The following is a 72,089-nucleotide window of genomic DNA, read 5'->3' on the forward strand; positions in this document are numbered from 1 at the left end:
AAGACCTTGGATTTCAGGCTAGTGCCCTCCAGATATTGTGTAATATGCTAGGTAATATACTGCTAGAAGAGATTTCTGAAATCCCCTTTGGGAAAAGGAAAAAGGAAGAAAAAAGAATCATATCCTTTAGGAAAACAAAAAAAAATAGTAAGCTTTATAAGGGTCCAAGCGTGCATTTAGCTCCCACAATTTTTGTTTGTTTGTTTGTTTTGAGAATTGAAAGCACAATATCTTGCAGGACTTTTCAGCTACAAGTATACTTCACTGTTTTTCTCCTTGCACTGGTCCTCAGAAATGTATGACTGCCTTGTATTCCACCAAATAAATGCACGTTACAGGGTGCAATGACTCTTCCAACCATTCTTTATTGTGGGTTGTTGATCATGGATTTGAATTGCACCTTTTTCTCTGAATAAACTGGATCCTCCACCCAGGCATCAGGAGAAGTGTGGCTAGCAGGTCGAGGGAGGTGATCCTCCCCCTCTACTCAGCCCTGGTGAGACCCCACCTGGAGTACTGTGTCCAGTTCTGGAGCCCCTATTCCAAGAGGGATGTGGAGGTGCTGGAACGTGTCCAGAGAAGGGCCACAAGGATGATCAGAGGGCTGGAGCACCTCTCCTATGAGGACAGACTGAGGGAGTTGGGGCTGTTCAGTCTGCAGAAGAGAAGGCTCCGAGGTGACCTCATTGTGGCCTTCCAGTATCTGAAGGGGGCCTACAGGAAGGCTGGGGAGGGACTTCTCAGGATCTCAGGTAGTGATAGGACTAGGGGGAATGGAATGAAGCTAGAGGTGGGGCAATTCAGGCTAGATGTGAGGAGGAGGTTCTTCACCATGAGAGTGGTGAAACCCTGGAATGGGTTGTCCAGGGAGGTGGTCGAGACCCTGTCCCTGAGGGTGTTTAAGAGCAGGTTGGATGAGGCTCTGGCCAGCCTGATCTAGTGTAGGGTGTCCCTGCCCATGGCAGTGGGGTTGGAACTAGATGATCCTTGTGGTCCCTTCCAACCCTGAATGAAACTATGAAACTATGAGACTATGAAACCTCTAAGAATTTGACAAACCACTTGCTTAAAGATCAGTTTTTCAAAGCATCCCCATACCAAAGCTTCCTCACATCATACATCTGTATTACCTGTACGGCAAACTAATTTGAACAAATTGACTTTCTATTCTGCTGCAATCCACTGAAATTCCCAGTATATACATTTGTGTTTCTAAGTGCATGGCTGGGATTTTGTTATAAAACGTGGCCCTTTAAAGTCCTGTGAGAGATTATTTTGGAGTCTGCTGAGCTATAGGAATAATATTGTTTGGACATTGTGCTCTGCAACATAAAGGAGACTTTGGCATCTTTCAATTTCATTTCATATGTGGGGTACACTTTGGAGGGACAGCCAGAGAATTACACTTTGCATTGACAGACACACATGAGGTAGACATGACTTTAAACTGTTAGTTGTATGTATCCTCATGGTTATAATGCACTTTTCTCCTTGCTATGTGTTGCAGGTTGAATAGCCAGCCAGCTGGCTGGGAATGGCTGCTCCTTGTTTGTGCACTAAGAAGCTTGGGTAGCAAAAGCTTCTCTCTGAGGTAAAGCAGCTCTGCATTATTTTGCACTCCAATGAAACTGGAATTTATAGTTGAACACCCCTTTTGTCTATTATTTCCTTTAACACAATCTTGAAAAGGAAAGTTTTGTTTCTTTGTTTTTCTGTTGTTGGGTTTTTTGTTTGTTTGGTTTGGTTTTCTTTTTTTTCCCTGTAGTAGTATTATTATTAGCCAATGGAGCAGATCTGAAACAGGTATTCTCCAAGTATTTGTAGGCTTTCTGCAACAGCCAATGAAATTGTTTAGAAGGGGTGGATTGTGAGCGTTTTAGGCTGTGCCTTTAAGAAAGGGACAGTTGCTGGAACACTCTGGCTGAATGTTTTGGTGAAATAATGAAAACAAGATATTCTAAATGAATTTCATTGGTAGATTGGTAGAATGCAACTTTAAGTTTTAGTTCTGTTTGAATCTCAGTTAGTTCAGTTCTGTCTGTCTTTTTGAGACTGCCTTTTTTTCTGTCTCTCTCTGAGCAACAGCTGTGTGGGACGAAGTTGACCTTGAACTAACAGATAAGAAACTAATTCTTGCATATGCTTTGAGCTAACAGAATTTTCTCCTTAATAATTACCTTTTCTCTCTCTCTAACCCTTTCTGGGAAAAAAGGGAGGTAGGGGGAGAGAGAGGGTACAGGGGGGGCACCCTCCTGGCTGGAGGAGAGAGTTTTAGTCTGTATTACGTTCTTTGCTGTATATTTCTGTATATATTGTACATATTGTATATTGTGTATATATTCACTGCATTTCATCCTGCTTGTAAATACAGCTTATTCATATCTTTGCTTCTCCGACTGAGTTAGCCGTGGTTTCTTTGTGGGGTGGGGGGGAGAACTGAACTTTCTCTCACCACCACACCACGGTTTCATAGTGTACCTGGCAACAATCAAGTTTGTCTTCAGTTCTACATCAAGAAAACACAGAAAAGAAAACCTGCTCTGGAACAAGAAGAAAGTTTTTCTTTTGCCTTTAAGTCACCATCTGTAGTCCAAACGTCTAAGACAATGACTGAAAAAGAAGCAGGAGGATGCATAAACTCTACTAATTAGAGATTTCAGTAATGTTTCAGTTGTATAATTAGACAATGTAATTTAAGAAACCCATGGATCATTTCCATTTAATGGGAAGGGGGTACCATGGCAACAGAGCCTCTGCTGTAATCATCCTTGGCTCCTGAAGCTGAGGAGGTTACTTCAGCCTGTCAGTGCTGCCACAAGTCCCCAGAGCAGGCTGGTTTGCCCAAAACGATGTCATGATTAGCAGCAACCTTCTTTTATGTTTTCTGTGCACACTGTCTCTGGTAAAGAATGATACTAGAGGGGAACTAATGAAAAATTGTGCTTAGTCCAATAACGATGCAAAACCCCCAACCTTCAACTATTTGTAAGAGCTGTGTATTCTCTCCCAGCTGATGAGATTTAAAGTGGGTCCTCAGGTCTTATTAAAAAGGAAAAAAAACATGGTTTTAAAAACTGCCTTACTATTTATCACTGACTGAAAAAAAAGTGTGTTCTAAAAAGAAGGCACCATAACAAACATTTTCTTGATGCATCTCATTCAGTTAAAGTTATCACATGGCCCTACCAAGCCATTCTACATTTTTCATCCCATTAGAAATTTCAGAGTTTGATTTATTTCAGCCTTTTCTCCCAAACCTTTCAGGTGTGTGAGCACACTGTTCTCTGTACAAACCATCTCTACCCTGCACTTTGTTGCTATAGTATATTAGGCAGGGCTTGGCTCTTGGCTCCATAAAATTTTCTTCTTCACAGGATTGGCCATGTCTTTGTCTCAAGGTTTATGGGATCCTTCATTTTTCATAGATCATGAAGGTAGAAGGGATAGAAGGGACTGTTGTGATCATCTGTTTTGCCCTCTCAGATAAAAAACTTCACATAATTTCACTGAAAAAGATTGCACTTGAATGGATCTGCCCAGGACTCTCTCATACCTCTCAGCAGGATTCCCGCCCAGGAGTGCCAGGCAAATACTTTGATGTAATACTTTACTCACTTTCTGGCCTCTTGTCTGTTGGTACTATTACTGATAGAAACTCAGTAGTAGAGATCTGCATAGCGAATAATTGTCTGGTTTATCAAAGGTGAAGGGGTGCCAGGCCTCTGGAGTACTCTGAAGGTCATCACCTGCAAGCAATTGTAGTGTTCAGCATCTCCCTACTGCTCTCTTAAAAAGCCTGTTCCTGGATCAAACACTGCAAGGCACAGACATGCCTGGTTTATATCTGCTTCCTTAGTTTTGTGTCTAGTTGGAATTGGTAAACCAGTGATAGACTATCTTTTTTTGAGTGTATTAATTATTGGTCCAGAATGTATGTTTTAATGAATTTTATGTAAACTAAATCAAAGCTTCATTAAGTTTTGAAAACTTTAAGTTTTTACAAAATGCTTTATAAACATATTTTTCACTCTGCTTTCCTCCTCAATAATATTTAATTCTGCATCTAATGGTAAGCATGAATTCTTCATTTCAAATGAGAGTTCATTGGCTGAAATATAAATAAAAGCAACATAGGCTTTTATTTCTAATTGCATTGTCCTGTTACAAGAAGGCTCTGTGAAAAGGCACACGCTTTTCTGGTGATTGAGTATGCTGTCTTTCCAGCCTTGTGTTTCATGGGGAAAGGCCTGCTATTTCCATAGGAAAAGAAAATAAAAGGGGAGAAAAAGCTGGCAAAAGAACATGTTCTGGAAGAAAGTTATTCCACTATCAAACTAATGTGAGTTTCCAACTGGTTTTGTGTGTGTGCGTGTGCGCGTGTGGAACAGAGCCCTGTTATAGCAGCTTTTTTATTGCAAAGATGTAAAAATATGACTCACAGGGATTTTGACAATGGAAATGTTTGTAAAAGATGTTAAGTATTTGTTTGTTTTGTTTTCAAGATGCCTGTTAACCCTGATTTCAAATGTTTACATACAGATCACATTTAACAATCTAAGTTGGTGCGGATAAAAAGCACTTAACCTCATTTTCTTTGTTCAACTTTCCATATGACCTCTGTTACAGAATGGAGCCCATTTTCAAAACTAATGCATGTTACTGCAGAAATGGAATTTTAATAACTTTTTTGTTTAAATAATTGACACCAGAAAAGCATGCATGTGCACACTTCAGAGAAATTCACACATTGCAGCTTAAGTATATAACAAAAGACTTTTATGTCCCACATGTTAATAATAAAAATTATCAGCACCACTGTGAGCTCAATGACCAATGACTAATTGTAATATCTTCATAGAAGAAGTAGCAACAACAAAAGATCATAATATTAAAGAAGTTGTCAAGGTATACGTAAAGTCATTACGCACGCTGAAATGACCCTTTATTTTATGAGTAAACATGGCAGTACTGGTGGATGAGAAGCTCAACATGAGCCAGCAGTGTGCACTTCCAGCCCAGAAAGCCAACTGTATCCTGGGATGCATTGAGAGCAGTGTGGCCAGCCTCATCTAAGAAATGTAGTAAGTAGTGATTGAACAAAATAATGAGAAAGTGTAATGTTTTCCTGAAGATAAAATGAAACATATTTAAAATTAAATGTATTTTTAAAATTCTAATTGCAAATTTGAATTCTGTTTCTAAAAAAAAAAAAGTGGAATTTTTTTTTCTTGGTGTAGTAATGACATGTAATTATCAGCTCCTGAAACACGAATAAACAGCGCTTGATCCCAGGAAAACTGTTGAAACAGTTCATTGGAGGCCACTGAATCTTTTCCTCTGTGAAGCTGTGGCAAATTAAACCCTTCTCTGCTCACTGTAATTTGAAGATTTTTCAAGGTTTCTATTCTGAACTCTCTGACAATGCATTCCATTTCTGTGGTCATACAGCTTTTAATTGTGAATAACTTCTGATTTACTACCCAGAAGAAGTATTTACTTAGCCTGGGTCCCGTAATCAGAAAGTAAGTTTGAAGCACCAAAGTTCATACTCTTCAGGCAACCACAAAGAACGCCAGTGACTTCGTAAGTTTTCAGTATTCACAGGAGAAAGAAGGAAAGAAGCCAAACGATAACAAAAATTCTAAGCTGTGTTCATCATTTTGCCGTACAGAGATGGGCACCACAATATTAGTGTATGGAATGAGCTGAAGACATGCCTGCCTCTCAGAAGTCAAATGCAACTTGTTTCAGCTGGGTTTTTTTTGCAAGAAGATGGGAGCCTGGTACTTTATAACAACTTGAAAAGGGTCAAAAGAAATGCACAATTCCAGTTACTCAGAATGAATTTCAGGGAGGTGGTGGAGTCATTGTCCCTGGAGGTGTTCCAAAAAGGATTGGACGTGGCACTTGAAGCCATGGTTTAGTTAGTCATGAGGTATTGGGTGACAGGTTGGACCTGATGATCTCTGAGGTCTTTTCCAACTTTATTGATTCTATGAATCACGGATCTTAAGTCTGTGAGGGCTATTTTTGCAATGTTTTCTGTAAATAGTATCCAGTTATGGTTGACAAAACAGCAAATTTCCCCAACTGACATAATTCAAGCATACATGAATAATAACAGAAAGTTCATACAAAGTCCAGGAAATTACTCAATGTGGGGAAGTAGTTGTAATGTCGTTACAGTATTTTATTCAGTCCTGAAGCTCAAAAACTTCCAAGGAAATGTCTCCAAAACTTTCACTACTATGGAAAGCTTTGTGCCATATATGCCAAATGGAGTGGAGAAGGGTTCTGTTTACTCATTACAATGCCCATACCTGGAATTTGGCATGACATCAGACTGTAAAAATGCTACTATCATATGTGACAGAATTGTAGAATTATAGAATGGTTGGGGTTGGAAGGGACTGCCAAAGGTCATCCAGTCCAACCCTGCTGCAGTCAGCAGGGACATCCTCTGTTAGACCAGGTTGCCTAGAGCCCCTTCAAGCCAAACCCTAAATATCTCCAAGGATGGGGCCTCAACTACTTCCCTGGATGAGTTGTTCCAGTGTTCCACTACCCTTGTGGTAAAGAACTTCCTCCTAATATCCAATCTAGACCTACTCTTCTCTAATTTCAAGCCACTGTCCCTTATCCTATCACTCCATGCCTTTGCAAACAGTCTCTTCCCAGATTTCATGTAGTCCCCTTTCAGGTACTGGAAGGCTGCTGTTAGGTCTCCCTGGAGTTTTTTCTTCTCCAGGCTGAACAACCCCAGCTCCTTCAGCCTGTCCTCGTAGGTGTTCCAGTCCCTTGATCATCCCTGTAGTTATTTACCAAACTATCAAATTTAATCTAAATGACAGAAAATGAGATGTTATTTTCCAGGCCAAATAATGAAATCCTGACGACATCACAAAGAATTTGACCAAGAGGAAAGCATATGTTGGAGGAACATTGGTTTTAATTTCTGAATCTGCTAGAACATGTTGCAACAGGCAAACTGGGAGACATGCAAAGAGAGAATCTAAATAAAATGATTGTTGGAATTGATTGCAAAGCATTGGGAGTTTTAATATTAGTTTCATATTAGTTGCATGGAAAAAGTTCCAAAGAGGGTAGACATCCTTCCTGATGTAAGTTGCACTGGAAGATGACAGATCTTATTTCTGTCCACTCACTTTGCTGGAATCTAGAAATAAGATATCAAGAGAAGATTAGCACTTTGTAATTCAAATGGCAGAATGGGGCTGCAGTAAGAGGTTTTTCAAGGAACAGTTTCAGATTATGTATGCAATGAGGAGCTCTCACCTGATAGGCTATGCTAGAAGAGATCTAGCTACTAGACCCTTGGCAGAGAAGCAAGGATAAAAATCTGTGAAAGGTGCAATTTCTGAGCTGCCACAGACATTTTGGCAGGAATGATTTGCCAAGGGTTATATTCTAGGACAAATCCACCAAAAAATATGTGAAGTTAGAAATTCTTGGAGGTGCCTGAGATTCCAAGGAAAAGGAAAGTTCCAAAGAAAGCATGGCTGACAAATAAAACGAGACAGTCAAATTCATCAGAGTATTTTAAGAGTTTTTTTTTTGTTGGCTCACAGATACATTTCCCAATCTCCAGCACTCAGTCTAACGTTGGACAGAGGAGGCACCAAGTATGTGAAATCTGGAAATTCATAATGATGTTAACATTAATAAGAACATGCATGTGGGCATCTTTGGATGAATGGCTGTAATTGCCACTATGACTGACTCATTTTCCAACCTTGTTAATATGCTTCCTTTCAAGAGTTGTCTGCTTTTGGTTGTACTCAATGATCTTAAGAGTCTTTTTCAACTTAAACAGTTCCACGATTCTGTGCCTCAATGTGTGGGGGAGATTTTGGATCACGCAGAGGAGAGGAATGTGAGGTTGACACCTGAGTTAAAGAGTTCGGCACAGAAATAACACTGTTTAAACCATAAAAATGAGTCTTGGGAGTTTAAACCATAAAAATGAGTCTTGGGAGTTTAAACCGTAAAAATGAGTCTTGGAAGAAGTCTTTCTACACAGGGCAACTATTAGCTACCACTTGTCTTCTCATCATGTTTAGTGCACACCCAGCATGCTCACCTACTGTGTAACTGAACGCTCCAGGTGCAGCTGTCAGGAATAGCAGCAGTAAAGGACCCAGAGCAAAGCCACTGTGTGGCCAGGGCAGAGAAGCAGGAGATTGTGCCTGCACACCAGAGCCTCCCTCTCAGTGTGTAAGACCTGGCAAGTCATACCAATTGTGAGACAGTGTCAGCTCACACCAAGATCTTTAAAGTCAGCTCACAGCTATGTATATTTGTTCAACCAAGCACTGATACTGTCTAAATTTGAAAGCAGTGAAGGCAGCACCAATGGGCCGGGTGGCACTGATAATGAATGCTGTTTGTGGGCGTATAAACACTCTCTTCATTATAACGAACTGTGGCTTTGATCCACAATTCAGCAATCATGACTGAACTTGTATATGATTTTACATGTTTATGAAGGAAAAAAAAAAAAAGATGACTTACAGCTTGCAGATGTTGCTGAAGAATTTGTTTCAAGACACTCATTCAGAAGATCATTCTTTGGACTTTTTTTCAGATATGTAGTTTGTTCTCTTCCCTCATATTTAAAAGGTTGATGTTTGAATGTATAATTTTTAACTATGACTAAATTTGTCCAGTATTATTAAAGTGAGATAATGAACCCTATTCCAAAAAGTATTGCTTTATGAAGAAATGAAGTCCAAAAGGCCAATAAACTAAACCAGTGAAAAAATCAGCTAAGAAAGAGAAAACTGTGGGTTTTTATACGTGCAGGTATTTATGAGCACTTCTAATGTGCACTTTTGCATTTGCATTGCTATAGTCTAGAAGTTTTGCTGAAGTGTGCCAGCATCACTGTCCAATTTAAGTATGTTTTTTGAACTTCAGCAAGAAGTGCATGCAAAGGGAATCCTCATGAATCCTCTGTGATCCAAACTGTTACTTGAAACCATCTTACTTCACAGGCTGGTTAACTTTTTACTGCATATTTACTGGTGATTTTTTTGTTTGTTGTTGGTTGGTGGGTTTTTTTTGGGGGTGTGTGTGTGGTGTTGTTTGTTTCATTTTGAGATGGCTTTAAACCCCCTATTATTTCCAGTTTCCTACCTGAAGTTCTACCCATAGGAATGTGTCACTGCTGGTCCAAACTCAAAGCCATCCAAAGTCAGCAAAATCGCAGCTGTTAATGCCACAATAGGGCTTGGTGCAGAAGTGCAACTTCAACAGCCCTGAATAATCATCACTTCCTTGCTGCATTTGTATTTAAAGCCAAAGAGAATTGTGCACAACACTGGAAGATGCCAGGTTAAGCACTAGTTGTATTATTTTGCTGGAAAAGATTTCCTGAAACCACCCATGTAATTTAAAGTCGTTTAAAGCAGTTCGTTATTTGATCTTATCCTTCTTCTGTAGGTGTCAACAAAGATAAATCATTGCATTAAAAATGAGGACAGCCAGAACAAACCCTGCAAGATTTCTGAGTGAGCACACCCTCAAGACAGTCAGCACTGAAAATATTCAGTGCACTGCAGGAACCTGCCTTCCACAACAGGTCCTATAAAGGCTTTGAAACTAAATATAGAATCACAGAATCATACTATGGTTTCAGATGGAAAAGATCTCTGAGGTCATCGAGGTCATCAACTGTTGGCCTAACACCACCATGGCCATTGAAGTGCCATATCTATGTGTTTTTTGATTGCCTCCAGGAATGGTGACTTCACTATCTCCCAGGGCAGCTTATTTCAACACCTGACCACCCTTCCAGTAAAGAAAAATTTCCTAATATCCAACCTAAACCACCCCTGGTTGAATTTGAGGCCATTTTCTCTCATTCTATCACTTGATACTGGGAAGAAGAGACCAACACTTACCTGTCTGCAACCCCTTTCAGGTAGTTGTAGAGAGCAATGAGATCTCCACTCAGCTGCCTTTATCCAGACTAAACAATTTCAGTTCCCTCAGGTGCTTCTCATAAAGACTGGTTCCCCAGATCCTTCACCAGCTTTGTTGCCCTTCTCTAGGCATGCTCCAGCAACTCAATGCCCTTTTTGTAGTGAGGGAGAAAGAGTGGCATAGGAACTGTCACAGCTTTCAGCTAACAGGGACCTAGTGTGCTGAAGCAATGTTTCATGTTTGACAGCTTTGGTGGTAAATGTAGGATCAGACCCTTAGAAGATGTAAACTGGAATTATCCCCGTCACTTTAGCAGAGTTTTTCTGATTAGTAGCAGCTGAAGGTTTGGCATTGCTTCTTTTTCATAACTATAATCTCATCATAAGCTGTACTGTAATACTATTTATTACACTTTGAGGGTTTTCTCTGAGCTGGCAATCATTTTCATTCGGAACCTTTGAAAGCCTTAAAAGAGAAAACTTAAAACGTGATAGTAACAGAAGATGAGGTCAGAATATTGTCTTCTTGCATTGCTACTACTCTCATACTGGCAGCTTCAACACAAAAAATGTTGGAGCACTCAGGGAGTGCCGAGCTGCTTCCACCCCATACGCTGCGGGGAATGGCCGGGGGTGCTGTGGTGGGTGGAGGGCTGCTGTACAAGCACACTCTGCTCTGCTAGCATGGGCATTAATTACAGTCATTATGGTAATCAGAGGAAATTGGCAGCATTACTGAATAAGAGGATCTCTTTTGAGTACTGTGGGCCCAGAGGTGCGAGCTCTTGTGTTCCAGCCATACTGTTCCTAAGGCAGCCAGCAATGAGCTTCCCTTTTGGTAGGCAATGTTGTAGACTATCTAGGAAGGTGTCAGGGCCATTTTGTGAGGTCAGTTGGGAATTAAAGCCAGGTCTAGTTTTTCTCTTGCAAGGATGAAAATGCCAGGCCTTTTCTGAAAGGATTTGGGTCAGTCTGCATTAGGAGGAAGTGTGATGTGCTCATTGTGCACCAGAAAGTTCTTGTTTGTAGGGAAAAGTCTTCAGTCCCAGAAACAGTGTTTTGCAGATCAAGTTGGTATTTGTGGACACCTTTCTCCTCTACTCTGCCCTAGTGAGACCACATCTGGAGTATTGTGTTCAGTTCTGGACTCCCCAGTTCAAGAGGGACACATAGAGAGTGTCCAACAGAAGGCTATGAGGATGATTAAGGGACTGGAACATCTGTCTTATGAGGAAAAGCTGAGAGACCTGTGGATGTTTAGTCTGAAGAAAAATGAGAGGACATCTTATTAATGTTTACAGATCTCTGACGGGTAGGTGTTGAGAAGGGCCCAGTCTCTTTTAATGGTGTCCTGTGGTAGAATGAGGGGCAATGAATAAAAACTGAAACACAGAAAGTTCCACCTCAACATGAGGACAAACATCTTTAGTGTAAGGGTAGTGGAGCACTGGAACATGCTTCTTCTGAGTTTCCTTTTCCAGAAAATTTTGAGACCCATCTGGATGTATTCCTCTGCAATCAGCCCTAGGTGATCCTGCTTTTCAGGGAGGGTTGGACTCGATGATCTCTGGAGATCTCTTCCAACTCCTACCATTCTGTGATTCTATGAAATGGTATTATCAGGATGGTGACAGTGTCTGGTTAATATCAGTTACCTGTATAGCTGAGAGATACATACACCAGAGCTTTGATTCCAGCTCAGAAAAAAACCCAACCAACCATATACATATGCAATGCAAGTATGATAATATTGTTTCTAATGAGCAAAACAGCAAAATACACAGTTAAATATGCATCTGAATTACAGCAACAAGGTTAACTGATGTTTTGCTGACTCAGAAACCTAATTGAACACCTCAGTGATTATGTAGCTGAATAATTTCTTTATCAGTGGTGTGGGGGGGTTTCTTTATTATTAGAATAAACCTTTATTAGAATAAACCAAACCAGGTTGGAAGAGACCTTCAGGATCATTGTGTCCAACCCATCAACCAATCCAACCCACCCAAACAGTTAACCCATGGCACCAAGCACCCCATCAAGTCTCCTCCTGAACACCTTCAATGACAGCGACTCCACCACCTCCCCGGGCAGCCCATTCCGTAGCGCAATCACTCTTTCTGTATAGAACTTCTTCCTAACATCCAACCTGAACCTCCCCTGGCACAGCCTGAGACTGTGTCCTCTTGTTCTGGTACTGGCTGCCTGGGAGAAGAGAACATCATCCGCCTGTCTACAACCTCCCTTCAGGTAGTTGTAGAGAGTGATAAGGTCACCCCTGAGTCTTCTCTTCTCCAGGCTGAGCAACCCCAGCTCCCTCAGTCTCTCCTCATAGGACTTGTGTTCCAAACCCCTCACCAACTTTGTTGCCCTTCTCTGGACTCGTTCCAGCAAGTCAACATCCTTCCTAAACTGAGGGGCCCAGAACTGGACACAGTAGTCGAGGTGTGGCCTAACCAGTGCAGTGTACAGGGGCAGAATGACCTCCCTGCTCCTGCTGGCCACACTGTTCTTGATGCAGGCCAGGATGCCATTGGCCCTCTTGGCTGCCTGGGCACACTGCAGGCTCATGTTCAGCCTACCATCGACCAGTACCCCCAGGTCCCTCTCTGCCTGGCTGCTCTCCAGCCACTCTGACCCCAGCCTGTAGCACTGCATGGGGTTGTTGTGGCCAATGTCAGAACCCGGCACTTGGATGTGTTAAATCTCATGCCGTTGGACTCTGCCCATCTGTCCAGCCTGTCGAGGTCCCTCTGCAGAGCCTCTCTACCCTCCAGCAGATCAACTCCTGCCCCCAGCTTGGTGTCGTCAGCAAATTTACTGATGGTGGACTCAATGCCCTCATCCAGATCATCAATAAAGATGTTAAAGAGCACAGGGCCCAGCACTGATCCTTGGGGCACACCACTAGTGACTGGCTGCCAGCTGGATGTGGCACCATTCACCACCACTCTCTGGGCTCGGCACTGTTGTGAGATTCTTCCCTTACTTGATGTATCTGATGGTGAGAATAGTGTCATTTTCCAGGTACTGAGTACACAGGAAGCACAGGAAGGTTCTGAATCTCAAATCTGTGACAAAGTCACAGTAAAACTTAACTGATTAGAGTTGCTAGGGAGAAAAAAAAGAAAAGAAGTCAAATTATCAAAGGAGAATAGATGAAAAATGAAACAAAACCCTGTACATTTTTAATCTACAAAAATTGGTATGTAAGTAATTGAGGGATATAACCAGATCAATCCAGGTCTCTCATACCATTCTGTGATAACTTTATAGATAAATTGCTTTTTCATGCTACCAATGTTATCCAAGCCCTGACTCCCATGTGTAGTTGTATGCAACTTTGGAAAGGAAATCTCTACACTACTATCTGATATACCGCACAGTAAATATGACTAATGAATACCTCAGGTATTAGACATGAAGTGCTGAGAATGATGTGTAAAAAATGTAGTAGTTCTAGATCATTACTTCAGTTACTGCAAAAATATGCAGTCATCTGGCTCATTATACTAGGAGCACATTTCAGGGAAACAGTGAGCAACAAAATGCTGTGATTAAGGATGCCAGGTGACTGTGAGATAGGACTGGAAGGCAGCCTTCAGCTCCATTCACTATTTTGCTTCTGACTTGCTATTGAGTTACTTTTTAGACCACAGCTCAGCAAATCAGTTACATTTGGGTTTATCGGTAAATACAGGCTGAAATGTTATTCAAACAGGAGAAGTGTCTTGTACTAAACTGAGACAATGTCTCAAGTGGAGCAAAAATAAAACCAACAAACCAGCCCTCACTTTACAATAAGGGAAGCTCTGAATCTGTAGCCCTAGTCTCAGGGCTTATTAGCTGCTGTGTTAGTGAAGACACAGTGTTGTTTTATAAGTAAAAAGTAATAATTATGCTTGAATAGATGGATGTTTAGCAAATAATTATTCAAGTTGGTAAGAAGACATATTACAACAAAACTAACAAAAGTTTGGGTCTTTCCAAACCTGCATTTTTAACAGTCTAAAGGAAAAGGAAGAAAACACAGCTAGTAAATACTTAGTGTCAGCTTTAAGTGGCATAAACCCCATGAAAATCCTACTATTTATGCCAGTGTTAAACCCCTGTTTAACCTGGAGACAATCAGTTTTGCAATGTTGCTAGAATGCGTTTTTCAGGTCTTATCATGGTGGCTCAAATCTGATTTCAGAAGTGCCTGCTTTCCATACAGAAATCTAAACAAATGCTTGACTTTCAAGAGCATCTGGTATCTCCTGACTCCCAGTGAGGCACCCATGGCCAGACTTTCAAGTTCTAACATACTCATTGCTGAAAAACTGGTCATGTTTATGACCTATGTGGTCAGAGCTAGCCACCACAGTCTAATAAAGTAGTAACCTTTCTTCCACAGAGATCCTCAACTTTCCATTTACTTGGATGAGCCTTGTCATGAAACTTGCAGCATTTTACTAAATCTAAGATTTCTGTCCCTGCTCAAAGCTAATGGATTCACAGTCTAGTGGTGAGGAGGATCAGTCAGCGTCTTAGGCAGACACAACATGATTGTATAGACCTGGCTTCCTGAGGAAATCAGACTAAAAATAACAGCGCTGAAATCTTTGCCTCATCTCTAGCAATCAGTTTTCTATGCAAGTGTGGCTGAGTACGGTGCACTAATAATTTCTAGAAACACAACATAAGAAATTCTTCTGAGATGGAACAGTGTTTTTCTTGCCTTGCTGCTCATTACTCTTTAAAACATGAACTTCTTGGCCTGAACTCTGTTCTTTTGCCTTGTTGCTCCATCTGCAGAACTTTTTATACTGTAACATGAGGCAGTTTCCTTGGTGACAAGCAATGTAAGCGAAATGATCCATTTCTATGAGTCGATAGAATTTAAGGAGGAACTGGGACAAAAAATGGTGTTTCTCTAGCCTGGAAGATGTTATTCTTTTGCCCAGTCTAATGCTGCAGGAGTAAGTGCTATGAGACCTTGTTGCCTGCTGCTTCTGTGTGGCTCTGAAGACATCACTGTGAAAACTTCTCCAAGACAGGATCTCTGCCAAACACTTCTTGGGCCACAGAGGTCTTTGCCTGTATCTTTTTGATTGAGGTGGTAGACTTGCATGCTCATGACATTTTTTCCTCCCCTTCTTTAGAGGTTACCTTTTCTCTGTGGGAGTAGAGTAAATGAACCTTCCCTGCAGATTTGGCTGTGGGAGAGAGAGGTTTGCTAGCAACAGAGTGAAAACAGTGTAAACTCAAAAAGAAACTGCTTGTTTAATGAACACATTTTGCATAAAGTAATCTATCAGTTAACCAAGTTAAACAGTTTTAGTTGTAGAGAGGAAATAAATGTTTTCATGATACAAAAGGTATTTTGTGAGCCCTTCCCTAGGGCACAAGCTCCAACCCACTTGCTGTTTGAAGAGAAAAAGAGATCTTTCTCTACTGCTTTAAGACCTCTTCCTCCAAGTCCCTTTGGGCAATCATATGCTCACCATTCAGAAAAGTTCCTGTGCTGATATGTTTCAGTGCAATTTGCCAGCCACCTATTCGTATTAATGTTTTGCATGACTTATCCTCTTTAAAGTTTTCTGTTCTATGGGGAAAAAAAAATGGGGAGGAAAAAAGGAAAGAAAGAAAGAGAAAAAAAAAGAACTATCTTTTTAATATAATCTAATGTCCATTAGACATAAGGGCATGGTGTTTCAATTACTTCACAAAGATAAATAATGGACAAAACCAATTATTTTGTTTGGGTTGTTAATATGTGCAGATCAGAACAACTATGTTTTCACTAGGACCTTCTGTTTGCCATTTTCTTAACAAATTTTAGTTCTTGGTCCAGCTTCTCTCTCCATGGAGAACAGACACAACTTTGTTTTATTTTTCAGAGCACAAGCAGATATAGGAAATGCAGATATAGTAAATGCAGATATAGTAAATACAGATACAGCAAATACAGATATAGCTGCTGATGCCCCAAATAGCATCTCCCTTACTAACGTCCATGCCACACAGTGTTGTTTCAGTTTGGTCTGTTGCCTTTTAACAGTCTCAGTACCTATTTTTGCTGCAGACTTTGGCTGTGGTATCCCATACTGTGGTATTGTTGCTACAAGTTCTATGTGTTCCTTAAAATACATTGCTACAGATTATTCTTTAATCTTAACTAAACTTCACTAAACTTAAGACAACTTGACTAAAACCTAAGAGAAAGCTCACTGAGGATACAACATGCTTTGAGATTTGTTTTTTAGTGTTTAACATTGCTTAGAAGTGCGTCCTGCCCTTCAGAAACCAGGTAGAAGCTTTCTAATTGCTTTGGTTCACTTTTTATCAGGAAAGGTGGTTTTGCCTGCCTGGATGGAGTTTGTAAAGCCTGCTTTGTATTAGAAACCTTTGTTAGTATAAGGAATGTCCCTTAGGAATGTGATTGTTGGCGTCATTTGATACTGGCAACAGGCCTAATGTGGACACAGAACTGGCAAAAGAAGTGCTTTTGCTGGTGTACATTACACTCAGGGTTCTGGAATCAGTAAAAACAGCCAGACCCACTTTTTGCCAGCAGAACTATACTGTTAAATATTTTTCTAGTTATTTTCTAGCATAGACCTGGAAGGAACCCATTTTCCACCCCCACACCTCTTGGTTATTAAATGTTATTTCATTGGGAGGTATACATAAGCTGCTACTCCATATATAAACTTCTTTGGTCAGAATATTCTTTGCCATGGAAATTTTTCTTCTGTTGGTGAGGAGTAGGGGTGAGGAAAATAAATGATAAAAAGAGATCGTATCTGAGTGGCTTCCTTGTATCAAAAATGGGCTGATACATGAGAAGAGGAGGCTCAGGGGAGATTGTAGACAGGCAGGGGTTAGTCTCTTCTCCCAGGCAACCAGCACCAGAACAAGAGGACACAGTCTCAAGCTGCACCAGAGGAGATTTAGGCTTGATGTTAGGAAGAAATTCTTCATAGAGAGAGTGATTGGCCATTGGAATGGGCTGCCAGGGGAGGTGGTGGAGTCGCCATTATTGGGGGTGTTTAGGAGGAGACTTCATGGGGTGCTTGGTGCCATAGTTTAGTTGATTAGATGGTGTTGGGTGATGGGTTGGAAGTGATAATCTTGAAGGTCTCTTCCAACCTGGCCTAGTCTGTTCTGTTCTATTAACATTCTCTCCCACATGCACACATAAATCATGGTGTAGTGGCCACAGCTAATTTTCACTAAAAAATAATTGCAGAGTTAACTGTCACATAGCCTAGGGTTTGTGATGCCTCTCTTCTAATGGTTTGATGGGCAAGGGGATCACACTCATTTTCTCCTAAGCTGTGGAAACAACTGAAACAAATGGGATGAGAACAATATGCAATGTACACTGAAGCCTTGGTGTTTATCATCCTTCTCATGAAAAATGCAGCGAAACTGAGATCAGTTCCAAAAAGATATATTACTTTCTGCCCCAGCTATTCAATCTGAGGCAAATATTTACAGACAGAACTGTCTGTATTTACAGACAGAACCTTAGTGACCTTAATAATTTCTAGGTATAGCTATCAAAATATTTAATTATTTAAAGAAACAAACAAAAATTCAAATAAATAAATAAACAAAACCAGTGAGGCAGGAAGCCTGTGCTGTAATCCAATGAAAAGTGAAGACATCACTGCCGCTTCCCATAGATGTTAATGTGGCCATTTACGCTCCAAAGCTTTCCAGGATCCTGCTACCACTACCAGTAAGGTTGCAAAAGCCAAAGGATGTGGCTTGGCAGTGTTCACTCACTTCCAAAGTGAGGTAAACATCCCATGATGTTGCTTGTGCCCTGGAGTCGGCAGCCCTGATTGCTGCAGACCAGCTCTGCTGCTCTCTCTCTCCACAAGTGGCTGCATTCACGTGGACTGACCCATGAGTCCAACTTTTGCCCACGACTTCCTACATACATTCAAAGTTTCCATCTCAAAATTAACCTCACAGGTCCTGCTTCTGTTCCAAAATATTAGTCCCAAAATATTAATCCCCGAATTCAATTGATTCAAATAGCAGAAATATATCTGAGAAGTTAATTGAGCTTAGCAAACAAAAGCTGTGAAAACCACATTGCCAAATGGGCCTGTGAGCATCTGCTGTTGCTTTTGTTGCCTGTACAGCATGTGGGTTTCCCCCACATGCAAATATTGCAGTTAATTAAACACAAGAAATTGCTTATTAACTGTCCACATGCTACTTAGCATTCCTAAGGCCTAACAGTTTAACTTTTCTTTTTGGAAGACTTTGCTTTGAAAAGGAGTCCAAGTTGAAAAAACCATGGTGTCTCAGCAAACGATATTCAAAGAAAAGTTGTTGCAGGGTGTGGGTTTTAGGGTTAGGAAAGGAAGCTCAGATCAGGTCAGATCTGATTTTGGAGAGGTAGAAGAGTGCAGTGCTGTCTTTTAAATACCTGTTTTAGATGCCTTCAAGGTAACCTCTGCCATGCACCAAGACAGAAGTGGCAAACTTTAATAAAGAGCTTGCTTTCTTAAAAGCTCTAAGCTCTAAGTGTCTCTGGAAATGTTTCCCTTTGCCTCCTGGTGCTTGATAGGGCTTTATTTGCCCTATGTTTTCTACTTCCAGATCCTGAATTTCTAAACTTCACCTTTAGAGTCAGTGGGAGTGGAAATTACTTAATTTTTCCTTTAAGAGGCAGTTTTAGTACAAAGTGAACAACCCTTCTGTGTTACAGCAGGATATCTCTTGCTGGTTAAAGCGTTTGAGGTGAGAAACCTCTCTTTCAGTCTTTGTCACAGCCAACACTTTATTATAGAAAACAGAAGAGATTCCCACCCCAAATCCCATAAGGGTCAGGTAGGAAAGGCTATTTTCTGGATTATGGAAAGGGGAGTGAAAGTGTTCAGTTCTCTGAAGGAGCTGAATGGTGCTGCAATGGATTGATCTTGTAGATGAAATGGAATAGAGACCATTATATTTTATTTTTTTTCTTCAGATGAAACTGTTTGATGAGTTTCACTCCACTTTGCTGCTAGCACCAGCCAAACAAAGCCACCAGGTAGCTTGTTTGGTGGAAATTGCCTGCCAATATTGACACTATCTCTTCCATAAACAATACAGATTCAGTCTCTATCCATATGTGGTTTTTTGGGGGTGGGGGTGGGGTGGGTTCTTTTTGATTTATACTCCAGCTTCCTGGAGGCAGGCTTAGACAGTCTGTGAAGCCACTCTTCATCAAAGGGGAATATCAGCTGAGTCCTAAGTGCAACAAAAAAACACAGGTAGCAAATAACAGTAGGACAGGTAAATCATCTCTTTTCCAACTCCTTGTGACAGAGTCATAGAATGATAGGGGTTGGAAGGAACCCCTGGAGATCATCTAGCCCAACCCCACTGCCAGAGCAGAGACCATTTTATGTTACCTCTCTGTGGCTATAATCTTTGTCCCTCTAATCTTTATCAACTTAAACCTACAAAATGATGAAATCATTGAGAAAAACACCTGCAGTATAATATCTGGGACAACCTGTTACTTCCTCAAGCTTATGGGGGTAAAAAGGAACTCCTTCCCCCAAACTGTCCCAAATGTCTCTGCTTTTTCTGCTCTGTAGATGTCTTGCCAGGTTGTTGCCACCCCTCCTTCACTTGCTTCCTCATACCCTGTTGTCTGATTCTCCCACATGCACAGAGATGCCCAAACCAGTCATACAGGTTCACTCTATTCATTGCCTGCAAATCTAATTATTTATAACATTGACCTTTACCAGAAGGCTATCCTTTGTCCCTCTCCTAGCAATTTAATAAACCTGGACGTGGTGTATGACAGCAGAAAACCTAAACTCTCTTCCAGCAGCACACAAGGAGTACACATTTCCTTCTTTTCTTTTCTCTCTTCACCTCTCCTCTGCCTGCTTCTCCCCCGCCTCCCTAAGGCGAAACTCCGGCACCACCTCCACCGGTTTCAGGTATAATCATAAACTAGCTGAAGGTAATTATGGGTACTGTAGTTCTGCCACTCCCTCCTGTCTGTTTGAGCAAGTGATACCAGGTACCTGCTAGACTGCACCTTCCAGTAGGCATTGCTCAGCACCCCTAAGAGAGAGGTGCAGCGGGTGTGCTCCCAGCACCTACCTGAACAAGCAGCACGCTGGAGTTTTTCAAAGCTGGAGAAAGAGAAAATGCTCCTTCAGCAGTGATGATGTCTTGAGCAATGAGATAATTTGGATCTAGGAGAAAGCTCTTAGTTTCCAGAATGGTGAGTTTGCTTTTTATCTTTCTAGTGTATTTTACAGATTTTGTTCAAAATACTTTGCCAGGACTGAAATACCAGAGCAGGGTGGTTTGTTTTATCTTACCTAGAACTAATGCTTCAGTCTGATACTCTCTTATTGTCCAGAGCTAGTCCCAGGTGCCTCTGGAGAAGGTGCAGAACTTGTGTACCTATTGAATTTGGGTGGTTTGGAATGTGTGGAGAAAGGCACAGTGATAAATGCTGGTGATTGCCTTTTCTGAAAGTGCAAATAATGGTGAACTTGTTACCTTTTAAAATCAACCAGTACTGGCCTGGTCTTCTCTGGCTTTGGTTTTGTTTTACTTTTCTTTCTCCGAAATAAGCTGCTGTAGTTGTATGTGTGTGTGTGTACATGTGCAGGCTTTGTTGTTTGTTTGCTTGGGCTTTATTGAAGCACTGTATGAATGGAAATACTCCACACGTGCAGCAGTTGAACTGGCCCCTGGCTTTGTGAGTTAGCGACTGGGAGCATGCAGTATGGTGTTGAACGTCACTTAATCATCCTCCTTGCTAACACAGCAGCTATTAACACCCAGAAAACTAGAGTTTAAAGCACACAGATATTTCTGAACTTGAATATATATATATATTCTTTATTAAAAGAATCCTTGAAAGGTAATACCTCTGGGCTAAATGGAGGCAAGACCTAGCATGCTGACAGACCTTGAACCAACTCCCTTAGTGGCTAAAACATGACAAGCAGAACTGGCAGATCTGTTTATAAATAGAACTATTTAAATGAAAGGCAGGAAAGAAACAGTTCTTGTTTTCTTCCCACCTGTTATTACCACTCAGCTAATAACACCTCTTCTTTGATACAAACAGCTCAAAATTTTAAAAGCTTGTGAATAAACTTTGACTGGCTTTCATAGAATCATGAAATGGCATTTCATAGAATCATGGAATGGCTATGAAATTGCAGCAAGCAGCCTCCTGAGGAAAGAAAAGAGGCAGGGAAGGGATCATTCATATTGGGTAGATCTTGGGAGGCACAGATTGTCACACTGTCAACTCTTTCCCTAGCCTAAACCCATGTGCTTGGCAGGGATTAATATGAAATGCTCCAACACTGAACTTCCACACTGAAATCAGTTGCACAGAGAGTGTTGGGTGGGAGATGAACAGTGAGATTTATAACACAAGTACAAGCTGTTTATTGTCATGCTAGCAGACATAGAGTAGTTTTTACCTTGGGTACATTAAAAACAGGGAATACCCATAGTTGTATTCAATAAACTACATAGAATAATATCCTGTGGGAATGTGTTCAACAGGCTAATTATATGTTGCAACAGAAGGCTTATTGAGCATTTAAATGTTTGCTTTAAAATGTGCTGTCTCTCTTCCCCCTTCTTTCTCCCTTTATTAGGAGAATGGCTAATTGGGTTCAAGTGTACACTTCTTTGTTATTCAGCTTCCTCTTAATGCTTTATCAGAGCGATTGTGTTTGGTAGAAGGTCTCAGAAAGACTTCTGTGAAGAGCATCCAAAGGAAGAAAGAGTCTTTGAAGTTCACTGGCTCTGAATCTGGATGCCTTTCCTCTCTATTTTCCACAGCAGATAAGTTGCTTGAGAAACTACACATGTTTATACTACTGTAAACTTTGGCATAAGTTCCTGGAGGGAAGTCCACCTTTGAAAACAAATGCAAAATAGGTGGAAGAAAGACCAAAAGTACATAAAATGCAGAAATACAAATTGTAAGTCTGTAAAACAACCAAAATATTGGCTTGCTGGCTAGAACAGCCAATTAGTCAACCCAAACTGATGGTTTCTAACAAATGTCCTCTCTGAAAAGCTGAGCTCTATGATAGCAGCAGCTGCAGTTCATCAAATGTCTGCACCACAAGCTACAGCTTGTGATTGCAAAAAACATTGTGAAAGAATAAGCAAAGCTCTGTCTGAAACTCGAGGCTCTCCTCTCTCTTCTCCCACAAAATACTGCATAGGATGCTATGCTACCTTGCAAATCCCCCAGTGGAAAATGGCTCGTGACTGGAGGGGAGAAAAGGATGGGTTTCAGTAGCTTCTTTCCTGGTGTTTTCATGCTCTGCTGTGACCACAAAAAATTTCAATCTAATTTAACTTTCTATCTTTTCAACTCCTCCTTCTATGTAAACCTTTTCCTCTCATCTCTTCTGCTCTTTCTTGATTTTTTTTTCAGTTCATCTGCTTCAACTCTATTTTTAGGAGCAGATTTTTTTTATTTTTTATTTTTCCCCCAGAAACTGAATTCTGGAGTAAAAATGAGGTCATAAACTGTTAGAAAATAATATAGATGTGTTGGCTCAGTAATATTTTCATCCCCTTCTCCACACAGACAAGCATCTAATTTACACTTCTGCACTCTGAGCAAACATCCTTGTTTAAACTAAGGAGGATCATGCTTAAACTTTTGCTATGAATCTGCAAACTGCTTTACAAATCAATATGTATGAACAATTTGAAAGTGCTCTTCTTAAAGCACACCTTTATGTTCTTATACCCAGCAAGCTTCATTTTATGCTGTCCAGTTTATTACACTTTCCAGCAGTTCTTCATAGTCTTAGCATTAAACAACCTTAGTAATTTTGGTTTATGAGCAAACACTCTCCTATCACTTATAGTATCATAGTATCAGTCAGGGTTGGAAGGGACCACAAGGATCATCTAGTTCCAACCCCCCTGCCATGGGCAGGGACACCCCACACTAGAGCAGGCTGGCCAGAGCCTCATCAAGCCTGGTTTTAAACACCTCCAGGGACGGGGCCTCAACCACCTCCCTGGACAACCCATTCCAGGGCTTCACCACTTCCCGCTCCCTGTCCTTTCCCACCCTCCACAATTTGTTCAAAGCACCTGTTGTATACTTCAGTAAATGGAGGCACTGGAGCATTTCCCTACCAAGGAGAAGTGGTGAAATTGAATCTGGGCTTTGAACCACTGAAAACTTCAGAAAATTTAAACTAAGTTTTATAGCTTGCGACAAGTGATGGTTTGAACTGTGGTTTGGTGTCCTTGTGGTGGAGAGGAATAATGTTTTTAGTTTAGATGTATCCAGACACCCATCTCAAGGAGGTTTATAGGAGGCATATACTGCTTAATGTTTCTAACAGTAGGAGTCCTTCCCTTGCATAGCTGAACTTCTCCTAGTAAGACAGCTTGCTGTGAGGATGATACTGCAGGCTGAAATGCTCTGGATACCTATTGAGTATTGCAGCCCAGAAGAGACTTCTAGGTCTTCTACTTGGGATATGTATTTGCAAAGACTCTAGATGACCATTATTTGAGTTCACAGTGCAGAGAGTTGAACCACTTAGCCATTTTCTTCATCTTTCTTAAGGGGTCTTTCTGCATTATTAGAGGTAGTTCAGCTTCAGTGGACACTCGGAATAATTAATAATCTTTGATTCTTCTTTACAACATACCTGTGAGGTGGGGAGCTGCATTTAAGTTGCCATAGTGGCTGCCTGCTGCTGAATGGGGTAGTCCCATGTCTCATACCTTGCCATTACTGCCACAGACCGGCACAGGTGAACACTGACTCATTGTGCCTGGGCCAGCTCCCTGTGAGACCAGATAAATACCAGTGTTGATGCAAAGGAGATGTAGGACTGCTGCTTTCTAGATCAGCCAGACAGCCAGGCACCCAGTCAGATGGCATCCCCAAGAGCAGGCTTAGCCCCAAGAACAGGCTTAGCATCCAGTGCAGTGCCAGATGATCTTGTCTCTTGTCTAATACCTTAAAAACTTGGGAGAATTGACTCTGGTTCTATCCCAAGCTTGCTCTGAATTAATTCTTTAATCTGTCTTTCTCTCCATGGAGGCATATAATACTTCCTTGCTCTATATGTGAGTTCACAAGTATTTAAATTGATTCTAAAATGTATTGGCTCATATGTTAATCTGCACTGACCTCTAGTTAGGTGTCTTTACTTACTAAGAAGAGCTGCCAACAGCCTTGCTTGTCCATTGTGCCAGCTGTCTTGCAATTGTGCCAAAGCAAGCAGCTCCTTTCCCACCGGCTGCAATAAGGAATGTATCACAAAACATTTATGCAACAACTCTATGGGGAGTTGTTCATGTTCCCACTTGAGCCTATGCCTGCACAACCTTCAAGTTTCACCAGCAGACTTGAAGTTTGTGACCCATCAGTGGCAAATCCTGCAGCTTACTGTTTGTCCTATGATCTAATTAGGACTGAACTTTGAATATGTATTTACATGGAGAATAAGCTGTATCTCCACAGATACTAAGCTGTGTAATTAAGCAAATTATTTGTCTGAAATAACTAGGGGGAGAGGAGGAGCAGCTGCCAAGGCTTTTAGGTGGTTTGTTTTTATTTATACATGATCTCATGCAATGTGAACTGTGAGCCCTGAAGAAAAGCCTACGATGTGACGATAACCTTTTCATGAGTTCACTCCCTCTGATCCACTAGCCTTAATTTAGCAGGATTCTCTGTAAAGGTGGGAGGGGTGTGATGCAGCAGAGACAAGAATTCTCAATTTATTCATAGTGCTGCCCTAATTCCTGCAGCATAAATTACCACTTGTTTTTCCCTGTGAAACTATTATGCTACAAATATCACAAATGTCAGTTTGTTCTGCTCAGTGGTTTGTTTTATATATATATATATATTTTATTCCCCCCCCCCCCCCCCCCGAAATGTAGTCTGTTCTTTAGTGTGTAGACACTAGTTCTTCAGCTCTGGAAAGTGACTGTTAATTTACTTCCAATGCATGGTGTACAAGCATCAAGTGAAACTAATAACATCAGAAATACATTTGTAAAGTCTCATTGGGTTTTTTTCCCAAGTAAACCTCTAATAGTTTTCAGCAGAAGCAGCTTCTGATGTGTTCGTAATACAACTTAAGGGGTGAGACAAGGAAAGCTAAACTCAGATATATTCCCTCACTTTACATATATAGGTCAAACTGAGAAGGAGCAAAGTTCTTTAGTCCTACAGCTAGAAGGCATGAAGGATGTGGGTTACACTAACTGAACCATGCTTAAAAACCTCCAAGTTAAACACATAATTTTGAGAGGACTTTGGGAAGTTTGTGTGGCTTCTCCAGTGAGATAACTGCAGTTGGAAGCATTTGGACTCTGAGGCAAGTGTGTGATTCCAGTTGTGCTTAATTCATGCTTTATCCTAGCATAAATAACTGAATGTCTTTATCTTAACAGTGGAGAGTGGCTCTTGAATCTACCTTGTTTTTGTCTGCCAGAGCACAGGTACTTATGCTCCACCACCTGCATCCCACCCACAGCTACTTGCCTGGTTTGCACTGTTGGGTGGAGAACAGAATGACTGAGCACAGAAGTGCTACTAATCTGAAAAACACTTAAGAGAGCCCTTTGCACCTTGGAATTCCCTGATGTATTTTTAATGATTGTACTCCAGTCACAAAACACACAGGCAGGAGGTACTGAATGTGCTACCGACATCCTGCCAGAAAAGCAAGAACTTCCCTAGACTTTTCCTCATCTCTTTAAATCTGTGGTATCAGAAAGAAGAGGACAATATGCTTGAAGTCTGAAATGAATGGAAATTGCATTTACCATCACTAGGATTTTTTTTTTAATAATGAAAAAGGAATAAAAAAGAAAGTAAGAAATTATTTCAGACTTCTGCTTGTTTTAACAGATGAATGAAAACATGGGAGAAAAACAATATGGCAAGTGTGTCTATGTCAGTAACTTTCTGCTACCTGTTATAGGTAGCTACAGTTTACTTGTATCTGGTTTTGCTCTCTGAATTATGCTTATAGCTGGAAAGAAACCATGCCAAAAGCTTTTGGGAGGTGTAATGAATACCTGCCTTGCTCTCCAGTTAATTACCTTTTCAGGGTGTGAACACTTTGGGACAGAGAAGGCTCTTCTGATGTGTATGCAGTTACTTTCAGAGCTCTGGTCTTGGTGGCAGTTTTCTTCCCGTGGCACTCACATCTCCTGTGCTCTGTCACTGATTTCCTGAGTAGCCTGAAACAAATTCAGGATGAAAGGAAACAGGATCAGGTTGTCGTAGGAGAGGTTTAGGTTGGACATTAGGAAAAAAATCAGTATTCAGTATTCCTAAGGTTGAAAGAGACCTCAAAGACCATCAAGTCCAACCTGTCACCACAGACCTCATGACTAGAGTAGGGAGGACACTACTGCCCACTGCAGGCTTGAACTCACGACCTTCCCATTAAGAGTCTGATGCGCTACACACTGAAAGGGCTGTCAAGCACTGGAACAGGCTGCCCAGAGAAGTGCTTGAATCGCATTATCCCTGGAGATGGTTAAAAGACTTGCGATGCTTAGGGACATGCTTTAGCAGCAGACTTGGTAGTGTTAGGTTAATCTTAAAGGTCTTTTCCAGCCTAAACTATTCCATGATTCTAAGATGTTTGGAGCCAGATTTTTAAGGGTTACACATGTTTATGCAGTTCTCACAGTAGAAGTGAAAGATGCTGGAATGTGGCTATCAATCTCCATGTGTTTTAGTCTTTCCATCTGCATGCTTGATTACCTCCATTTTCCCCTCTTGCCCTTCCTTGTCTTATGCATTAAACAGTCAGTTCCTTTTGACCAGGCCATGCTTGCAATGTACATGTTCAAAGCTTAGCAGAAAAAATGATATTGGATCTACTTCCACCAAGATATGAATGAAAAAGTAAAAGAAAATGCTGATTTGGGTGCCAACAGGATACAAGCTTCAACTCTGGGGCTTAAAATCAGATTATTTTCTATATTTTAAAAAACCATATAAAACAACAGTTAAGCAAACAACCCCCCACTCAAAACAAACAAACAAACAAAACAGACAAACAAACAAAACAGACAAAACAAAACCAACACCCCCCTCCCCCCCAAAACCCCCAAACAAACCCACACCCAACCCAACAGTTTCAGGGCAACAAAAAGTGTTCAACAAGGCACAATACCAGCTAGGTAAAAGTCTGGGGACTTAATCCTGCATAGGAAGAGTAAAGATGACTGCTGTTTATTTTGGTTTTAAAATGTGAATAAATCAGTGATTCTGAAAGTCTGGCAATTATAGGACACCTTCCAGATTTTGTCCATCTATGCCTGCGGTGCAGAAATCTGTGTGTCTCAAGCCCCATTCCTCCTGGGACAGATAAATCTGGGAGGCTGAAGGTGGGAAATCACTTCTAACATGGAGAAAATGGAGCTTTTGCTCACACTCCCTCTAGGCAAAGAGTCCACATATGGATTACAGGTTAAGCCTCAGGGGTTTTTTGTAATGCTGGTCTATACAACCTATACAAGTACAGCCCTGGAATATGATATGTCAGGAGCTAACCTAAACTAACTTCATACTTCATTTGAACTATGAAGCTCCAAATTAAGGTTTAGTTGATACTTTGAAAGGAGTTCTTTGTTGGAGAATTCTCTTTGTGGGAGAATTCTCTGTTTGGCAGATACCTACCTGCTTGCCATCATCAATGACCTGAAACATAGAAGAATAATTGTCATAAAAGGAAGACTGAAAATCCATGCAATAAATTGCACAGCCAGGATTGCACATCTGTAGTGAAGAGATATAACAAGGAGTCTTCTGTCTCATTACAGCCAAGGGAAAACATCTTAAGCAAAGTAACTTGCCATCACACATCAAGGTGCATGTTTGATTTGATGTTTATAAGTGAAATGTTAAAATTACATCTACACATTATGACAGTTGGACACTTTAATCAAGGAACCCGTGACAGTGATGGCAAGGATACATGTGTAATGGTAGGAGTGAGCTGCTTGATCTTAGCAGTCTTTCAACTGCACTGTCAAATGTGTTGTGTATGTTGATGTCCTGGTCTGAGTCAGAACAGAACAATCTCTGTTCAAGTGATTTTTACCTTCAGCTCAGTCTCTTCTAAGTAACTGCACTTCCTGAAATGAACGACACAGACATCGGCTGCCTGTACTGGTGATAATGCTCGATATTTCTAGTTAGCACCAAGGCAGCTGTTAAACCCTGCCCACTACTTTGGGCGTGCAAAGTCTGCACCTGCAGTGAGAAGTGGACAAGCAAGGTGACCCTAAGCTAGCCAGTGAGGTATTCTGTTCCACACGCATCATATTGGGTATAAAGCTGAAGGATCATAAAGAATAATTTCTTCTGCTTCCTCTTCTGACAACATCATCAGTAGGTTTTCAGATGACACCAAGATGGGGGCAGGTGTTGATCTGTTAGAGGGTTGGAGGGCTCTGCAGAGGGACCTTGACAGGCTGGACACATGGGCAGAGTTCAACAGCATGAGATTTAACACATCTAAGTGCCAGGTTCTACACATTGGCCACAACAACCCCACACAGTGCTACAGGCTGGGGTCAGAGTGGTGGGAGAGTGGCCAGGCAGAAAGGGGCCTGGGGGGACTGGTTGATAGTAAGCTGAACATGAGCCTGCAGTGTGCCCAGGTGGCCAAGAAGGCCAATGGCATCCTGGCCTGCATCAGGAACAGTGTGGCCAGCAGGAGCAGAGAGGTCATTCTGCCCCTGTACACTGCACTGGTTAGGCCACACCTTGAGTCCTGTGTCCAGTTCTGGGCCACTCATTTTAGGAAAGATGTTGAGTTGCTGAAGCATGTCCAGAGAAGAGCAACCAAGCTGGTGAGGGGTTTGGAGCACAAGCCCTATGAGGAGAGGCTGAGGGAGCTGGGGTTGCTTAGCCTGGAGAAGAGGAGGCTCAGGGGTGACGTTATTGCTCTCTACAACTACCTGAAGGGAGGTTGTAGCCAGGTGGGGGTTGGTCTCTTCTCCCAGGCAACCAGCACCAGAACAAGAGGACACAGTCTCAAGCTGCACCAGGTGAGGCTAAGGCTGGGTGTTAGGAAGAAGTTCTTCACAGAAAGAATTATTGGCCATTGGAATGGGCTGCCCAGGGCGGTGGTGGAGTCACCATCACTGGAACTGTTTAAGAAGAGACTTGATGGGGTGCTTGGTGCCATGGGTTAGTTGATTAGATGGTGTTGGATGATAGGTTGGACTCGATGATCTCAAAGGTCACTTCCAACCTGGTTATTCTATTCTATCTGACAAGTACTCTGTACATTCTGCCATCAATCCTGATCCATGAATTCCTGAATCTAGTTCCTGGTTGCTGCTGAGCCCAGATATGGACACTGTGGGGGTGACTAATTGTCATCAGGGTGGCTGGATTCAATATTTGGCTTATATATCTATATATTGTGTCTTATTATTAATATTTCATTAAGATTGCTTTAGTTTTCTAATTCATAAGTCTCTCATCTTTATTGTCTTTCTCTTCCCTTTTGGAGGGGAGAAGAGTTAATGGGAAGCATCTGTCACTCATTTAGTGCGGCACCCCTAACCCTTGACAAAAAAATCCCCAACACAAGAAAACCCCAAACAACCCCACAGTAGAATTTTGTGATATACTATTCTGCAGCATTTCACATAACACAGCACACATTTTGAAGCCTTATTATCTTGAGAGGTAGGAGCTAGTTAAAGGTGCAAAACTCGGGACTTGCTGCCAAGGAGGTAAGATGGGTATGGAACTGCACTGATCATCAAGGTCAGTGACCTCTAGGAAAAGCTGTGAATGCATCCTCCCACGTTTCTGTACAGATGGAGCAAGAACAGTTAACTTATGAAATGTAAAAAAAAAGTGTTTCCTTAAGGTTGACATTTGGAAGGTGTTGCTGAGTAGGCTGAATTCTCTGAGCTAACACATGGAACGTGCCTTCAGTTTCCTAATTAGGAAAGCTAAAGTACGAAGAAGCTGTTAGAAGTGTGAGCTACACTTCAGCTTATTTCACTCATAAAGCTGTACCTGGTTTCTGTCTGTGTGAAGCAAAGGTTTCACTGCTAGCACTGTTCAGACTGAAAGTGGCCTGCTAGAGGACCTCCATCTTCATAGAACCCCTGACCCCATATGAAATGGTCTGTGCTGCTACCTGACTTTGCATCTTGTGCTGTTCAGTGTTTTTCGAGACAGTTATCTGTTCTTTTTGTTCTGCTATCGCCAGTGTATATATTAGGAAGAGCTTAGCCTCCCCTCTTGAAAGAGTGTCTGCCAGAAAAACCTCAACTCTGGGCAGTGAAAGTTTCCTTTCAGAGTAATAGTTGTGAACTTAATGTGCTTCTGCATGATGTTTAACTGTCTTAGTGTATCAAATAATTTTTCTGTTGCTTCTGCAGTCTATTTAGCAGCTTCACTTCATGTACCAGCTGGTTGTTCCTTCTACTGAATTGAGCTTCATGTGGTTGCAGAGGTGACTTTGAATGCTCAGTGTTGCCCAGGGCTTTTCTGTGGGAAGCCAGTGAGGTGAAAGAACTGCAGCCTTTAAAGAGACTTAATAACATAAATTACTGAGTTTGCTCAGTCTATGTGAAATTGGAAGCTGAGCATGCTCAGTGTCTGTAAGGGGTGAGGCAAAGCAAAGTGTTGCCACCAGGATCTTCACTGCTGGATAGTGTCTTGTAGCCTGCTATATTGATGAAAAGGAACTTGCTGCAGTAGTAGTGAAGGACTGCCTGGAGTTGTGGGGGCTTTTTTATGTTTTAAGGGTGGGAGGACAGGGACAGACTGGGAGGAAGCTGGATAAAACATGCTGAATTGCTGCCAATTTATTTTGAAATGTTACTGATATGCAGCCTCCAGTTCTGCCAGAAAGGCATTAACTTCAGCTGTGGTGAAAAATGGTAAAGCTTACTGAAGCAAAATAAATAAAATAAAAAACTGGGCATGCATTTTTTAAGTGGTGGAATTGTCTTCCTGAAGATTTTCTAAAGGGTTATCTGAGAGGCTAGTTTTAGTCCAAATTTCTGAGCAATTTGTAACTGCAGCACTCCAGCCACTCTCTTTGTTTGAGGGCACCAGCCAGATTTGAGGGGTGGGGTTACTAGGAAGAGCAAGCTGGAGTTGCCCTGTTTCTTTTGGGGATGAACAGAGACAAAGGAAGATTAAAGTCATCACAGGAGTGCCTGGATTAACATGGGGGACCTCACTGATTTGTTGTATGAGCAGCTCATTGATCAATTGTAGAGGTCAGCCAACTGGCTGGTGAGAACCCTAAGAGTGATTTCTGCCTTTGAGGCCTCCAGGTAGGCAGAATAAGGAAAACACAGCCTTAAAATGCTTCCAGTGTGTAATGCTATCCATCATAATATAATAGTGTGGTTTCCCTGGATGGGAAAACTGCCTTTCCACTGAGGTATGGCATCCAGGCTAATGGTATGCATCACCAGAGGGAGAACTGTGGCTGGAAAGTCACACTGTGGTACAATGGGGAGAACAAAGGTGGTTAAAGAATATAGGGACAGAAGGAAGAGGAGGCCTGGAACAACAATTTCACACAATTCTTACTTCCACTTGTGAAGGAGAAAATATTTGGACAGTCACTGCTGCATAATAATGGATGAGACTGAATATGTTATTATGCTTATACCAAACAGTAAGGCACAGAAATATAGATGTCCTCTACTCAACAGGTGGGAGTGGACAGCTAAATCAATGAGCTTGTAAGGATTTAGGAACTAAATGTAGTCTTGTAAAAGAATTTGTTTGGAGCTTGATGCATCAAATCTTCTTTAACTATTCCTCTAGAAGAAGATCCCCAGTGATACAGTAGACTGGTGTGGTTTTGGATTTTTTTGGTTGTTTGGTTGTAGGGGGTTTTGTTACATTTTGTTTTGGGTTTTTGTGTTTTTTGTTCTTTTTGCTTGTTTGCTCTTTTGGTGTTTTGTTGTTGGTGTTTTTTAATAATACAATCACTGCTATTTTTGTTACAAGACTACCAGCAATGCTGGAAACAGCTCTTTCTTGTTTTCATATTTGGAACTTCTTACTTATTCCTTTTGAACTATGCAATCTTCTGTCATCAGAGATGGATTATTAAATGGGATCTGATGCTGCATGGAAGGTTATCTTCTTTTGACTTCTTTTTTTTCTTGCTGGATCATTACCATTTCAGAGTCTATCTGACAGTCATATGACTTCAGTCAAAGTATTGTGTTACCTATACTGAATACCTAAGAGTGCAGTTCAGAGATTCAAATGTCCCTCAGTAGAGAAACTATCCATGAATCCCATTTACTAGAAATAAGAGGCATTTTTGCCACGTAATGAGAAGTACCAAGTTTAGGTTTTAGAGAACAAAATATATTTTTATGGATTCCTCTCCCTTCTTCCCTTCAAAACGACAGTGTCAAAAGTAACTTCAAAATATTGGCAGGTGTAGCTTAATGGACATCTCAGCCTATTATTAATGGCACAGACACAAACGTTTTAAATGTGATGATGTTTCACTGCCATCAGAAGAGTCCTGACCAACCTTTGGGGACTTTAATTGTCATAAAAAGCAACACAGAAAAGGTGCCCTTTCTGCAGCATAACTTGGAAAGTGTCCCTGTGATTAAGAATCCCTCTCTGATGCTCTCTTCACTGTGTTCTTAAGGTGCCAAGGACTATTAAACATGTTCCTCAGTCAAAACAGATCAATACACAAAAAAAAAATAGGTATCAGTCTTTCCTTGTAAATATTATCAGAATCTATCAAACATACTATTGCTGCTGTTACATATTCCCTGTGTCGGTTTTGTGGCCAGTCAAGTGGAGCAAAATGTAATTTGTGGCTGCACTGAGGAGTGATTATGCTTACAGTTATTAACTCTATAAACTAACCTCTGATGACAACCAGAGGAGTCCTTGCCAAACTGATTTTTCTTCTACTGCATTTAATGCAATTATTTTCCCAACACAGGTGGCTACCCATTGTTTGGTTGTTTGTTTGTTTTGTAGTGATGAGCTGGTTATGCTGGTCATGTGTAACCCATCTTTTTGTTCTTTCTGCCCTCTCGGTATTGATCTCATTTTATAGTCCCCAGGAGAGACAGAACAAGTGACGGACTTGAATCCTGTCCTGTCCCCTTCTCTTGATCCCCATTCATTCCCTGCACAACTGGAATTTCTTCTTGGCTAATTTATACATTTTGAAAGCTTTCTTGCCACAGTTGAAATGTTGCAAGGCATATTTTTTACTGTGTATTGCCAAGTTAACTTTTGCTTTTGTAGAGTAGTTAATTTTTGGGTATTGTTTGGTTGGTTTTTTTTTTGTCCCTTGCAAGCTACCCAGTGACACTGTAGGCTTTCTGACATGTTTTTCATTTCCCCTGGAACAAAAATCTGTCATGCTTAGGGAAAGAGACCTTTCTAGTCCCCCATCCCATGAAAATCACAGAGCTTTCCAGTGTCTGCCAGTATCTTTCTCTAGGCACTCACCTGTTTTGCTGAAACCAGAACACCAGAGGAGTAAAGGAACATTCTATATGCCTGGATATCAGCTTTGATTTCCTTCAAGTTTCTTGTTATATGTTTTGCCAATGCATCCCCAATCAACATCTCTCCAAAATACTGTCAGTATCCAGGTAGGAAATTTAGTTCCAAAGCTGGATATTTTAGGCTGGGTCCTGGCATAGTGCCAACTACATCACTTTCTTAAATATTGCTTTTAGTGTGGAGCAGCAGAAAAAGTTACAATGAACTAACATTAACAGCAGATTTTGAGCCCCCATACCAGATGGATGTGCATCTGCTGTTGAAGAGAGCATGGCTCTTGTAGGATTTCTGTTATCACATTGCTGGACCTTATGAGAAATTACAATGTTGAAAGTCAAGAGAGATTTTTCCCCAGCCTGTGCCCAACCTTTAAATTTGAAAGCAATTATTTCTGTGAAACACACAGCTTAGAAGTTGCCTGATTGCCAGTTCCTAATGGCAAAGTACTTCACTACTTGACCTGGTCCTAATTGTCTGGAAACAGTAAATTAGTTTTTGTTGGTTGTTATTGGTTTCAGAAGCTTTGGAGAGGTGGTAAGGAAAGGTTCATAGAGGACTTAAGCTAATAAACTTGCAAATTTTCCTCTGTTCAGCAAAAATAAGAAATATTATAATTGGATATTACAAAGTTGAATCATTTAATTCATTAGTGACATCTTTTTCACTTTCCATTTCCTGTTCTTTAAAAAGTTATATGGTAGAAGGCAACATATTTCTTCTTTCCTGAGGCCAAAGAGAAACTGTGGAGTAGTTCAGAGTAGTAGTTGAAACCTAAAAGACAACATTAAAAATTAACCATGTATTCTTGAGGCTCCTGGACAGCAGTATTCCCAAATGTAAAGTTTATGGTTGAAAACAAATACTCTAGCCCTTATGGTTACCACAAGCAATTTTAGAAGTGTAGATGTGTGGAATGGAAGGAAAGCTATTTCCCCTGTAGAAAAAATGTCTATGATACAGTCATTTTTGTTTGCATAATGTTCCTCACTGGGCTGTCAAGCTGTTGGTTTTGGGTCATGCAGAGCCTAGCAGAGGCTGTAAAAACCCACTTGTGAACTTGTGGAAATCTACTGTGAGGATGACCCACTTCAAGTCCCTTTTTGTTGTGCTGAGACAACTAACTCTCCCCTTTAGCGCTAGCTCAGATGAAAGACTACAAGCAGCGATTACGCCAATTGCAAGCAGCACTGAAGATTTATGTTGAGTCTACAGGAAGCTTAAACCCTGGGTTCAGAAAGGAGCATGAATGGCTCTGCAGTTACAAATCTTCAGAACTTTGAAAAAAGCAGGTACCAAATTTGGAAAGTATTTAATAACAGAGTAAACTAATAGATACATCAATTGAAAATGCTCTTCTATCATTACAGGCAAAGTAACAAGTCACAGAGTCATATTAAAGCATTTAGATTGCTGCCACTTGTTAGTAAAGGAGGTGATACAGGGTTGAGACCTCTTGAGGCTGAACATTAAAGCCTTTTTCTGTCTCTGGCCAGAAGAGAGACAGCTGCATTTGCTTGAATGCCTCATGTGCACCAGGCTAAGAGAATAAGTCAAATCTGTTATCACTTCAGCTGAAGGTTTCATACCACACTTCAGCCCTGTAACCAAAGATTGGTAAACTCATTTCCAGCTGCCTCGTGACTAAACTCTGAGATGCATGAAACTGTTCCAGGCCACAAGCGCTGAGGGACTGTTAAAATACGAGCTATCACTCTAACATTTACCTAGAAACCTGCTCATCTGCTGAGAACAGGTTATGTTTTAGATTTGGTGGTGATGTGTGGCACCTTCCAAAACCATCTCTCTTCCGAAACCATCTGTCTTCTGTGTGCTGCTTTCTCTTTAGATCTCTTCCTCTCAGTTTAATAGAATTTAAATTTCTTAGTATACTTGGTATTTGGTCAGATCAGGATCACTCTATTTAACATTCTGGTGAATCTACCTCAATCCCTTTTAAGAAATAAACTTGTAAGTCTGAAAGTCCAGCCTGTATAGCTGGTAAGTACTTTTTCTCTAGAACAGCTAAAAGTGAGCCTGAGGAATGAGGCACATCTCCATCACCTGCTTGTGTTGCTTGGCCTGTCTTTGGAAATGCATAAACTTTATGTTCTGGATACAAAGGCCATGAGTCACTATGAATACTGGTATAGCTGAGTAGCACTATCTAAGGGGCACATGATAAGAGTTTTGTGGGGAGATAATGCCAAAGGAGAGCTCTGCTCTTCACACAACCTGCTTTTGAAGAAGTCTGAACAGGGTCAAGGTTGAATAAAAGGTAAATTACTAGTGCTCTGGGATGTTGATAAACAAAGCAATGTGTCCTCTCATTTTTGAAGGCAAAGGCAGTGGGAAGTGTTTGTTTTGGGGCATTTTTTAATTTCTTCCTTGGCACTATTTTAAGCTCAGCAGGACATGTTTTCTTTGGTAAAGAGGCTGAGATAAAAACAACAAACAAACAAACAAAAGAAGTGTGCTTCAGTTTTAAAAGACCTGGAAGAGATTTCTGGAGGCATCACATAAAGCAAAAATTCCATAAGTGCCATTTACAACAAATTTGTCTTCTGTGAAATGGAACTTTCAAAGTGAGACTTTCTTCTTCCTCTAATGCATTTTTCTTCCACTGGAACAGTGCTGCACTGTGCCTGGCAGCAGTGCTCCAGGTCCCAAGTCCCCTGCTCTTATAGGTCAAGCATCACACTCCAGGTTTGAACAGCAGAGTGCACCTGGCAGACTATTTCTTGCCCCATCCAGAAAAGTGCCACATCTCTCCACAGTCATTCAGGTTCACTTGCTGGTCATGTCCATAGCTGATTCCTTTCCAGCCTCTTCACTTCATTCCCTGCTCACTTCACACTGTGATCTGACATACCATCAGTCAGAGAATTCCCTGCACCATTAAGCATTTGTCAGTTTGCATCTTTCATACTCAGTAGCTACAGCAAACGTAAAGCTTAGCTTCTGATTCTTCCTATACATAATTCCCTCTTTTTGCAGCAGAAAGGTTTCATACTGCTCCCCTTCACCACTGATGAGCATGGCTTTCTCTCCCACATGCGTTATCTCTCTTCTCTTGGATTTGTCCGGGTAAGTTCCTAATTAATAGGGTTGTCCCATCAAAAGTTTCATTTGGGATGACGTTTTATCACAGAATGTACTCATGGCAAAGGGAGAGCATCGAGTTTTCTTCTGTGCCTGGTCACATACAGGCACTGGCTACTTATGCATTCCCAGCACTAAGGCTGGAACACACCCTGGTGTCAGATCATGTAACTGCTCAGGAGGCACATTGCCCAGTACGATACGGTGTTGCGTACAGCTTGTCTCCAACATTTCCCACATCCCTTGACAGGATAACCCAATGTGGTCATCTTTTGCACAGGAATGTTTAGATATCTCTCTCTCAACTTCTTTTTGGCTGGCCTGAAATCATGCCTAAATCACAAGGGCTCCCACACCCTGCTCTCACACTGAGGGCTGCTTTTGGAGGGAAGGGTGGGACATGGCTTTTTTTTTTTCTTTCTTTTTTTTTAAGTGGTTTTCCTTTTCAGTATTTGACTTTTCTGTCATTGTGCCAGGGTGGTGGTGAAGGTTTTAAGGAGTTCCCAGAGGGAACTTTCAGGAAATTACTTATTCTATTTGTAGAATTTCTTAGTGTTTATGGAACTTCTATATGCAATCTTCTTGTCATGTCTCTGCCAAGGTACTCCCACTGTCAATATACTCTCTCCCCCAGAGTTTCCTATTTTAGACCCTGTGCATCTACTTGTCAGGATTTTTTTAGCTATTTACAGAACTGCTTTTGAATTAATATGCCAATTGATCAATAAGTCATCAGAAAGGCTAGACCTGGCAAATAATCTGTAAAAGACATTGAAAAAATAGAGTTCTTTTTGTACCCTTAATGGAATTTTGGACTATGGATACCTTACATTGATGATTAAACCTCCCCTGTCCCTGAAGTTGAAACCTGACAGAAAATTTTTGTATGTTAATATTATGTTCAATGCTTCAAGATACAGTGGGAAAATGAAACTTGTTTCCTTTGTCAGTACACACTATCAAAGATCTCTTACCAGAGATGGAAGGAATGTTGACGTTTCTATGGAGGTGTGGGATGTCAGATCTGGGAGCTGGAGTGTTGGGATTAAGGAAGTTTTCTAGTTTCCAGTTTGATTCCAATGGGGCATTAATAACAGAAGCCACAGAGTATTGGTCTTGGAGAGCAGCTTTCACCACCATCTGAAATCAGAACTTCTAATGCCAATTCCTGAGACTTCTGGTAATGGAGGATCCTGAAAATCTGTACAGACCCATGATAGCACGGCTGGGTGACTGTCAGGCTTATCCTGACCTCAGTCTTACCCTGACCTCAGCCTTACATCCTGCCTGAGTGCAAATCAGCAGCTGAACAGAGTGCCATTAGATGAAGGTAGCTCTTGGGGGAAGACCAAAAAACACCAATTTACATTTGCAGTGGAAAAAGAAAGGTGTCTTAACACATTGCATTGTGCCGTGGAAACAGACAGGGGACTTTGAGTTTCTGTTCAGTAATACTTTGATACTTTGATGCTTCCTTCTCCCCATAACTTGCCTACTGCAACTGTAATTGAAATTTCCTTTTTCTTGTGGCCATTGTGCCTTTTAAAACATATTTTTATTTTCCATTTTAAGCATGATATAATGAAATCTGCTTAGGCTGCAATTGTTGCTGCAGAATAGGAAGCTGTGATAGTTGACACTCATGAACAAAGCTGACTGTTTCATCCTGTGGATGAACCCTAGGAAAATTCTGGCTTTTTTCCCCTTTTCTCTCTCTCTCCCCTCCCCCTTACCCCGCTGTTTTCCTGACATATGTCTTAATGTATCTATTGCTCATCAGTATTTATACCCCACTACATATAAGGTCAGTGAGAGGATTCTGGGAAGGCCACTAAATGATCTCTTGGTTTATAGCTACAGTTTAATGAGCTCTCCTACACACAGAGAGAAAAATCTATATTATTTTATTTCCTCCAGCTTACATTTATGAAACACAGTTGCTCATTCAAAGAGCTGCAACTCCTCTTTCTGGGCAGCTGAGTCATTGAGAGGTTCATCGTCTTGTTGCCTGCCTCTGAGGGATGTCCCTCCTGCCCTGCCCTTATGATAGGTTTGCTATTGATTCTTCCTTTCAACCACAGCATCTGGTTTATAGCTCTCATGTGGCCCAGTCCACATGCAAACTGTCAAAACCAAACAGAACTTTTTGTTGACAGAACAAGGAAGGCTTGAATGTCTTCTCTTGTGCTGTTGCTGCACTGCTGTGGGCCCTAAGGAAAGCTGCTCTAAGTCATTCTTGTACAGACTGAAAGGAAAATCTGACTTGATGCTCTCTCAAGGAAGAGCATAGTAAAAGCATAATAAAACAGAAAGGGTTGGAAATGCCTTATATTAATTGCCAAAGGAAGGAACAGATTTAGCTCTTCCCCTTTAATGACTGTAATAAAACATATGAAAACAGGAATTAGGATGTTTGTTTTTTGAAGAGAAGGTTTTATTCGAGACCTTCTGAATGGACGTTATTGTACAATTGGCTCGGTTCCAATTCCAAGATGTTTAATGATATAAGTTACTGGATTTCACTTTGGACTAGGGTACCATGTTGTACTGCAGCTGCAAATTAGTAAGACCCACTCTGTATGAGTCTTTGGGATTGTGATGCTCTTGGGCAGGCTTCAGAAATTTTCTCATAAACCATAACTTCACTTTCTTTTTTTTTTTCCTTTAATTTGTGTCATATCATAGGAGGAAAGCTCAATAATTCTTCAACAGTTTCCCCCTTCCCAAATTGCACCCTTGCTGATGTTTTACGCATTTAACTGTTTGTTTTCTAGGAGGAAAACACTTCCAGTAGTGGAACAGATTCCCTAACCAGTGGAGAGATTCCACGGAGCAGGTCCGAGGGGACTTTGATTGATGTGGATGACCAGACATCTTCATCCAACTACAGTATGTCTCTTCTGCTAGTTTGTGTTACTCTTTCTCTTCACTCACCTTTATTTTTGCAAACCTCTCAGTAGTGTTAAGAGCTACTCTGTAGAGCCCTGTATGGGTCTTTTAGTTTATGTATTGCTTGTGTTTCACAGTACTTGGGCCACTGTAGATATCCCTGGATTCAGAACACGAGGGATTGTCACAAGGTCCCCTAGGATAAACTTGCTTGGCTTACAAGAGAAGTCCTCTTAGAATCATTGAATGATTTTGGTTGGAAAGACCTTTAAGATCATCGAGTCCAACTGTTAACCCATCATTGTCAAGTCATCACTAAACAATGCCCTTCAGCACTAAACCTCCACAGCTCTTGTCCATTGCCATACTAAATGTTGGTCAGGCAGGTTGGGAGGAAGAGCTGTAACCATTAACTTTGCATAAATAAATGGTATTTTGGATATTTTTACTGGAGAATGAGGCAAGGAGGAGAAAAGGGAGTTCTTAGCCAACAACATTAATTTAGTGTTTAAAGAAAATGGGAAGACAAGGTAATAGAACAGAATAAAATAGAATTAACCAGGTTGGAAAAGACCTTTGAGATCATCGAGTCCATCTTATCATCCAACACTATCTCATCAGCTAAACCATGGCACCAAGTGCCCCATTCAGTCTCTAGGTTCCTAAACACCTCCAGTGATGGTGACTCTAATTTTACAGTTAGCCCAGTTCAAAAACTGGAGTCACAGCAAAGTTCATTTAATCTTGTTGCTATTTTAAACCAAAAGTATAAGAAAACATTTCCCTCCCCAACACAGGGATTCCCCTACCTTTTTGTCCAACAGCAGATGTGAGTGATGGCAAACCTGGCACTTGCTGTGTGAGTTGGGGAGCAGGAATTATTTCCTTGCTAACCCCCTGCACACCAGTAATCGGTGTTGCTATGCTGGCATAAGAAAGCATCCAGCCTAAGGACTCAAACTCTGCCCGAGTTTTCTGTTCATACTTTTCCTGTAGAAAAATGCCCTAATATTTCTTTTGGAATAAGTTTATCTTTTTAAGGGATAATGATGATCTGAGTAGAAGAGCATCACAGCACCAGGAAAGCTTTTGACATGTGGGCAGAAATAAAGAACATTTCAGCTGGTGCTTAAGTATCCCATCCACATCTTGTGGCCCTTCCCAAGGCTGGATGCCCTGACTTTGCCCCAATTGTTCACCTGGAAGGCTCTCTTCAAGTCAGTGCTGGATGCCTGCAGATAGGCAGCTGGGAAGCATGCAAATTCCAGTGTGTTTCATCAACTTAGGATTTTTCTGGAACTATGGAAACTCTTCATGGTTTTGGCTTTTAGTTACAATTCATGACAAATGAAACAAAGAAATCTATTAGCATAGACTTTATTTATTTATCTATCTATTTATTTTGTGGTTGAATGCACTGTCAGTCTTGAAACTGGGCAAGAAATTGCAACATTGGAATGGAATGGAATGGAATGGAATGGAATGGAATGGAATAGAATAGAATAGAATAGAATAGAATAGAATAGAATAGAATAGAATAGAATAGAATAGAATAGAATAGAATAGAATAAGCCAGGTTGGAAAAGACCTTTGAGATCATCAAGTCCAACCTATCATCCAGCACTATCTAATCAACTAAACCATGGCACTCCCAGTGATGGTGACTCCACCACCTCCCTGGGCAGCCCATTCCAATGGCCAATCACTCTTTTTGTGAAGAACTGCTTCCTAACATCCAGCCTAAACCTCCCCTGGTGCAGCTTGAGACTGTGTCCTCTTGTTCTTTCACAGGTTGCCTGGGAGTGGAAGGCACTATGAAAACTGGAATAGTGAAAGATGTAGATATGCTGAAAGAATGGCAATGCTGAATTCCCCCTCTTAAATTAAAATTCTTTACAATGATGCACAAAGTATGGATGGTATAACCCCTGCACATAGAAAAACAACAGCAAATTGAGTAGAAGCCCTTAGAACAATAAATTGCAGATACTCTATTCGGTGCAAGGGGTGTGAGTCTTAATTGACCTATAAAACAGCTTCTGTGATGTTGTTAATGTAAAATATAATCACAGCTTGTCTTCATAACAAAGAGACATTGGTGTTAAGAATTACTATTTTTCTTAGAAGGCATATTTAAATATCACTTACACACTTTTACTTTTCTCATGTGTGATCTCAGGAAAATGAATAGCCACAAAAAACATTTCTCTCCAAACTTCAGATTATACAAAACCTCATAAATTATAGCAGCGATTTTTCTATTATTATGTTTTTGAATGGAAAGCCAGTGTAACAATTTCTTTACACACTGAGATAAATTGTAAGGCTGCTGTTATCAATTACATGCGTGTGCACTAGCGTGAAAAGGAACTGTCTGCAGTGTTTGGAAAATTAAATGGTAGTTGCTCAGTCTTTGCAAAGAGACTGAACACAAAGGAAATAAATCTATGGCATTTTGTGAGATCCCAAATATTACCAGAATCCATGAGGTTAAACCTTGTGCAACTCAATGCCAATTAACAGTCGTAGGAGTTGATGAACTTCAGCACCTTGCAGAAGATGCTTTACATCCTTCAGCGCTAATTTGTTAGCACTCTTTCTGTTAACAGAGTTTCTTGATGCTAGTTAGAAATCAATATTGATATTCTTTTAAAACCTGAAGGAGAAATATGTAAGTGATCTATATGCACTTTAGGAGGACAAAATTAGTCACCGGTTAGCTAAACAGACTGTCAGTTGGAAATGAATGGAATGTCTGAAGTCTCTGTGCTCCAGGAAATGCTTTTGTTTTTTTTTTGTTTTAAACAGATATCAATGAAAATAAATTGGATTTGGATATTGACTGGTCTGATGTATTCAAACACGCCCAGGCTGTTTCTAAGACTAATCCTTTCTGGAACGAACTGTCAGCATCCAACCCTTTTGTACATGACATAGCTGCTTCAAATAGAAATGAGAATAACAAATACCTTTCAGTCTTAAAAGAAAAACCGTATTTGTTCTCTGAAGTTTCGAGCAACAGGGATTCTTTGGCTTCCTCAGGTGATGAGCTAGATATTGATTGTCTTCTAAGAAGGACTTCAGCAAGAAGATCTGGACGATCCAAGAGCGTCTCTGACTTCCTGGATATTGTTGATAACCAAAAATTTAATCTTCACAAGATAGCACCTCAAAAAACTATAGCTTCAGACATGGCATGGCTTCAAAATGACCGCAAGGCCTACAAAAGGGCTTGGTTGAGTCACCGACAACTCACGCGGTCTTGCCTAGATTTAGAAGCCATGAGCCATAGTCCGGGGTGGGCACAAACACAAGCTACAGACATTCATGTGGTTTGCAAACTGAATCATGAAGGGGGTTCAGTACAGCTACCCGATTCGGATATCAATGTTCATGTCCCTGTTGGTCATGTATCACCAGGGGAATTCCAAGAAGTTGGTTTGAAGGCCATCCTTAACCCTCCGTCACTGTTTAACAATGAGCTGTCTAGCACCATAAGTCCTCTGATAGAACTTACGCTGAGCAACCTCAACACAAAGGAAGCCATTTTCCTAGAGGTGAAAGTTGCTGCTAAAGTGAAGAATGATCCACTTAGCCAAGTTATGAGTGATATTGTGTGTTATATGAGTCTCAACAAAGAAGGACCTTTTAAGAAACTAGAGAATTGCTATACTTATCAGGACACCATACAAGTGAAGCTAAGCAAACTCAGTCATGTGATGTATGCAGTGATTGTTGTACAAGCAAACAAAATCCAGCCTCCAGCAACTAACGTCTGGGACTATGTTCACAGAACGGTTTCAGTTGGAATTTATGGTCCCAAATACATTCATCCATCTTTTACAGCAGTTTTTGCAGTCTTTGGTCATAACTACATTCCAGGAAAACTCACAGTTTGTGATATAAAAAAAGGAGGGAAAAATATGCCTCCTGTTGTGTTTCAGCTGTGGGGAAAACATACATTTCTGCTTGAACAGCCACAAGATCTAAACATTTCTTTGGTATCCTGCGATCCAGATTTTGAAGTGAAGATGGAAGATCAAAGCAAGAATATTAAAGGGGAGGAGCTGAAAACTGGTGAAATGGTCCGCCAACAATTCCTGTTTTCCATGCTTGGATGTAGGGAGATGCATTTCTTTGTTTTCCTTGTTCAGATTAAAATCTTAAAAAGTAAGCAAGTCACACAGTTCCATGTTACAACTCCTGATCCAGCTCCAAAGTTAAGTGGAATTATCAACAGGCCGAAGCGCCTACAGAACCGCAAAGAAATCAAGTCTGCGCCTTTGCTTTTAATACCGACAGTTAAATACCCCAAGTTTCAAGACAAAACTTTAAGTGTTAATACATATGGAGTGGCTTTGAAAACTGTATTACGTCAAAATAAGATTGACTATTTGCTAGAATATTTTAAAGGGGACACAATAGCACTTCTTGGTGAAGATAAAGTAAGAGCCATTGGACAAACTAAAGTAAAAGAGTGGTACGTGGGAGTTCTCAGAAGAAAAGTTGGTCTGGTGCATTGCAAAAATATTAAAGTGATTTCCAAAGAACAGGCTATGGACACTGCTGACAGCGTGCTAACAACCAAGAATCTTGTTGAACAAATTGCACTGCCATTCAAAAAACTGACTTACATCTACTCGGTCGTTCTGTCGACAGTATCGGAGAGTGTCTATGACTGGAGAGCTTTGGCTGAGGCGCTAGGATATTCACATATGTCTTTGGATGACTTTGATGAGGCACATGCTGATAAGGAATCAGAGAGAATTGCACATCTTGTGAAAAAGATGAAGGAAGACTGCCATGCTAACAAAAAGAAAAGGCTATTTCTTTATGATCTCGTTGTTGTAAGTATTGTATAAACTCACTTGGTCACTGTGAAGCATTGCTGAGAAATGACTTAGTACTAACTTGTGTGAACAACGAAACGTGGTCCTGCACCCTTGTAGGAAACTACAAACCTGAGCATATTACTAGAAGCTGTAGATACCTATAGTTGTAAAATATATCCAGACTCTCATAAAGAGTAATAATACTCTGATGAAAGGTTTCTAAGTAATGCTCTGTAAATGTTCCAGGAGCCTTCCTCACTTGATAGATTGACTGAGCTGAGGTTTTTTATTATTGATCATCTTCAAAACAGTCTTTTGTCATGACATCGTCATGGTAAGTTGCTTCCCTGAGCAATTTACATTCCTATTGTCAAGTATTTAGTAACCTTATAGCATGGACACTCCATTATTTACACAGATATGTGTACCCTAAGGCACATGTGTAAGTTAGTTACAAATGCTTAAAGCAAAAAAGTCCTGACCCACATGGTGAAGACAGGATTTTTTATCCACCCACAACAACTTCATAGTCAATGTGGTAGCAGCCTAAGGACAATATCATAAGTATTTTGGTAAATATTTTCATGGGTCTTATTTGTAAGCTTCTGGACAGTTCCTGTGTGATTCAGTGCTGTTACATGTGAGTAAAAAGTGGTTTTATTCAAAATGTTTCCACATAGTACTTCACATTGTTAACCACTTTCCTTATGGGTATGTCCACAAATTAATTTGGAATTAATGATTACTCAATATTGTCTTTGGCTCTGACTGAAAATTCTACCAGCCTCTTTTGGGACAGAAAAGAATTAGATTTCTGATGTGAAAATAAAGTTTTATAGAGATGGTTGTTTAAAATTCCACACTGTAGCCCTTCATCTAAAGCATTTTGACCATCTTGACCTGTAAACCTTAACAGAGTTTACTTCTCATAACTAGTTCATCCACTTTGCAGTGCTGACAGCAGTTTTAGCAGGATCCAGGAACTTTTGGTACCAGTGGCCTCTTAAAACTTAAGATTTCATTAAACTGTGGGGAATAAAACTGAGTGGGAATGAAATGCAATTTAGCCTGACATGTCTCTGTAGAAAAAGAGGAAGGGGGAGTTAAAGGTTAAACCAAGTTCCTTATATAACAGGTAAAAGGCGGGGCATAATTATGTTAACAAAACATCCTACTTTGTTAAGATGTATATGACTTTGAGCTATGCTCTTTGTAAAGCCAGACTTAGAGCTAGATACTCTAGGTACTTTGGGGTTGAATTTACTTGCTATTTCTTTTAGTTAATCTCCTGGTTTTATGTTTAATAGGCTTTTTGATTATCAGAGCAAATCTGAACAATTTTATCTCCTCAAAGTATAGTGGGATTTGGTATTGTACACTGTAGTCTGCTTCTCACTGCATTTCTGTTTGCTGATCAACAGATTATCAGTTCTGTGGGAGGAGTAAAGCAAAAGGTGCCTCCAACATAACCAGGGATTTTCCAGGAAGGTAGTAGATGAAGGACAACTTAATACAAGCAGTAGTCTAACTTAATTTTTACATTTCATGTCATGCTTTTAAGAAGATAAATTTGATGTCCCAAATATTTTTGTTGGAGAAGTTTATCTTTCCTTTAGGATCTGTTAGCTTGGCAGGATCCATTTGACACCAGAATGCTTAAGCAGCTGACTGCCAGCTTGACTTTTTTTTTTTCTTAGGCTTGTGGGCTATGAAACTGTTGGCAGCACCTATTTGTAGGAAAAGAAGTGGCATCTTTGTAAGAACACAAAATAGACAAAAAGCCTTCCTGTCTTGGAAATGCAGGCTAGTGATATAATTGATGATGTTCTCTTTGTAATTACTGGTGAAAAAAACAACAACCAAGCAACTAATGAAAATTATTATCACAGGCACTTTTGAAAATAGATTGCCAGGGATTAGTGGCACGTCTTACCCAGGACACCATCGTTTTGACCTCAGCTGTCAAGCTTGGAAAATACTGGCGGGAGCTTGCAGAGAAGCTAGCCCGACTCACAAAGCAGCAAATTGAGGCATACGAGGTACCTCACCAAGGGAAAAATGGAACAGTAGCTCTAGAGGTAAGGCTCTGGTGTGACTGCGTGTGCACACTTGACCTCTGCATAAACACAACCAGGCACCAACCTTCTTCCTTGCTTCTTTCCTCTTGCAGTTCAGCTTCCTTATTTAAATTCCAAGCCCTTCAATGTGAGGAATTCTCACCAACTTTTACTTGCAATTTTCTAGATATTTCTTTGAGGGCAATTGTTTAGTCTTATTGTACCAATTTTATTTGCTGTGGAGGTTCTGGTATGTATCTTGAGCTTCAGCTCTTCAGTCCTACCCAAGGGCCATTTTCAGTCCCTTCTTTCTGTCTTTTCTACTTGTTGCTCTTATACCTCTGCTGTCATTTCAGACATGCTGAGGAAGACTATCCAGTCCTTGCAGGAGCTATTTCAAATCACTCCCACCACTCTTTGGGATGGGGCATGCAGGCACTTTTTTATCTAGTGCAGAGTATGCTTATCCAAGCCTGGTGCCATGAGATTCTGAAGGAGAATGCTATGGAGACAGCACAAGACAGTGGACCTTTGTCCACACTTCTGAGCATAGGGCTATCCTGTGCTCTTGGCACATCTGTGCCTGGGCAGCCAAGTTGTTTCCTGCATTTCTCCATTTTAACACCAAAGTGTACAGTAGATCCACTGTTTCCTACAGCTACACACCAATAGCTTCTAGTCCCTACTCCGGGTTTTACTCTGAATGATGCTAAAGCTGAACTTTCTGCCCTGAACACTTACATTCAGGCTTGATTCTCCCTCTGCCTGTACTGTCCTCCCTTCATTATTTCAGGCAGTGCTCATGATCCAACCTGAATTCCTTCTCTCTCACCTCTCTGTACTGAAGCAATTGCTGTTTCCCATTTACAAGTTCACAACCACTGAAGATAATTAATTATTTTTTTTAATTCCTTTTTCTTTGCCTGTAGCTGATTCTCTTTGTTCCTTGCCAAGCATGCTCCTTTCCACAGTCTGAATCCAGATTTATCTGCCTGGTGATAGCTGTCAATATAGTTCTGCTCTAATAATGAACCACCATCTCTTATTCTCTTTGAATGCTTCACCCTCCCACTCTAATCAATATTTGACAAAAATTCCACACATTTACCTACAAGATTCTGTACTTTTCTGCAAAATTATCTCTGTCAAAATCTGTCTCTCTTCCTCTGGTCTTACTGGTCTCTTTGAACTATTTTGTGCATTTTTATTTTCTTAGTTGTTCTGGGTACATAACTAGTGCTTGGATACACCTTCCTCCTTAAATTCTTTTCTCATAAAACACTTAGTTCTACCAATCTCCAGCCTAATACTCATTTGTAGTGAATAAACCCCACCCTGTTATTAGAATAGAATAGAATAAACCAGGTTGGAAGAGACCTTCAAGATCATCGCATCCAAACTATCAACCAATCCAACCTACCTAAACAACTAAACCACGGCACCAAGCACCCCATCAAGTCTCCTCCTGAACACCTCCAATGATGGGGACTCCACACCCTCCCCAGGCAGCCCATTCCAATGGGCAATCACTCTCTCTGTGTAGGACTTCTTCCTAACATCCAACCTAAACCTCCCCTGGCACAGCCTGAGACTGTGTCCTCTTGTTCTGGTACTGGCTGCCTGGGAGAAGAGACCAAAATCCTCCTGTCTACAACCTCCCTTCAGGTAGTTGTAGAGAGCAATAAGGTCACCCCTGAGTCTCCTCCTCTCCAGGCTAAGCAACCCTAGCTCCCTCAGTCTCTCCTCATAGGGCTTGTGTTAAAACTCAGGCACACAGCTGAAATGAGTCTTGTCCAGGATGTTGCAGGGATTTAATGTTTTACCTGAAAATCCTCTTTGATATAATTCAGGAATGTCAAATGCAATTCAGTTCACCTATTGCATTAGAGTACGTGCACTAGCTTATTCTAAAATTCTAAAAGCAAACAGAGAATGTGAGTGCTTGTCTTTGCCATTATGGCTTTGTGTTGTGTTGTGTTTGGTTGCTTGTTTGTTTTCTGGGCTTGGGTTTGGTTTGTTTTTACCGTTATGCAGTGCCTTTTGTTTTTAGGACTGCCATCTCGTGTGAACACTCTGCATCCTTGCTGTCTTGTGAATTTAACCTTAAACTTCAGAACTTTCCACTGAATTTCAGTGCTTTCTTCTGACCTCTGAACTTCTCAGTGCTCTGTTGAATTGAACATCTACGTACAGAGAGCAATAGCCTGTTTGTCAAGTTTTGTGTATTTTGTTCAGCAAAACGAATGTAGCTAGTGCAGTGTAACTTCAATGTCTACAAATATCTGTAGGGTGGGTGTCAAGATGAATGTGCCCATCTCCTTTCAGTGGTGCCCAGTGATAGGACAAGGAAGAACATGCACAAGCTAGAATGCAGGATGCTCCACCTCAACACAATGTGGCACTTCTTTACAGAGAGGGCAATGGAATGCTGGAACAGGTTGTGGAGTCTACTTCTCTGGAGACTTTCAAAACATACCTGGGTGCATTCCAGTGTGGCTGGTCCTAGGTGATCCTGTTTTGGCAGGGGGGATTGGACTGAGTAATCTCTGGAGGTCACTTCCTAGCCCTAACATTCTGTGATTCATACCCGTGTCAAGGTGCCCCCAGCATTCTACAAGGTTAGCAATAGTCTATCTCATTTCAAAGTCTTTGCTGATCATCACATTTAATTAGTAGGTATAAAAGAACCCAAATTCAAACCATCTTATCCCAGCCTGGAGTTTTCTAATGGTAAAGCTTGCTCATTTGATAGCATTTGCCGACATGAAGGTGCTCAAGAGGGGATTGGGCGTGGCACTTGGTGCCATGGTCTAGTCATGAGGTCTGTGGTGACAGGTTGGACTCGATGATCTTTGAGGTCTCTTCCAACCTTGGTGATACTTGGTGATACTGTGAAAACATCAAACCAAGTAAGGATGGAAGAGTAAAAATTTTTGACTAATTGTTGAGGGTTATCTGAAAACATGAAATGAATTGTTACCCATCAAGGACTATTCTACCATGGAGAGGAATGACTGGTTAAAAAATATTTCTTCTTCTAAAGTTTAATATTTTTCTTAGTGGCAGAAATCTCCTCCCAGATGATCACAGAAGCAACCTGAGGTACATACAGTTGGTGCCTAGATTTTGAAGTGCTTTCCATCAGTAAATTCCAAATCACTTTGCAGAGGATGTAGGTATCATTAACTACTCAGCAGAGGCACTGGGAGCAGAGGGAAAACTCATGCACACAGCTGAAATGAGACTTGTCCAGGATGTTGCAGGGTTTTAATGTTTTACCTGAAAATCCTCTTTAATATAATTCAGGAATGTCAAATGCAATTCAGTTCACCTATTGCATTAGAGTATGTGGATATGGAGAAGGACCTGCCTTAGAACCTTGGTTTGCAGTATTAGTTTGGTGTGTGAGAGTGCAGATTATTGCTGAGTTAATCATTCACCACTGATGACAAGTTTATAAAACTTTTGATCCTTTGTTTTCTTTCTTTCTTCTGTCTCAAGGGGGAAAAAATGAGTTGTGACAGTAGAGGAAAACAAATTTGGTGTTTTAGGCATATTTCAGCCAATTCTCTGATTGCTCAGTGTCAGATTGACCTTCAGCATAAGTTGAAAGTGCAGCACCTTTTCATCCTTGCTGTCTCTTCATGTTCTGGTGAAGATGGAAGGCTGTACCCCAGGATATTCTTAAAATATCCTGTTGTGACAGAATCTTAGGAAAGGAAGCAGGAGATGGAGAAAAGGTGCAGCCAGTGGCAGAATATCAGGAAACCTCAGCTTTTCTTGTTGGTTATCATGCTGAAACCAGGAATAGGGAAACTCTGGTTTCAGCATGAATACAAGAGTAATGAACTGCTTTAGTTCAATAAAATATGTTGCAATACATAGCTTTTAGAGTAGAAGATTAAAAGTTTAAAGGGTAGGCAACATAGCCTATCTGATAAAAGAAAGTAATTAATCATTCACATTCTTCCTAATTGCCACCAATATTTTTTTTTAGTGGGTTGTTTGGTTTTTTCCCTCCTTTTGTAACTTTTTGGTTATGACTTAGGTAAACTTGTTTAGAGCAAAAAAGTAGGCACCATTTATTCTGGGTGAATGATGATACCATTCCCTCTTGTAGATGTAAAATGAGAAACTTCATTGAAAGCATAGGCATTTTTTATTATTTTTTTTAGTAGCTTAAACTAAAGGTAGAAGTCAGATGAATTAGATTGTGAGACATTACTGCAAGTATGAGTTTGGTAGGGTTTTCCATTTGGAGATGGTTAAGAAAGCCAGCAGAAGCTGAGGGAGATGTTTACAGAAACTACAATAGAATCAATCTTGCAGCAAGTTGAGAGTTCTTAGCCCAAATGTGGTAAAAAAATCTCAGAACTATGAAGAAACTGCTACTCACTTCTTTAAGGGATCACATAAATAAAGCTTAAATCAAGGAAGTAGAGCTTCTGTTGGCTACTTTTTGTAAATTAAAAGGATTATATTGAGAAGATAACCAATTTCCTCCTGAACTGCCTTTCAGAATCATGAAAACTGCTTTTCCATTGAAAGAGAAAAAGATGTCAAAAAAATCTAGACTTCCTGATCACTCCTGTGTGTGTATCTATGTGTGTATCTATATATTCACATATCAGTCTATATATCCTTTTATTACTATCCACACGTGTGTTTCTGTTAGCACAGGAACTGCCAGGACCTTTGGGTTTCTTTGTGTAATATCCCCGAAATTATTAAGTCAATTGCTGTTTGCAAAACTTTCACTGCCAGTGAGGAGTGGGAAACTAGAACCCATGGGTAGCCCAAGCTAAATTTGGTGAAGCAGCAGCTGGGAAAACAATGTTTGTGTTTGTAAGCTGAGCAAATTTACTCTGAACATCAGCACTTTGAAAGATATTAATCCAGCTTGGTTTGTGAGTCATGCTGTCATAGCTTAATGTCAGTGACAAATTACACCTGCTATGGATCTGCTCCATATAGGCTTGACATAAAGTAAACATATTGTAATTTGATATAAGGAATACTAGCAACTTATATTTTATTTTTGCTTGTTTCCTGCAGGGCACTTTTTAATTTGCAAGTCCCCAGTTTAAAAATGGTCATTAGAAAAACTTCTGATCCTCCTGATTTTGAATTTTTTTCTTTCTTTTGTTTTATTCTGGTTGGTTTGTTGGGGATTTTTTGGTTTGTTTGGGGTTTTTGGTTTGTCTGTTTAGTTGGTTTTTGGTTTTTTGTTATTTTTAATAAGAATTTTATACATCTTTCTCCTGCTACATTTTTTGGAAAGATGAGAAGCATGCTTAAAATGTCCAGGCAAAGTAGAGGGACAAGAGGGTGCTGATGAATGAAATAAAGGCAGGCATTAAAAGCACAGCCAAACTCCAAAGAGGCAAACTCCTGCTGGATGGATTAATTGCAAATACTACAAAGAGGAAAGGTGTTTTACTTCCACCCCTGCTGTTTGAATTATACTTTCACACAGGGATATATTTCGACTTGGTAATAATCCTTTGAATAAAGAATTTATCTTTCCATTACTTACCTCTCTCAGAATTGGAGAGTTTCACAGAAATGAAGTAAACAATTTCAGATCTTTCATAGCAACATGCCTTTTATGATAAAGCATTCCAGCATGGCTAAGAGTCAAACATTTTTTTCATAGAATCATAGAATTTTTAGGGTTGGGAGGGACCTCAAGGATCATCTAGTTCCAAACCCTCTGCCATGGGCAGGGACACCTCACACTAGATCAGGTTGCCCAGAGCCACATCCAGCCTGGTCTTAGAAATCTCCAGGAATGAGGCTTCCACCACCTCCCTGGGCAACCTGTTCCAGTGTCTCACCAATCTCATGATGAAGAGCTTCTTCCTAACATCCAATCTGAATCTACCCATTTCCATTCTTTTTTCATTCCCCCACATCCTATCACTACCTGACACCCTAAAAAGTCTCTCCCCAGCTTTCTTGTAGGCCCCCTTCAGATACTGGAAGGCCACAATAAGGTCTCCTCGGAGCCTTCTCTTCTCCAGACTGAACAGCCCCAGCTACCTCAGTCTGTCCTCATAGTAGAGCCGCTCCAGCCCTCTAACCATCCTCACAGCCCTTCTCTGGACATGTTCCAGCACATCCAGATCCTTCCTTTGATTTTCTACCATTTCAAGGACTTAGCTTTTTTTCCTTGCCCAATAATTAAATTTCTGAAAACTTCTTTATTTCCTTTTTTTTTTTTTCAGATGATGTGGAAACCTGCATATGACTTCCTTTACACCTGGGCTGCTCATTATGGAGATAGCTATAGGGACGTCTTACAGGACCTGCAATCAAGCTTGGATAAAATGAAAAACCCAGTAACAAAACAGTGGCGCGAGTTAACCGGAACACTAATTCTTGTGAACTGCATGGAGGTGTTAAGGGCAAATGCCTTCTCCAAAATGGAGGAAGAAGAATAGGCTACCAAGAAAAGATTTTGGAAAACTGTATTGCTGATATCTGTGTTTCTGTGATGCTGGGAGAGCAGAAGAGAATGCAGTTCGTTTTACCCGAGTTGATGTTGGATCTAGCTCCATGGCTCTCGGCTACAGATTGCTGGAGCTTGCTAAAGGCTACTGAGAAACTGGCAAAAGAATCTGTGGTTAAATTCATGAGGTCAACAACAATGACTTGAATTCTATAAGGTAGTTTTTAAAAGGAGCTGGTTCTAATTGCACTGCCTTCCAGTTCTAAAAAGCAGGGCTGTGCAGAGATGCGTTCAACCTGTGGGCCGAGGTTTATATTGTTTCAATGAGGTATTAAGAGCTAAATATTTAACAGATTATTTTAATTGGTGCTCAAGCACCCCAACTCTTAAGTTATTGATAAAAGCTTTAGGATTTGCCCTCCACTGGGACAAAGGTAATCATATTTTCTCACAAAACAGGAATTCAACAGTTTTTTTATACCTGGAAAAATAAGTGTGTGATGCTTCATCCTCCAGAACAACTTCTGGTGTCTTGTGGTTTGGGGGGTGAGGGTGTATTTGTTGGTTTGTTTTGCTTGCTTGTTTGCTTTTTTTAACTCCAGCAAATTTGTCTAAAATCTGCTGAGTGGAAATTTAGGAAGTCTTCTTGGTGTACACTGTTCATCCCTCTGATAATCTTCTTATTCCTACCCTCTTATTAAACAGGTCAACAAGAAAGAATGGCTTTTTAGGTACAAGTTTTGTAGACAGTTCATACCTGTTTCCCTTGATCATTTTCTTCTACCTTATTTTTTTCTTATGAATAATATTAGTGACAGCTATTATTTTCCAAAAAAGCTAACAAGGAGGTGCTGTTTCGCTTCATTTATTTATGGAGCAATTAATTATCATTAGTCATATGTTCTAAAAGAACCCTGCTTAGATGCTATCAGTACAAATCTGTTGCTGAATGGTTTATAAATACTTAAAATATTGGCTGAACAATAGCTACAGACTACCCAAAGTTTATTTGTTTATTTATTTATTTTTTTAACATAAGGTGTTAAATGTATTTTTAGTTAAGTGGCAGATCTAAAAGGTTAAACACACTTTGAGCACCTTTGATCAACGTTCATGCGGAACATCAGGAAATACTCATGACAAGCAGTTGAAAGGAAAATTAGCATTCTGCCATCACCTGAAGTTGACAAGGCGAATTCTATTAGGAGTACCACAAAGCAGCAGCGTTTCAGTCCAGAACTTGCATTTCCACTGTTATCTTAATTGATGTCTACCAATGTTTTGTGATTCTAAAACAAAACAGTACATTTATCACTTCACAGAATCACAAAATGTTAGAGGCTAGAAGGGACCTCGAAAGATCATCCAGTCCAATGCCCAGATCACACAGGGTCACATACAGCTGGGTTTTGAATATCTCCAGAGAGGGAGACTCCACAACCCCCCTGGGCAGCCTGTTCCAGTGTTCTGTCACCCTCACAGGGAAAAGTTTTCCTCATATTTCCATGGAACTTCCTATGCCTCAACTTCCACCCATTGCCCTGTGTTCTGTCACTGGGCATCACCGAGCAGAGCCTGGCTCCATCCTCTCAGCACTCACTCTTCACATATTTATAAACATTTATGAGCTCACCCCTTAGTCTCCTTTCCTCCAAGCTAAAGAGTCCCAGCTCCCTCAGTCTCTCCTCATAAGGGAGGTATTCCACTCCCCTAATTATTTCTGTGGCTCTGGACTCTTTCAAGCAGTTCTTCTTCCTCTCCCATTTTGTCCAAACTGTTTTCTTCTCTACTTTCTTTAAGCTTTCCCAAGGCATGCTTAGCTCAGGAAGAAGGCTGAGGAAGGAGCACTTTTCCTCCAGTAACAGGAAAGCTCACTTATCAAAAGACCCTTTATCATCAGGGCATGGCTGAGCTAGCACGTGTGCAAGTTCAGTGGACTTGCTCCTGATTTACAATAGAATGGGAAAATCAGCCCACAGAACAGTAATTGGTTTTGCTGATCAAGGAAAGGTGGAGAAACAGGAGCCAGATTATTTGAGTTCCTTGTTGTTTCAGGTGCTAGCACCTATTTTATATCTTACTCTGTGAAGTTTTAAAAGGAGCTACTGAGAAAACATAAAATATCATTCCCTTTTTATCTGTACTTCAGTGCAGAGTTCCTTTGTACTTCAGTCCACAGTTCCCTTCTTCTTGCAGGTTGTGAAGCCTCCAAAAAGGGAGAAAGTATTTGTTCTTTTTCTCTTTATTGTTGCTGGGTAAGGAAACAGTTCCTTCTGAAAGAGAGGTCTTTGAAGGTAGAATGATACTTTCAAATAAATACTAAAATGAGACGTTAAATTGTTTTAAAATAATACGACGTATCCCTACATACTCCCAAGGAATTCTTCTGTAGGCTTCCCAGACTGCTGTTGCTTTCACCTCAAACCCTGCTCACAGCAGATTGAAACCTGAACAGGATTCTGCAGTGGTGCAACAGATTGCACAACATCTCCCTGCCTGAAACTGCAGAGATTTTTTTTTTTTCCCTTTTTCTGTCTCCATAAGAGCTGAAATAACAAAGGAGAGCACAGAGCAAATCTTTCAGTTTCATCATGTTCTGTCACCAGCTGATCTTTGTGCATCCCAGGAAGCTATGCTTCCTTACTTAAAGACCTGTTAAGTCACATTTTAGTGTTTACTACATGCCTTATTGAAATTGAAAGTCATTTCTTATTTCAGTCCTGTATTTTCCTGTTATTACTACTAGTCAAAACAAAGGAGGGAATGTATCAAAAGTACCCACTTCAAGTTTTGTGATTCTATCAAATATGAAGGACAAGCTGCCCAAAGCCTTCAAGGCTGAAGGACAATCTATCCTGAGAAGGTGGTCAGTGATCACAAATTTGGGAAGAGAAGTGCTCAAGGAGCAGAAGCTGCTGCCTCTTATTCTCATAGCCAAGCCCCTTCATTGCTGTGAAACTACAGCCAAGTTGTTTCTGACTTGAAAAAGAGTTGAATTTGGCCCAGTAGATTGAGCAAATATTGACTTAGTGAGTCAGTGTTCTCCTTAGCTTGTAGAATTATGCAACTGCTCCTCTAAGTATATTTCTTTAAAAGGGAATTTATGCCTTGTCTGTATTTGTGCTGTGCTCTGGGGTCTTAGACTGTGGACTTTGGTGGCTAATAGCACACTCTGCTTTAAGCTTCTGCTCATGAATGAAATGTGCACTTGTGCAATATTCTCTTTGCTTTAGCAGCCCACAGTGGAGATATTGAAAAGAAGTATTAATCTCCCCATATTTTATTTAGTGCTCTAGTATTCAAAACCACAAAGTGCCAGCCGAGAGTGGAAGCAGCTGCACTCAGCAGCAACACACAGCTAGGAGCACATGGCTTTGGTAAACACTCTGTTCTTGACCTTTCTCCTTTCCTCCCACCCTGTCAAGTGAGAACAGCTTTCCCATGAGCCTGTACACATACCTTCTTGGGTTTCTGTGAAGCAGGATGAGATTAACAGCTCTTGGGAGGAGACAAGGAAAAATACCAGCCCCTGGTCCTCACCTTAAATGACCCTCAGTTCCCAGGTTTCCCAATTTCTTTCTGTAGCCTGGGGAAAAGAGCTGTGTCAGCCAGTTCCATTTCCTTTGGTATGTGTAAGCAGAAGAAAAGCCCCTTTCACCATCCTTCTAACCTCTGAATAGGTACATTTCTTAAGAAAACAAGCAAATGAGAAACTCAAGTGCACTGATTGCTCTATGATTCTACCTACCTAGGAAAGCTGCAAAAGTTGTTCCCTTCAGTGTGGCCGCACCTGAATCAGGCAGACACCTTCCACAGTGGGCAGGGGCGAGGACAATCTAGATGTCAGTCATGCTAGAAATGCTGGGGGTTTCTAAATGAAGTTGGAAGCCGTTCCTGTTGTTACAGTGCAGAGGCATATGAGCTCCATGCCCTTTAATGGCACAGAGTGATGACATGTTTCTGAATTGTATATATGGCACAAGTAAACAAGAAGAAGTAAGCAAGTGTTGCTGTTTGGGGTGGTTTTGTGGTGGTGTTGGGGTTTGTTGTTTTGTGGTGTTGTTTTTTTTTTAAATCACTGATTTTCACAATCTCTTCCTGTAACCCTAAACCTTGTGAAAAGCAAATGCTAAGCAGCTCCAAAGGAGCAACTCTATTTTGTTGTCTTGTTGACTTGCTCTTAAAGTACTTCTGGACTGAGTAACCGTTCCAGCTGGCCATGACCTACTAAATAATAAAGGTTATTGTTTAGAACTGCAGATGGCAATACCATGGTCCTAGCTGAACCCTGTAATGCTGCTTTTTCATCAGCTAATGGCTTGTTCAGCTGTGGAGAGTTGAACCAAATACAAATACACAAATATAAACATTTGCTCTTTTGCTCTGTTTGTGTCATAACTCTGAAAATTGACCATTAATAAAAACAATGCAATGGACAGTAAGGGGTAGGATTCTTTCCCCACCCTGGGGAAAAGAATGTAGCAAACAGTGTTCTGCACATTATCACGAGACCCCAGCCAGCCTATTAAATTCCCTGTGGAGATCCTAAAACAGTTACAGAAAATGCTACTCCAGTGTGGGTGATAAGCACTGGTTTTGCTATTCTTGACAGTTCTACTGCTAGTAAATATCTGCAAATATAATAGGATGTAGTTATTCAAATACCCTGTGATTATTCATAGTACAGGAAGTGCCCTTTTTTATTTGTTGCCAATGTGTGTGTGTGTATATTTATACATAATCTATTTTTTTTAACTGACAGTATATATTTTTTAAGCAAAATAAAGGAAAATAATATTGCCCACTGGAATCTTGCCTGGCTCTTATTTTACTGTTGTAAGACAAAGAGAAAAGGAAGGCGGCCCTGTTAAGAAGATGAATTTACCCCGCTTTTAGCATGTTCAGAAGCAAAAGTACTCTGCTTGTGTTGCTTCTGGAAATGGAACAAACTCACTCTTGAGAAGATTGCTGTCTGTGGAGCCTGCTTAGGCCTCACAAGAATATGCTTTCAAATTATTCTCTTTGTTGAAGAATCACAAAAGTAAGTTTGAAAAGAAAAATCTTTGTTTGAAAAGGTCAGTCCACTGCACTGGTTAGGCCACACCTCGAGTACTGTGTCCAGTTCTGGGCCCCTCAGTTTAGGAAGGATGTTGACTTGTTGGAACGAGTCCAGAGAAGGGCAACGAAGTTAGTGAGGGGCTTGGAACACAAGCCCTATGAGGAGAGACTGAGGGAGCTGGGGCTGCTTAGCCTGGAGAGGAGGAGACTCAGGGGTGACCTTATTGCTCTCTACAACTACCTGAAGGGGGGTTGTAAACAGGCAGAGGTTGGTCTCTTCTCCCAGGCAGCCAGCACCAGAACAAGAGGACACAGTCTCAGGCTGCGCCAGGGGAAGTTCAGGCTGGAGGTCAGGAGGAAGTTTTACACAGAGAGAGTGATTGCCCATTGGAATGGACTGCCTGGGGAGGTGGTGGAGTCGCCGTCACTGGAGGTGTTCGGGAGGAGACTTGACAGGGTGCTTGGTTACATGGGTTAGTTGATTGGGTGGTGTTGGGTGATAGGTTGGACGTGATGATCTTGAAGGTCTCTTCCAACCTGGTTTGTTCTATTCTATTCTAAATTAACACAAGCTTCTGAACCTGCAGGAAAGAGAAAAGAATACTGCTGTTTGGTTTTAACTGAACATTTATATCAGTTTTCTCAAATCAAACTGGTACACAGAATCACAGAATCACCAAGGTTGGAAGAGACCTCAAAGATCATCAAGTCCAACCTGTCACCACAGACCTCATGACCAAACTATGGCACCAAGTGCCATGTCCAATCCCCTCATGAACACCTCCAGGGACAGTGACTCCACCACCTTAATGATCCTTCTAGTACAAAGGGGCAAGGACCACAGCCTATATCTGAAGTCCTAAATTTATCACTAGGATTTTAATTTAAAACTAAGTAGCAGGAGTTACTATACCCACTGGAAACTCAATTTACATATCCATTCTAAATCCAGGTTTTAAAATGTAAATGACCTAGCCTGCCAGGCATGAGGATGGCATCACAACACTCCCAAGGGAGCAGAGAGAGGCAAAGTGCATTCAGCTACACTCAGAGATTTAAACATTAAGTTTGTGGTAAATTCAGAACAAGATCTAAAATACAGCCTTGTCAAACACAATACCCTGAGAACAAAGGGAATCAGGAGTGACAGGGAGGAAGTGAATAAGCAATGACTGCTCTGTCTCAACAACGGAGTTATCAGGCAGTGGGTTTAAAAATAAACAAAAGAACCTTTTCACACAGGAAGGAATTGGGGAATTTGTTGTTAGGGCATATTGCTGAAGACTAAAGTATAAACAGGTGCAAAAGGCAATTAGTTGCATTTATGGGGAAAAGTGCCTTTTGAGTGTGGTGGTTTGCATACAGCCACTGAGTTCACGTAATACAGAGCTGGACACTGAAAATGCTGCAGGGAGAACTGTTATGTTGCACTCTGTTTCTCACACTCTCCTTTGAAGACTATGGGGCTGGAGAAGGCAGATGCCTATCCTTACCCTGAGCATCCCAGTGCTCTTATGAACATGCGACTCACACATCCCAGCAGGACACTTTCAAGTACCCCGTCTCCCTTCTCCCCCAGCTGCAGCAACAGCTCATCAATTTATTAAGCAACAACCATATCCTCTCTCCTGGTCCATCTTCCCAAGTGCCAAACGCAGCTGGTTGGACTGCTGTCCTCTGATCGTCTGCTTCTAGCAGTGAGGTTGATGATGAGGAAGCAAGATCCTAAATTTTAGGCAGGCAGACAGCAAACTGGGCAGACAATAGGGCTGGCCCTGTCCAGTAGCATTTCTTCTCTCAGAATCTAGCATAGCCTTATTCCATGCACCTGAGAGCAACACATGAAGTGAGGAAAGAATGAGGTGGGAGAGGCTGGTGATTTTAAACAAAATCTCACATGACAAAGCTCATTCTTCTAAAAATTCTACTCAGAAGTAGGAAATGTATTAGAGTCTGAAACCATTTCATATAGTGCCACCTTTTATTCTTTGTACAAAATCCTCTATTGCTATTAATAAAGGAGTTTAAAAAAAGCCCCACCAAAAACACAGCTAATGGATGGTTTAATAATGCTGCTTATAAAACTAATCGTGGGTAACTGAACAGCTCTCCCTGGGGTTCCATTTGCAGGAAGGTTAAACAGGATTATCAAATCTAAAAAAAGAATAAAAGAAAAAAGTCCTACAGCCCTGAAGCCCAAGCAAGAGGACATCACAAAGCAAGAAAGACTTGGGACATTAGCCGAATAAATTACAGGCCTTAGTCATTACTGCCAGAGGATTACCTTTCAGAAACAGAAACCTGAATTTGTTCCATATGCCTGCAAGCATCGTTAAAGGTTTTAGGTATGAAGCCCCATTTTCATAATTACAAACAATTTTCTTTAGCTAGAGGTCCCCAGCTATCAAGATAACTTCAGTGGCAGTCCATATACCCTGCACGTCAGAGTATCAAACACAGCAAACCACTGTAGGAAACCGAAATAGAGCTTACTGTTTTGTCATTATTGCTCCATAAAGCAAAAGTGAGGGTGCATCTGAGGTGAGGAGATTGAGAGTGACCTGTGCAGGCTTGTGTAGGTGCTGTCTTGTGCAAATTTCCCACAGCAGGTACTGGTTAGAAGAGTTCACATTGTTGCTTTGGCTGCACAGACTGTTTTGTGACCCATGTTGCTAGCTAGCTTTCTCAGTCTTGCTCATTGCTTCAAAACTCCTTGCATCCCACCCCAGAGGTGTCCTCTCCCTGACCTGTCTGGCAGTCATAGACTCCTACCTCACCTCACATATCAGCTGCCCTTCCTCAGACCCACATTTCCATTGACCTCCTTCCCCCAAAATCCTCCTAAGATGGACCTCCACCTCCAACAGCCTCAGCTCCCCAGGCTTTCTACCACCTGCAAAGCACCTCTGTGAACTTCTCTCCAGCTTTTAACTGCCCTGTACCCACCATCTCAAAGCATTGTGGGTCCTTGTTTGGTTTCTTGGTATTGCAGATCCCCTGGTCAGTTGCATGTGATGTTCTTCCCTTAGTGCCACATTGCCTGAGGCCATCCCTTCCTTCGACCTTGCTCAGGATGAGATTCCAGGATCTGTTCCCTGATGAGGTTGAAAACAACCTGGACAGAGGTTGCCCCAGCCAGAAGGTCTGCCTATACGTAACTTTGAATTTAGGTAAAGAGAATATATCCAGGTGAAAATCAAAAGAAACCAGTAATATTATAGTTTCATCTGTTAACAGACAGAAGTCAATGATGAAGGATGGTGAATAGAATAGAATAGAATAGAACAGAATAGACCAGACCAGACCAGGTTGGAAGAGACCTTCAAGATCCTTGTGTCCAACCCATCATCCAACACCATCTAATCAACTAAACCATGCAACCAAGCACCCCATCAAGTCTCCTCCTAAACACCTCCAATGATGGTGACTCTACCACCTCCTCGGGCAGCCCATTCCAATGGGCAATCACTCTCTCTATGAAGAATTTCTTCCTAACATCCAGTCTAAACCTCCCCTGGTGCATCTTGAGACTGTGTCCTCTTGTTCTGGTGCTGGTTGCCTGGGAGAAGAGACCAGCCCCCACCTGTCTACAACCTCCCTTCAGGTAGTTGTAGACAGCAATAAGGTCTCCCCTAAGCCTCTTCTTCTCCAGGCTAAGCAACCCCAGCTCCCTCAGCCTCTCCTCATAGGGCTTGTGTTCCAAACCCCTCACCAGCTTGGTTGCCCTTCTCTGGACATGTTCCAGCAACTCAACATCTTTCCTAAATTGAGGGGCCCAGAACTGGACAAGGTATGGCCTAACCAGTGCTGTGTACAGACAAAATATATTTCCTCACAGGTTCCTGGTTTCTTCCTATTTTATGCATTTTTACAATTACTTAAGCCAAGGAAATTTGCAGCAGCACAGAAGTTGAGGCTAGCCTCCTGTTTTAAACAGTGCTTTTAACATCACAAGGCCTTTGTCAGGACTTTCTACAAGTAGAAAGTGGAGACTGGTTGCATGAAGGTAAGTACTGCTGGCACAGAAACTCGGTGTGTTAAGGTATAGAAACAAGTTGATGATGTTTATGTGGGACTGTTGCACTCCTACTGGAATCCATGTCATGTTGTATTTTCCTTCTTTGGTGAAGTAACATAATGGACAGGATGGACAAGACACATTAGCAGCCAATCAACACATTTCCAGCGCTCTTGACATTTTGTTTTTGTCTGCTCTAAAGCATGTCTGGAGATGAGGAGAAGGTAAAAGCAGAGAGAGGGGAAGAAGAGAGGTTGTTATTACTTGAATATTTTTGATTGTCTATTTGTACTACATCAGTGGCTTGTTTGACACTGAAGATCAGTGTCCTACAGTCTTTATGGCCCACCTAAATTTTGTGAAATGACTTAAAAGGAAAAAAAACAGTGAAGTTCAGTGACCTACAGTAACAGAAAGTGAGAAAAAATACAAGCAGCAAAGTGAAGCTTAGAAAAAAAAAATTATTTTAAAGGTCATCAAAAGGATGCCCCCAGGATTTTTCCAAACTCAAATTCAGACCTTATCCTTTAGGCATTGCTGTCTGGCTTAGCATGAAGCAGTATGTTAAGAAAGAGTGGTAGTTTGGTAAGCTTCACAGGCTCTTCCTTTGAAGGCTGTATACTGAAGCATTTTGAAGATTGAATATAGAGGATTTACTTTTCTGTCATGTAACCAGACACATGACCATCACCTAACCAAAGAGTGGAACTCTTCTGCACATGGGATCTATGCAACTCACTGAACATGGGGAAAGTACACTCCACCTAACCAGCAGTGCAGTCCTGTGAGGCTTCCTGGACACCTGGACACCACGTGCAGGTGTGGGATGGACTTTTAGGAGAAAGGAGACAGCCTGGATTGCAACTGTAGGCCATAAAGTATGATGGGCTATACAGAATGAGCTGTGTAAGAGATGTTTTCATTCACTTACCAGTGGATCTCTGAAACAAGATGTTTTCACTGAAATCTTGACTGACATAATTCCTTTGTATTTACTTTTTCTTTTCTTTTTTCTTGTTCTCCCTGCTTTTTCCTTTTTATTTCTTTTTTTTTTCCCTCTCTTTTTTTCTTCTTTTTTTCTTTTGTCTTTTTTATTCTTTGTTTTTTTTTGTTTTTTTCCCAGACATGGCAATGTACATATGGCCAATTAAAAGAAAAGCTGGGAAACATTGTTATAAGACAAAGACACTGATAGTCTTTGAAGTCCCTCTGTCTCTCTGTGTAATATCCAGCAGCAAGTAAGACCTGAGAATGCCTAAATTTGTCTTGAGAAATGACAACATTTAAATAGTCCAAGGCTCTTTTCTAGGTAAGTTTAGGTGCACCTCCAGAATGAGCAGCAATGAGAATTTTCACCACTTTTAATTAATCAAAGTGTTATTTCATACTTCACTGTGAAACTGGATCATTTCCAAAGTGAACAGCTTTCTTGTCACTATAAATTCAGAGGAGTTCTCCCTAGTGGACTGGTTCTGTTAACATGGATACCACTCAGTACAGGACAATAGCATCCCAGGCTAGTTAATCTAAATGAGAAATTTTGAACCTAGGCCCACCTACAAGCTTCCATATAAGATACTCATTTTGCATACATTTTTCCCCCTTAAGTCCAATTATTTCTTTCCTTAGGGATACCCACGAACTTACAATAGTGCTTCTAGCTCTCTCTTTTTCTCATTAAGGCATAAGGGACTCATTAAAAGATGGATATAGGCTAAGAATGTCCTGGCTCTTCATTATGTGCAGAAATGATAGTTTTCAAGGTACCTATTAAAATATATTAGCTATATAGCCACATTTGCCTGTATTGTGTTGGGTTTGTGAATAACATGTGTTACACTTTTAGGACTGTAGTCTTACAAATATGTTAACAAAATGCCTCTCAAAACCTACCCTATTTCCCTATACTTACTCATCCCAAGTGGCCTACACCACAAATAATTCATTTTTTTCCCCTCTTCTTTTTCAGAAAAGGAATTAAACTGCACATTTTCTTTTCTCCCTCTCCACCAGGAGGATGCACAGTACACAGGAACATTTTTGTGGGAGGTACTCATTGACGTATTGGCAGCATGTGACTCGAGATTATAATAAGCACTGAAGTCCTTATACAAGTGCTACGAGGAAGTCAGCACGGTGCAGGGTAACAGGCAGAGGATTGCTGTGGTTAGCTATAGAGGTTCTGTGTGGTTAGCTGTAGGGATTCTGCATGATTTTAGTCTTTATGGCCAGCCTAAATTTTATGAAATGACTTAAAAGGAAAAAAACCCTAATGTCAGGCATTGTCTCAAGTCACAGGCTAACAAACACCAGAGTGACTCGTCATCATTCTGGAGTTATTTTTCTGTGTTTCATTTAGTGGCAGAAGCCTCACAATTTCCATGAATTAATGCAATAAGTCTTTTTCTAGCCTTGCTTTGTTCCTATACAATCCTGGAAAATATTTCTCCTTGGCTAGTACTCCCCCCCAAGAAAAATCAGTCATTTCTGTGCACAATACAGTAATCAAAGTCTAGCTTGCATAATCTTCTCTGTGTGTAAATTTGTGGTTATCCTAAATAATGAAGGAGAGGATCATAAAAAAGTTTAAAAAGATTAAGTACTTACAAATTACCTATAGATATTCAAGTGATGACATCCAAGATTTGCTTCAAAACTCTTGTTTTCTTTTATTCCAGTCATTGAGGTTTTATGCCCTAAAAAGGAAAACCAACAAATCCCAAACAAACAACCCTCCCCAAACCCCCAAACCAGCAGCAAGTACAAACCCACAAAAACAAACAAACCAACCCCCCCTGGTTTGCCATTTCCTCCTTCACTGTCACATTAACAGTAAGACTCATCAAGATTACTTCAAAGGCAACACATAATACCCAAAGACCCTGCCGTTGTCTCTCATTACTCTTCTGTTATAGCTGCACCTCTTTCCACTTATTTGCACACCCTGGATATTGATGTAAACAGTGAAAAAGCTGTACTGTGGGGATTTGTAGTCTGATGCTGATAGGATGCAGCTGAAGGTCAGGAGATAATTTAGACCATTATATTTAAAGGGATTTATTGCTGTGCTATTTGTAGCAACTGATCCAGAAACAGGCAGCATCAGTACTGTTATGATAGGCATCGCATAAAGTCAGAGCAAAAAGCAGTTGCCAAGGTCTCCTTGAAGTATGCGCAGAATTCAACTACAAAGGGCACAGGAATGCTTTTTGTCTATGCAGAAAGGTCACAGAAGTCCATTAATTTACAATTGTCATGGTACCTTTGATCATAAACTATTTTTGCACTGTTAGCCATCTGATTTTTTCAGTGGCAATTTGAGTACAGTATTAGTTCTCCCTCATATGAGGGCTATGCACATGTGAATATTCATGATCAAGGGCATAGGACAAGTCAAGGTGACTGGTATGAAGCACGGCACAGAAAGTCATGTGTTCCAGCCCCAACCATTGTCTCAGCCATTTCTTTGACCAGCTTCTTCTGTGACATTGAACACATGACAGTCAATGTTTCCCTAAGCTGAGGGTTCAGACTGACCCAAGTACCTTGTTTTAAGAATCTATTTGTCTGCTCCCATTATTCACTTGTCAAAATACACCTAACTGTCAGTATCAGGAACAACAAATACAAGCTCTTCCCAGAACTGTTGGCTAAACACTGTAAGCTACTTCTGAAGGAGACTTGGACTCCAAACGTGCATCTCACTATCTTGCTACAAGTTGAATTGTTTCATGGTCACCACCTTCTATTAGAAGAAACCTCTTTCAGACAACAGCCCATGGTACCAGATCTTGAGCTGGCCCATGCAGCTGGAATAGTGCTCTCACAGCACAGATCCTCTGGAGGGAACCAGAGTGCTCTAGCACAAAGATTTGTCACACTTTTAGGTAAGGAATGACCTCCTGCTATTTACTTACCATGAAGCTGCATTTCATTCAAGTCAAGACAAGGTAAAATTCAAATGAAAGCACAGGTCTCTTCCAACCTTAGTGATACTGTGATACTGTAACTCTAAAGTAGGCAACATCATTGCACTTATTTATGTAAGAGATGCAAATTTGAAAGATTCCCTCCAGTGTGCTTGTCTTAATAAATCAGAAACATCTCTCATTCTATAGCCCTTATAAAACCAGTCTGATGCAGTATTTTACCAGGGTGATGTATGCCCCACCTTCCTACTGTTTGAAGTAATCATTAGAGAGATGTCTTCAGAGCACACCTGTCAGTGACACATGTTGACTTTTTATAGCCAGTCTCCTTGTCAATGTCTTTCAAGGGATTTGGATAGATGTAACTTCAGACAAAACTGAAGATTTCCAGCTGCCCAGCTAAATGACTCATTGCTCCTTTAAGTATCATCTCTCACAAGTATATGGCTCTTCTCTCCTAGAGAATCAGGTCTTGCAGGTATATGGCTCTTCTCTCCTAAAGAATCAGCTCTCACAGGTATATGGCTCCTCTCTCCTAAAAAATCAGCTCTCACAGGTATATGGCTCTTCTCTCCTAAAGAATCAGCTCTCACAGGTATATGGCTCTTCTCTCCTAAAGAATCAGCTCTCACAGGTATATGGCATTTCTGTCTCCTTTGCAATTCTCTGACAAATACCTGAAATTTACTATCCCAGAAGAAACCCAATGCCTTGTTTTCCTAAATTGATTTTCTACCTATTCATTCAGTTGAACTGGCTGCCTTCGGTGTCCAAGCACAGCTCAGCTGCCTTGTGAAATCTCACCTTGAATCCATTTCTTGGCCAGGAAATGTCTGGCCATTCTGAATTAACAAAAAGCATGGACTCATTTCATTAGAGAAAATGTCAAGGAGAAAGAGCAAAAGAAGAGAGGCTAGGGTGATCAACAACCTCTTTCTTTTAAGGATGACATAACACATTTTAGTACAGGTATTGTGGCATGTAATCACAAGCACTCAACTGGAAAACCTTGGCTCAGCACCTTGTACTGCTGCAGGGTTTGAAGCAGCAGCTACACAGACAAAACAGGAGAAATAAGGCTGTACCAGACACCTCAGCACTGCAGAACACAAACTGAGCAGATTGAATTGGGAGGGTAAAAAAACCCCAGCTACAATCCTCCTAGAACAGCACTATAAATCTGTGGCTGATTTATTCAATATAGGAAACTACCTTCAAAATTGTTGTCCACTTCTTAAACTTTCTGCCTGTAAAACAGATAAAAAAGCTTGCTTGTCAAACTCTCATGGCTAATGATTATGGGTCAGATGCATATCATCTGTGTACATCAGCATCCCTGCTTTCAACATACACTAAATGAAGCTTGGATCTGAGATCTTTCAAGTGGTCATAAATAAAAGATATAACATTAAAAAAAAACACTCTGTTTTTAAAGTAGTTTCAAAAGTTGTGTTGCAAGTGTGCTTCTATTTTACCTCAGTGACCAAAAAGAGATAGCCATCCCCTTTACCATCCCAACCAGATGCAGTCTCTGCAGAGCTCTGGCAGTGGGAGGTGGAATTTTATTGCAAAAGGCAGCAGGTATTTGGAGACACATTACAAACATGTTGCTGTTTTTGCTAAGCTGCTTTTATGTGGTTTGCTTCTTCTGGGACACATACATCTGTGACACAGCCTAGGTAACCAACAGCAAAATGTCCCTTTGATGTCCGCACCAGAAGGCCAAGCGCTGGGCAAGCTGGATAAAATTTAAATGCAGTGCCCCTGCAGGCAAAACACACTAATTATTGTTCAGCAATGATGTATTTATTTGACTGTGAGTAATTGCCTTTATAAAATATTCACTCATCATAAACTTAAATTGCTGGGATCTTTTTTTTGCAACCTCTTACTTTTATATTGTAAAATTAGCTGAAAATGTTTAAAATGGTAATGCAAAATAATGGTGTTTACTCCACTGCCTGAAGTGTATCGAGTATGGTTCTCATGAAGGATGAAACAAAGTCCAGTGTGGAGTGCAAACAGAAAATATTGGCACCATGTGAAGTACTCTTGACACCGGGGCCTCAGACCAAGCCTTTCACACACAGATAGATTATACCTTGGGCGTTCACCATCTTTAGATGCTTAATTCACTCTTTGTGATGGCATTTGGTGAGTACAGAATAAAAGGGAAAAATGCTTCTCTCTCTCTCTCTTCAAAAATACCTTTGGGGAGAGAAAAACACCTAAGAAACAGATAAACATTTTCAGACATGTCCAATTCAGCATAATCTTAACATCCTAGTTTAGGAAGGGGTATCACCTAGCCTTTTATGGACTTTGAATCATAATTTAGTTTTACACCATAACAGACCATAACAGTAACAGTTCATTCTCAAGTCAGCTGAGGGATGCCTAACTCTGCACACACCATATGGCTCGGGTAAGAATTTCCAGTCTAATTAGGATGAAGAGCAAGGGAGAACATATTGTTTGTACATTCTTTATTCTAAACAGGGTTTTAAAGTTCTTTAGACACAGATCAGATATTTTCTAAGCACTTGAGACTGTGGGTTTTTATGTTGCAACCAAGTCAAATGACCTCACTACGGTTTCCAATGTTAATATCAGCAATGGATTTGACTCTCCTGGGCAAGTGTCTTTTTCCTTCTTGTAATGAAAACCACAGAAAACCACAAGTACTTAAGTAGAAGTCAAATGACCAAGCTAGATTCTGCTTCTTAGAGTGCTGACTTACCATTTATTAGTATTAATTGACCAACAGAAGGCTTTTTAAAAAATGCTTAGAGACTACTGTACAAGTTTTAAGACACCTAAAACTACAGCTGCATCACCCATAGTGAGTACCTTATGGCTATCTCCTGTTAAATTAGACTCATAGAATCATAGAATAATCCAGGCTGGAATGCACCCCCAAAGGTCAGCAGGGACATCCCCAACTAGATCAGGATGCCTAGGGCCTTGTCAAGCCTCACTTTGAATATCTCCAGGGAAGGGGCCTCAACCACCACCCTGGGAAACCTGTTCCAGTGTCCCACCAAGTTCTAAGTAGCAGCTTAGCTCAGCCTCAGCCCTTTAACTCTGCCATGTGAAATGTGTCTCCATCTCCATTCCTAAAAAAAATATTCTGCTTTGCCCTATAAGGAAAGTAGGTCAGGAAACCTCTCCTGTAGTATGCATACATTCACACCCACCTTCAGAACACATGATGAAAAATGCATCATTAAGAAGATGACTACCACAGACTTCTATAGTGAGAACGCAGAGTCGTGGCAGGGGAGCCAGGTTAATTCAAACCAATTCATAATTCCAGTGACAAGTACTGAGCTCAGGATGATAATCTCTTTTTTGAAAGGAAACATGGGCCTGTCTACAACCTCCCTTCAGGCAGTTGTAGAGAGCAATAAGGTCTCCCCTGAGCCTCCTCTTCTCCAGGCTAAGCAACCCCAGCTCCCTCAGCCTCTCCTCATAGGGCTTGTGTTCCAAACCCCTCACCAACTTTGTTGCCCTTCTCTGGACATGTTCCAGCAACTCAACGTCTTTCCTAAACTGAGTGGCCCAGAACTGGACACAGCACTCAAGGTGTGGCCTAACCAGTGCAGTGTACAGGGGCAGAATGACCTCTCTGCTCCTGCTGGCCACACTGTTCCTGATACAGGCCAGGATGCCATTGGCATTCTTGGCCACCTGGGTACACTGCAGGTTCATGTTCAGCCTACTGTCAACCACTACCCCCAGGTCCCCCTCTGCCTGGCCGCTCTCCAGCCACTCTGATTGAGAAGTCTGGATGGCAAATGTGATTTGCCATCATATTCAATGGATATATGTATGTGCATATAATCTGAATATTACTGAATAACCCAAAACCTGGGATACAAAGTGTGCCTATGGTTTGGATCAGACTTATTTGGACCACCACCAGAAAGCCATTACATATGTTACTGCAACAATCTGGAAAATCATAGAATCATAAAATCATAGACTGACTTAGGTTGGAAGGGACCTTAGAGATCATTTTCTCCAACCTCCCTACCACAGGCAGGGATGTCTCTCAACTAGACTCTGCTGCTCATGGCCTCATCCAGCCTGGCCTTGAACACTGCCAGGGAAGAGGCATCTACAACCTCCCTGGGCAGCCTGTTCCGGAGTCCCACTACCTTTGTACTGAAGAACAGTCTAGATGGAGAGGTACTTTCTATAACAAAAGCAATTAAAAATAAAAGGAGACACTTCCAGTCTGTAAGACATTGGTAGCCAAAGTGCTTAGTGGAAGCCTGAATCTATGGCAGTTAAAATGCCACTGCAAACTATGGATCAACCCTCCGTGTTGCAAAGAATCCATGTTGACTCTCAAGAGCCCAGGAGCAAATCTCATAGGATTTTCTTTCGCTCTTGAACACACTAATCAATGTGACAAATTTTGCTAACTCCTCCATCAGCTGCAGTACCTCCTCTAATGAGAGACACTGGGAGCATGAGAGTTATGTCCCAAGGAGAGGCAGAAGGAGATAGAGACAGGTGGCCCAGCCCGTACCCAATATGATTTGCCTGACACCACATGCATGTGTAAAGGAAACCACAGTGGCCATGCGCCAGCAAGTACAGTCATTAATATTTCTTTTCAAAACTGTACAGTACACACAGGACTCTTTTTTTTCTGGTCACACACTGACTTAGAGTAGTATCACCCTTTTTAGTTAACAGCTGGATAAGGGCAGAGACTCAAGACAACATACACAGGCAATGCAATCTTCATGTCATCTTCTGAACTGACTAAGTTGCTGGTGGTACTGCTGAGTATGCTCACTCTCTATCCTCCTTTATGATCTGAAGGAAAAGGGACAGATGACTAATGGAACTGTGTTAAATAATGCTGGAACAGTAGGTCCAACAATCAGATAAAATGTCCAGTGGGAACCAGGAAGACCATGCAAACTATTCAACAGCAGGGGTACCGTGTGAGCACAAAACCATATTATTCAGGTGCTCTACTAAAATTATAAGTGCATAAGAAACTGCATGCATGTCATGACAGCTGTATATGGGAGTCAAGGCTAAAGCAAAATTACAACATCTAGAGATCAGAACAGATCAGTTAAATCCAATCACCATGAACAGAGTAATTGGGCAGTAGTCTTGGAATGCCAGGGTACTTGTACCTGGGTAATGACATCAGTAATGTCACAGTGGGCTCAGTTTGGCCTAAGTAAAGGCATTGGAAACACTGTAGATATGCATGTAGCAGAGCTGGGGCCAAAGGTGAAAACAGTTAGGAACAGGGTGGTGAAAAAAAGATAACAAAAAAGTCAGAGCTGTAGTCTTCAGAAGGAAATTGAGAGGAGTTGTGTCTTCTGATAGTGGGAGAGCAGATGATTTGTAGTGAGGATGACTGGCACACTTGAGTCCCATAGGATATTGGGGAGAATCTCCCAGACAGTACACTAGGCTCCCCATCAAGTATATGCCCAAAAGACCTGGCATGACAGGATAGAGTAAGCAGGAATCAACTTGCACACTAATGCTAAATGGAGAAGAGAAAATAATAATGCCTGTTTGTGACTTGCAAGGGTTCCCACAGCAGTGAAATTGTGATTTAATATTCCTAGTAATACAGGTGTGGTTTTATAAAATTAAGCAATCAGTAGTTTCTTAGTGGTGTGTTAATTAATAAGCATCATAACCATTTAAATCAGTTACCTCTCATCTGCAGTCTAAAGCATTATAGTCAGACCTTGGCAGTTATTGTTGCCTTCCATATTAACTGGGGAGAGCCTAAGGCATAGTTATCAACCTTCACAATCTTAATCTTCTCTAAGCCTCTAGTTTCTAGATGTTTGTGATTAAGAAAGTGCCACTTTTCATTTTCATTTAGGAAATTCTGTTGAAGTGGTTGCCAGGGGGAAGGCTACAAAACATATGTGAAGTGCATATGTAAAGGCTCAGAAGCCAGAGGGCAAATATAAAGCATTTGAAACATGTTTTACAGCTTACTTTTCTTTTTTCTTTTCCTTTTATTTTTTAATTTCCAGATAATCTCATCTTTTTTCTGGGGTTTGTCTTACAATTCTGAAACTCTTGTGATAGAAAAGTGAGTTGGTATCGACAACACTCGACACTTCAGATATCCTCCTAAACGTCTTATGTTTGCGTTGCATGCTGAGAAAAGATAATGAAAAAGCCACATGGCTGTTAGATAATTCTGGTGAACTTTCAGATCCACTTTTGGAACTGGTGAATAACATGGGTGACACT

The 72,089-nt window shown here is 40.9% G+C and overlaps 1 protein-coding gene across 2 annotated transcripts; it reads left to right on the forward strand.

Annotated features, from left to right (window-relative positions):
• The first annotated feature begins 20,045 nt into the window (after window positions 1-20,045).
• On the forward strand, window positions 20,046-57,639 carry MACC1 (MET transcriptional regulator MACC1). 2 transcript variants are annotated; one of them, XM_068152467.1, is made up of 5 exons: window positions 20,046-20,178; window positions 39,375-39,489; window positions 42,298-44,336; window positions 46,211-46,399; window positions 52,606-57,639. In XM_068152467.1, exons 1-5 carry the CDS (start codon window positions 20,176-20,178, stop codon window positions 52,819-52,821), a joined length of 2,562 nt encoding a protein of 853 aa, XP_068008568.1. In that variant the 5' UTR covers window positions 20,046-20,175; the 3' UTR covers window positions 52,822-57,639. The 2 variants fall into 2 exon arrangements, with proteins under 2 accessions (XP_068008568.1, XP_068008570.1); XM_068152469.1 differs by lacking the exon at window positions 46,211-46,399.
• Window positions 57,640-72,089: the final 14,450 nt, after the last annotated feature.

Source organism: Melanerpes formicivorus, unplaced genomic scaffold, assembly GCF_026170545.1.
Source record: "Melanerpes formicivorus ecotype bairdi unplaced genomic scaffold, bMelFor1.0.p_v2 SCAF_23, whole genome shotgun sequence".
NCBI classification, from domain to species: Eukaryota; Metazoa; Chordata; class Aves; order Piciformes; family Picidae; genus Melanerpes; species Melanerpes formicivorus.

Coding starts and splice junctions, on each gene's coding strand:
- MACC1 (XM_068152467.1), top strand. Junction 39,490..42,297: donor GACATCTTCATCCAACTACA/GTATGTCTCTTC, acceptor TGTTTTAAACAG/ATATCAATGAAAATAAATTG. Junction 44,337..46,210: donor TTCTTTATGATCTCGTTGTT/GTAAGTATTGTA, acceptor TTATTATCACAG/GCACTTTTGAAAATAGATTG.